This window comes from Apodemus sylvaticus, chromosome 17 (genome assembly GCF_947179515.1).
Source record: "Apodemus sylvaticus chromosome 17, mApoSyl1.1, whole genome shotgun sequence".
NCBI classification, from domain to species: Eukaryota; Metazoa; Chordata; class Mammalia; order Rodentia; family Muridae; genus Apodemus; species Apodemus sylvaticus.
This window is the reverse complement of record NC_067488.1, coordinates 80,041,399-80,113,487: the sequence shown is the minus strand read 5'-3', so window position 1 is coordinate 80,113,487 and position 72,089 is coordinate 80,041,399.

The window sequence follows — 72,089 nt, the reverse complement described above, 5'->3', positions numbered from 1 at the left end:
AGAATACCACGTTATAAGGAAATATAGTGTTGCAGAGTAAAGACAAATACGTACGTATTAGAAATAATTAAACTTTACAAGAAGAAATAACGCACCATGCAAAATTATCTTGTTTTTCCTAAACAACACATTGTAACTCGAAAAGATTTGGTGTTGCGTGTATGTCTAAGCTGTAGCCTCAAAAGAGAACACACAGGAGAGTTTTCTCTCACAAGAATATGTAAGAATACCACGTTACAAGGAAATAAAGTTTGCAGAGTAAAGACAAATACGTACATATTAGAAACACTTAAACTTTACAAGAAAAATAACGCATGGTACAAAATTATCTTGTATTTCCTAAACAGCATGTTGTAACTTGAAAAGAATTGAAGTGGCATGTATGTCTAAGCGTGTAGCCTCAAAAGAGAACGCACAGGAGAGTTTTCACTCGAAAAAATATGTCAGAATACCACGTTTAAAGATATCCCGCTTCGTGCGAAATTATCTTGTTTTTCTTAAACAACACGTTGTAACTCGAAAAGATTTGGTGTTGCGTGTATGTCTAAGCTTGTAGCGTCAAAAGAGAACACATAGGAGAGTTTTCTCTCGAAAGAATACGTAAGAATAACACGTTATAAGGAAATACAGTGTTGCAGAGTAAAGACAAATACGTACGTATTATAAATACTTAAAATTTACGAGAAGAAATAATGCATCATGCAAAATTATTTTGTTTTTCTTAAACAACACGTTGTAACTCGAAAAGATTTGGTGTTGCATGTATGTGTATGTGTGTAGCCTCAAAAGAGAACGAACAGGAGAGTTTTCTCTCGATAGACTATGTAAGAATACCACGTTATAAGGAAATTCAGTGTTGTAGAGTAAATACAACTATGTACGTATTAGAAATACTTAAACATTACGAGAAGAAATAACGCATCGTACAAAATTATCTTGTATTTCCTAAAGAACACATTGTACCTCGAAATGATTTGGTGTTGCGTGTATGTCTAAGCGTGTAGCCTCAAAGAAGAACGCACAGGAGAGTTTTCTCTCGAAAAAATATGTCATAATACCACGTTTTAAGGAAATCACGCATCGTGGGAAAATATCTTGTTTTTCCTAACAACAGGTTGTAACTCGAAAAGCTTTGGTGTCACGTGTATGTCTAAGCATGTAGCCTCAAAAGATAATGCACAGGGGACTTTTCTCTCGAAAAAATATGTCAGAATACCATGTTTTAAGGAAATCCCTCATGGTGAGAAATTATCTTGTTTTTCATAAACAACACGTTGTAACTCGAAAAGATTTGGTGTTCAGTGTATGACTAAGCGTGTAGCCTCAAAAGAGAACGCACAGGAGAGTTTTCTTTCGAAAAAATATGTCAGGATACCACGTTTTAAAGAAATCCAGCATTGTGCGAAATTATTTTGTTTTTTCTAAACAACACTTTGTAGCTCAAAAAGCTTTGGTGTTGCGTGTAAGTCTAAGCATGTAGCCTCGAAGAGAACGCACAGGAGAGTTTTCTCTCGAAAGAATATGTAAGAATACCACATTATAAGGAAATACAGTGTTGCAGGGTAAAGACAAATATGTACGTATTAGAATTACTTAAAGTTTACGAGAAGAAATAACGCATCATGCAAAATTATCTTGTTTTTCCTAAACAACACGTTGTAACTCGAAAAGAATTGGTGTTGCATGTATGTCTAAACGTGTAGCCACAAAACAGAACCCACAGGAGAATTTTCTCTTGAAAATATACGTCATAATACCACGTTTTAAGGAAATCCTGCATCGTGCTAAATTATCTTGTTTTCCCTAAACAACACGTTGGAACTCGAAAAACTTTGGTGTTGTGTGTATGTCCAAGCTTGTAGCCGCAAAAGAGAACACACAATAGAGTTTTCTCTTGAAAAAATATGTAAGAATACCACGTTATAAGGAAATACAGTATAAGGAAATGCAGAGTAAAGACAAATACGTACATATTAGAAATACTTAAAATTTATGAGAAGAAATAACGCATCGTGCAAAATTATATTGTATTTCCTAAACAACACGTTGTAACTCGAAAAGTTTTGGTGTTGGGTGTATGAGTAAGCATGCAGCCTCAAAAGAGAACGCACAGGAAAGTTTTCTCTCGAAAGAGTATATAAGAATACCACGCTATAAGGAAATACAGTGTTGCAGTGTAAAGACAAATACGTACATATTAGAAATACTCAAACTTTACAAGAAGAAATAATGCATCGTACAAAATTACCTTGTATTTCCTTAACAACACGTTGTAACTCGAAAAGATTTGGTGTTGCGTGTATGAGTAAGCGTGCAGCCTCAAAAGCGAAAGCACAGGAGAGTTATCTCTCGAAAAAATATGTCAGAACACCACGTTTTAGGGAAATACAGCATCATGCGATATTATCTTGTTTTTCCTAAACAACACGTTGTAACTCAATAAGCTTTGGTGTTGTGTTTATGTCTAAGCATGAAGCCTCAAAAGAAAACGCACAGGAGAGTTTTCTCTCGAAAGAATGTGTAAGAAATCCACGTTATAACATAATACAGTGTTGCAGAGTAAAGACAAATATGTAAGTATTAGAAATACTTAAACTTTATGAGAAGAAATAACGCATCATGCAAAATTATCTTGTTTTTCCCAAACAACACGTTGTAACTCGTAAAGATTTGGTGTTGAGTGTATGACTAAGCATGTAGCCTCAAAAGAGAACGCACAGGAGAGTTTTCTCTCAAAAATATATGTCAGAATACCACATTTTAAGGAAATCCAGGATTCTGCGAAATTATCTTGTTTTTTCTAAACAACACGTTGTAGCTCGAAAAGAATTAGTGTTGCGTGTATGTCTAAGCATGTAGCCTCAAAAAAGAATGCAAGGAGAGTTTTCTCTCGAAAGAATATGTAAGAATACCACGTTATAAGGAAATACAGAGTTGCAGGTTAAAGACAAATACGTACGTATGAGAAATACTTAAACTTTATGAGAAGAAAAAACTCATCATGCAAAATTATCTTGTTTTTCCTAAACAACACATGGTAACTCGAAAAGATTTTGTGTTGAGTGTATGACTAAGCGTGTAGCCTCAAAAGAGAATGCACAGGAGAATTTTCTCTCGAAAAATATGTCAGAATACCATGTTTTAAGGAAATCCAGCATCGTGCGAAATTATCTTGTTTTTCCTACACAACACGTTGTAACTCGAAAAGCTTTGTTGTTGCGTGTATGTCTAAGCATGTAGCCTCAAAAGAGAATGCACAGGAGAGTTTTTACTCGAAAGAATATGCAAGAATACCACATTACAAGGAAATACAGTGTTGCGGAGTAAAGACAAATAAATACATATTAGAAATTCTTAAACTTTATGAGAATAAATAACGCATCCTAAAAAATTATCTTGTACATCCTAAACAACACGTTGTCACTCGAAAAGAATTGTTGTTGCGTGTATGTCTAAACGTGTTTCCGCAAAGAGAACCCACAGGAGAGTATTCTCTCGAAAAAATATGTCATAATACCACGTTTTAAGGAAATCCCGCATCATGTGAAATTATCTTGTTTTTCCTAAACAACTTGTTGTAACTCGAAAAGCTTTGGTGTTGCATTTTTCTCTAACCATGCAGCCTCAAAAGAGAACACACAGGAGAATTTTTTTCTCGAAAGAATATGTAAGAATACCACGTTATAAAGGAATACAGTGTTGCAGAGTAAAGACAAATACGCACGTATTTGAAATACTTAAAATTTACAAGAAGAAATAATGCATCGTGCAAAATTGTCTTTTATTTCCTAAACAACACGTTGTAACTCAAAAGAATTGGTGATGCGTGTATGTCTAAAAGTGTAGTCTCAAAAGAGAACCCACAGGAGAATTTTCTCTCGAAATAATATGTCATAATACCACGTTTTAAGGAAATCCTGCATCGTGCAAAATTATCTAGCTTTTCCTAAACAACACGTTGGAACTCAAAAAACTTTGGTGTTGTGTGTATGTCTAAGCGTGCAGCCTCAAAAGAGAACGCACAGGAGAGTTTTCTCTCGAAAAAATATGTCACAATACCACGTTTAAGGAAATCCCGCATCTTGTGAAATTATCTTGTTTTTCGTAAACAGCATGTTTTAACTCGTAAAGCTTTGGTGTTCCGTGTATGTCTAAGTGTGTAGCCTCAAAAGAGAACGCACAGGAGAGTTTTCTCTCGAAAGAATATGTAAGAATACCACGTTATAAGGAAATACAGTGTTGCAGAGTAAGGACAAATACGTACTTACTAGAAATACTTAAAATTTACGAGATGAAATAACGCATCGTGCAAAATTATCTTGTATTTCCTAAACAACACGTAGGAATTTGAACAGAATTGGTGTTGTATGTATGTCTAAACGTGTAGCCTCAAAAGAGAACCCACAGGAGAATATTCTCTCGAAAAAATACATCATAATACCACGTTTTAAGGAAATCCTGCATCGTGCTAAATTATCTTGTTTTTCCTAAACAACACGTTGGAACTCGAAAAACTTTGGTGTTGCGCATATGTCTAAGCTTGTAGCTGCAAAAGAGAACGCACAATACAGTTTTCTCTTGAAAAAATATGTAAGAATACCACGTTATAAGGAAATACAATGTTGCAGAGTAAAGAAAAATACGTACATATTAGAAATACTTAAAATTATGAGAAGAAATTACGCATCGTGCAAAATTATCTTTTATTTCCTAAACAACACGTTGTAACTCGAAAAGATTTGGTGTTGGGTGTATGAGTAAGCGTGCAGCCTCAAAAGAGAACGCACAGGAAACTTTTCTCTCGAAAGAGTATATAAGAATACCACGTTATAAGGAAATACAGTGTTGCAGAGTAAAGACAAATACGTACGTATTAGAAATACTTAAAATTACGAGAAGAAATAACGCATCGTGCAAAATTATCTTGTATTTCCTAAACAACACTTTGTAACTCGAAAAGATTTGGTGTTGTGTATATGAGTAAGCATGCATCCTCAAAAGAGAACGCACATAAAAGTTTTCTCTCGAAAAAATATGTCAGAATACCACGTTTTAGGGAAATACTGCATCTTGCGAACTTATCTTGTTTTTCCTAAACAACACGTTGTAACTCGAAAAGCTTTGGTGTTGCGTGTATATCTAAGCATGTAGTCTCAAAAGAGAATGCACAGGAGAGTTTGCTGTCGAAAGAATATGTAAGAATTCCACGTTATAACATAATACATTGTTGCAGAATGAAGACAAATATGTACGTATTAGAAATACTTAAACTTCACAAGAAGAAATAACGTATCATATAAAATTATCTTGTTTTTCCTAAACAACACGTTGTAACTCGAAAAGATTTAGTGTTGAGTGTATGACTAAGCATGTAGCCTCAAATGAGAACGCACAGGACAGTTTTATCTCGAATAAATATGTCAGAATACCACGTTTTAAGGAAATCCAGCATTGTGCGATATTATCTTGTTTTTCCTAAACAACACGTTTTAACTCGAAAAGCTTTGATGTTGTGTGTATTCCTAAGTGTGTAGCCTCAGAAGAGAATGCACGGGAGAGTTTTCTCTCGAAAGAATATGTCAGAAAACCACGTTACAAGGAAATACAGTGTTGAAGAGTAAAGACAAATACGTACATATTAGAAATACTTAAAATTTATGAGAAGAAATAACGAATCATGCAAAATTATCTTGTATTTCCTAAACAACACGTTGTAACTCGAAAAGCCTTGGTGTTGCGTGTATGTCTAAGCGTGTAACTGCAAAAGAGAATGCACAGGAGAGTTTTCTCTCGAAAAAATATTTCAGAATACCTTGTTTTAAGGAAATCCCGCATCCTGCGAAATTATCTTGTTTTTCCTAAACATCACGTTGTAACTCGAAACGTTTTGTGTTGCGTGTATGTGTAAGGGTTCAGCCTCAAAAGAGAAGGCACAGGAGAGTTTTCTCTCTAAAGAATATGTAAGAATTCCTCGTTATAACGGAATACAATGTTGCAGAGTAAAGACAAATACGTACGTATTAGAAATACTTAAACTTTACGTGAAGAAATAAGGCATTGAGCAAAATTATGTTGTTTTTACTAAACAACACGTGGTAACTCGAAAAGATTTGGTGTTGCGTGTATGACTAAGCGTTTAGCCTCAAAAGAGAACGCCCAGGAGAGTTTTCTCACGAATGAATATGTCAGAACACCACGTTTCAAGGAAATCCCGCATCATGCGTAATTATCTTGTTTTTACCTAAACAACCAGTTTTAACTCGAAAAGCTTTGGTGTTGCGTGTATGTCTAAGTGTGTAACCCCAGAAGAGAATGCACAGAAGAGTTTTCTCTCGAAAGAATATGTCAGAATACCACGTTACAAGGAAATACAGTGTTGCAGAGTAAAGACAAATACATACGTATTAGAAATACTTAAACATTACGAGAAGAAATAACGCTCCTTAAAAAATTATCTTGTATTTCCTAAACAACACGTTGTAATTTGAAACGCTTTGGTGTAGCTTGTTTGTCTCAGCGTGTAGCCTCAAAAGAGAATGCACAGGAGAGTTTTCTCTCCAAAGAATATGTAAGAATACCACGTTATAAGGAAATACAGTGTTGCAGAGTAAAGACAAATACTTACTTATTAGAAATACTGAAAATTCATGAGAAGAAATAACGTATCGTACAAAATTAACTTGTATTTCCTAAACAACACGTTGTAACTCGAAAAGATTTGGTGTTGCGTGTATGTCTAAACGTTTAGCCTCAAAAGAGTACCCACAGGATTATTTAGTCTCGAAAAAATATGTCAGAATTCCACGTTTTAAGGAAGTCCTGCATCGTGCAAAATTATCTTGTTTTTCCTAAACAACATGTTGTCACTCAAAAAGCTTTGGTGTTGCTTGTATGTCTCAGCGTGTAGCCTCAAAAGAGAACGCACAGGAGAGTTTTCTATTGAAAAAATATGTCAGAATACCACGTTTTATGGAAATCCTGCATCGTGCAAAATTATATTGTTTTTCCTAAACAACACATTACAACTCGAAAAGCTTTGGTGTTGCGTGTATGTTTAAGCGTGTACCCTCAAAAGAGAATGCACAGGAGAGTTTTCTCTCGAAAAAATATGTCAGAATATCATGTTTTAAGAAAATCCCGTATCGGGCGAAATTATCTTGTTTTTCCTAAACAACTTGTTGTAACTCGAAAAGCTTTGGTGTTGCGTTTTGTCTAAGCGTGCAGCCCCAAAACAGAACGCACAGGAGAGTTTTCTCTCGAAAGAATATGTAAGAATACCATGTTATAAGAAAATATAGTGTTGCTGAGTAAAGACAAATAGGTATGTATTGGAAATACTTAAACTTTACGAGAAGAAATACTGCATCGTGCAAAATTATCTTGTTTTTCCTAAACAACACGTTGTAACTCGAAAAGATTTGGTGTTGCGTGTATGTCTAAATGTGTAGCCTCAAAACAGAACCCACAGGAGAATTTTCTTTCGACAAAATATGTCAGAATACCACTTTTTAAGGAAATCCTGCATCGTGCTAAATTATCTTTTTTTTTTTTTTCCTAAACAACAGGTTGTAACTCGAAAAGCTTTGTTGATGCGTGCATGTTTAAGCGTGTAGCCTCAAAAGAAAATGCACAGGAGAGTTTTCTCTCGAAAGAATATGTAAGCATACCATGTTATAAGGAAAGACAGTGTTTCAGAGTAAAGACAATTACGTATGTATTGGAAATACTTAAACTTTACGAGAAGAAATAACGCATCGTGCAAAATTATCTCGTTTTTCCTAAACAACATGTTGTAACACGAAAAGTTTTTTGTTTTGCGTGTATGTCTAAGCATGTAGCCTCAAAAGAGAATGCCCAGGAGAGTTTTCTCTCCAAAAAATATGTCAGATTACAACGTTTTAACGAAATCCCGCATCGTGGAAAATTATCTTTTATTTCCTAAACAACAGGTTGTAACTCGAAATGCTTTGGTGATGCATGTATGTCTAAGCTTGTAGCCTCAAAAGAGAATGGCCAGGTGAGTTTTCTCTCCAAAAAATATGTCAGAATACCACGTTTTAAGGAAATCCCGCATCGTGCGAAATTATCTTGTTTTTCGTAAACAACATGTTTTAACTTGAAAAGCTTTGGTGTTGCGTGTATGTCTATGTGTGTAGCCTCAAAAGAGAAGACACAGGAGTGTTTTCACTTGCAAGAATATGTAAGAATACCACGTTACAAGAAAAAACAGTTTTTCAGATTAAAGACAAATACGTACATATTAGAAATACTTAAACTTACGAGAAGAAATAATTCATCATACAAAATTATTTAGTATTTCCTAAACAACACGTTGTATCTCGAAAAGATTTGGTGTGGTGTGTATGTCTAAGCATGTTGCCTCAAAAGAGAACGCACAGGAGAGTTTTCTCTCGAAAGAATATGTAAGAATACCATGTTACAAGGAAATACAGTGTTGTAGACAAAGACAAATAAGTATGTAGTAGAAATACTTAAACTTTACAAGAAGAAATAACGCATCGTACAAAATTAACTTGTATTTCCTAAATAACAGGTTGTAACTCGAAAAGATTTGGTGTTGCGTGTATGTCTAAACGTGTAACCTCAAAAGAGAACCCACAGGAGAATTTTCCCTCGAAAAAATATGTCAGAATACCACGTTTTAAGGAAATCCAGCATCGTGCGAAATTATATTTTTTTTCCTAAAGAACATGTTTTAACTCGAAAAGCTTTGGTGTTGCGTGTACGTCTAAGTGTGTAGCCTCAAAAGAGAATGAACAGGAGAGTTTTCTCTCGAAAAAATATGTCAGAATACCACGTTTTAAGGAAATCCCGCATAGTGCGAAATTATCTTGTTTTTATTAATCAACACGTTGTAACTCGAAAAGATTTGGTTTTGCGTGTATGTCTAAACGTGTAGCCTCAAAAGAGAACCCACAGGAGAATTTTCTCTCGACAAAATATGTCAGAATACCACCTTTTAAGGAAATCCCGCATCATGTGAAATTATCTGTTTTTCCCTAAACAACATGTTGTAACTCGAAAATCTATGGTGATGCGTGTATGTCTAAGTGTGTAGCCTCAAAAGAAAATGCACAGGAGAGTTTTCTCTCAAAAGAATATGTAACAATACCACGTTACAAGGAAATACAGTGTAGCAGAGTAAAGAAAAATATGTACGTATTAGAAATACTTAAACTTTATGAGAAGAAATAATGCATCGTACAAAATTAACTTGTATTTCCTAAACAACACGTTGTAACTCGAAAAGATTTGGTGTTGCGTGTATGTCTATACGTTTAGCCTCAAAAGAGAACCCACAGGACTATTTTCTCTCGAAAAAATATGTCAGAATACCACGTTTTAAGTAAATCCTGCATCGTGCAAAATAATCTTGTTTTTCCTAAACAACATGTTGTAAATCGAAAAGCTTTGGTGTTGCTGGTATGTCTCAGCATGTAGCTTCAAAAGAGAATGAACAGGAGAGTTTTCTATCAAAAAAATATGTCAGAATACCACATTTAAGGAATTCCTGCATCGTGCGAAATTATCTTGTTTTTCCTAAACAACACGTTGTAACTCGAAACGCTTTGGTGTAGGTTGTATGTCTCAGCGAATAGCCTCAAAAGGGTACACACAGGAGAGTTTTCTCTCATAAAAATATGTCAGAATACCACGTTTTAAGGAAATCCTGCATCGTGCGAAATTATCTTTTTTTTCCTAAACCACCTGTTTTAACTTGAAAAGCTTTGGTGTTGCGTTTTTCTCTAAGCGTGCAGCCTCAAAAGAGAACGCACAGGACAGTTTTCTCTCAAAAGAATATGTAAGAATACCATGTTATAAGGAAATACAATGTTGCAGATTAATGACAAATATGTACATATTGCAAATACTTAAACTTTACGAGAAGAAATAACACATGGTGCAAAATTATCTTGTTTTTCCTAAACAACACTTTGTAACTTGAAAAACTTTGTGTTACATGTATGTCTAAGCTTGTAGCCTCAAAAGATAATGTACAGGAGATTTTCTCTCCAAAGACTATGTAAGAATACCACGTTATAAGGAAATACAGTGTTGCAGAGTAAAGACAAATACTTACTTATTAGAAATACTTAAAATTTACGAGAAGAAATAACGCATCGAACAAAATTAACTTGTATTTCCTAAAAAACACATTGTAACTCGAAAAGATTTGGTGTTGCGTGTATGTCTAAACGTTTAGCCTCAAAAGAGAACCGACAGGATTATTTACTCTCGAAAAAATATGTCAGAATACCACGTTTTAAGGAAATTCTGCATCGTGCAAAATTATCGGGTTTTTCCTAAACAACATGTTATAACTCGAAAAGCTTTGGTGTTGCTTGTATGTCTCAGCGTGTAGCCTCAAAAGAGTACGCACAGGAGAGTTTTCTCTTGAAAAAATATGTCAGAATACCGCGTTTTAAGGAAATCCTACATTGTGCGAAATTATCTTGTTTTTCCTAAACAACATGTATTAACTCGAAAAGCTTGGGTGTTGCGTGTATATCTAAGTGTGTAGCCTCAAAAGAGAATGCACAGGAGAGTTTTCTCTCGCAAGAATATGTAAGAATACCACGTTACAAGGAAATAAAGTTTTGCAGAGTAAAGACAAATACGTATGTATTAGAAATACTTAAACTTTACTAGAAGAAATAACGCATCGTAAAAAATTATCTAGTATTTCCTAAACAACACATTGTAATTGGAAAAGATTTGGTGTGGCGTGTATATCTAAGTGTGTATCCTCAAAAGAGAACGCACAGGAGAATTTTCTCTCAAAAAAAAATATGTCAGAATACCACGTTTTAAGGAAATCCCGCATAGTGCAAAATTATCGTATTTTTCCTAAAAAACACTTTGTAACTCGAAAAGATGTGGTGTTGCGTGTATGTCTAAACGTGTAGCCTCAAAAGAGAACCAAAGGAGAATTTTCTCTCGACAAAATATATCAGAATACCACGGTTTAAGGAAATCCCGCATCATGTGAAATTATCTTTTTTTTCCTAAACAACACGTTGTAACTCGAAAAGCTTTGGTGATGCGTGTATGTCTAAGTATGTAGCCTCAAAAGAGAACGCACAGGAGAGTTTTCTCTCCAAAAAATATGTCAGAATACCACGTTTTAAGGAAATCCCGCATCGTGCGAAATTATCTTGTTTTTCCTAAACAACATCTTTTAACTCGAAAAGCTTTGGTGTTACGTGTATGTGTAAGCGTGTAGCCTCAAAAGAAACACACAGGAGAGTTTTCTCTCGAAAAAATATGTAATAATACCACGTTACAAGGAAATACAGTTTTGCAGAGTAAAGACAAATATGTACATATTAGAAATACTTAAACTTACGAGAAGAAATTAAGCATCGTACAAAATTATCTAGTATTTCCTAAACAACAAGTTGTAACTCGAAAAGATTTGGTGTGGCCTGTATGTCTAAGGGTGTAGCCTCAAAATAGAACTGACAGGAGAATTTTCTCTTGGAAAAATATGTCAGAATACCACGTTTTAAGGAAATCCTGCATCGTGCGAAATTATCTTGTTTTTCATAAACAACACGTTGTAATTCGAAAAGCTTTGGTGTTGCCTGTATATCTAAGCATGTAGCCTCAAAAGAGAAAGCACAGGAAAGTTTTCTATCGAAAGAATATGTAAGAATACCACGTTACAAGGTATATACACTGTTGTAGAGTAAAGACAAATAAGTACGTATTAGAAATACTTAAACATTAAGAGAAGAAATAAAGCATCGTAAAAAATTATCTTGTATTTCCTAAACAACACATTGTAACTCGAAAAGATTTGGTGCTGCGTGCATGTCTAAGCATGTAGCCTCAAAAGATAATGCACAGGAGAGTTTTCTCTCAAAAAAATATGTCACAATACGACGAGTTAAGGAAATCCCGCATCATGCGAAATTATCTTGTTTTTCTTAAACATCACGTTGTATCTCGAAAAGCTTTGGTGTTGCGTGTATGTCTAAGCGTGTAGCCTCAAAAGAAACACACAGCAGAGTTTTCTCTCGAAAAAATATGTCAGAATACCACGTTTTAAGGAAATCCTGCATCGTGCGAAATTATTTTTTTTTCCCTAAAAACATGTTTTAACTCAAAATCTTTGGTGTTGCGTGTATGTCTAAGTGTGTAGCCTCAAAAGACAATGCACAGGAGAGTTTTCTCTCGCAAGAATATGTAAGAATACCACGTTACAAGGAAATAAAGTTTTGCAGAGTAAAACAAATATGTACATATTCGAAATACTTAAACTTAACAAGAAGAAATAATGCATCATACAAAATTATCTAGTATTTCCTAAAGAACAAGTTGTAACTCGAAAAGATTTGGTGTGGCAGTATGTCTAAGCCTGTAGCCTCAAAATAGAACCGACAGGAGAATTTTCTCTCAGAAAAATATGTCAGAATACCACGTTTTAAGGAAATCCTGCATAGTGCGAAATTATTTTGTTTTTCCTAAACAACACATTGTAATTCGACAAGCTTTGGTGTTGCGTGTATTTCTAAGCGTGTAGCCTCAAAAGAGAACGCACAGGAGAGTTTTCTATCGAAAGAATATGTAAGAATACCACGTTACAAGGAAATACAGTTTTTCAGAGTAAAGACTAGTACGTACATATTAGAAATACTTAAACTTTACTAGAAGAAATAACGCATCGTAAAAAATTATCTAGTATTTCCTAAACAACACATTGTAATTGGAAAAGATTTGGTGTGGCGTGTATGTCTAAGTGTGTATCCTCAAAAGAGAACGCACAGGAGAATTTTCTCTCAAAAAAATATGTCAGAATACGACGTTTTAAGGAAATCCCGCATAGTGCAAAATTATCTTGTTTTTCCTAAAAAACACTTTGTAACTCAAAAAGATGTGGTGTTGCGTGTATGTCTAAACGTGTAGCCTCAAAAGAGAACCAAAGGAGAATTTTCTCTCGACAAAATATGTCAGAATACCACGGTTTAAGGAAATCCCGCATCATGTGAAATTATCTTTTTTTTTCCTAAACAACAGGTTGTAACTCGAAAGGATTTGGTGTTGCATGTATATCTAAGCATGTAGCCTCAAAATAGAATGCACAGGAGAGTTTTATCTCGAAAAAATATGTCAGAATACCACGTTTTAAGGAAATCCCGCATCTTGCGAAATTATCTTGTTTTTCCTAAACAACAGGATGTAACTCGATTTGGTGTTGCATGTATGTCTAAGCTTGTAGCCTCAAAAGAGAAAGCACAGGAGATTTTTCTCTTGGAAAAATATGTCAGAATACCACAGGTTATGGAAATGCCGCATCGTGGGTAATTATCTTGTTTTTCCTAAACAACATGTTGTAACTCGAAAAGCATTGGTGTTGCGTATTTGTCTAAGCATGTAGCCTCAAAAGAGTACACATAGGAGAGTTTTCTCTCGCAAGAATATGTAGGAATACCACGTTATAAGGAAATACAGTGTTGCAGAGTAAAGACAAATACTTACATATTAGAAATACTTAAACTTTACGAGAAGAAATAACTCATCGTAAAAAATTATCTTGTATTTCCTAAACAACACGTTGTAACTCAAAAAGATTTGGTGTTGCTTGTATGTCTAAGTGTGTATCCTCAAAAGAGAACGCACAGGAGACTTTTCACTCGAAAAAATATGTCAGAATACCATGTTTAAGGAAATCCCGCATCATGCGAAATTATCTTGTTTTTCTTAAACAACACGTTGTAACTCGAAAATCTTGGGTATTGCGTGTAGCCTCAAAAGATAATGCACAGGAGAGTTTTCTCTCGAAAGACTATGTAAGAAAACCACGTTATAAAGAAATACAGTGTTGCAGAGTAAAGACAAATACGTATGTATTACAATACTTAAAGTTTACAATAAGAAATAATGCATCGTAAAAAAAAAATCTTGTATTTCCTAAACAACACATTGTAACTCGAAAAAATTTGGTGTTGTGTGTATGTCTAAGCTTGTAGCCTCAAAAGGGAACGCACAGGAGAATGATTTCTCGAAAAATATGTCAGAATACCACGTTTTAATGAAATCCTGCGAAATTATCTGGTTTTTCCTAAACAACACGTTGTAATTAGAAAAGCTTTGGTGTTGCGTGTATGTCTAAGCGTGTAGCCTCAAAAAAAATATCTTGTATTTCTTCTCGTAAATTTTAAGTATTTCTAATAAGTACATATTTGTCTTTAATCTGCAACACTGTATTTCCTTATAACGTGGTATTCTTTCATATTTTTTGAGAGAAAACTGTCCTCTTCGTTCTCTTTTGAGGCTACCGCTTAGACATACACGCATCACCAAAGCTTTTCGAGTTACAACGTGTTGTTTAGGAAAAATAAGATAATTTCGCACGATGCGGAATTTCCTTAAAACGTGGTATTCTGACATATTTTTTGGAGAGAAAATTCTCCTTTGGGTTCTCTTTTGAGGCTACACATTTAGACTTACAAGCAACACCAAATCTTTTCAGGTTACAATGTGTTGTTTAGGATATACAAGATAATTTTGTACGATGCGTTATTTCTTCTCGTAAAGGTTAAGTATTTCTAATATGTACGTATTTGTCTTTACTCTGCAACACTGTATTTGCTTATAACGTGGTATTCTTACATATTCTTTCGAGAGAAAACGTTCCTGTGCGTTCTCTTTTGAGGCTACACTCTTAGACATACACGCAACACCAAAGCTTTTCAAGTTACAACGTGTTGTTTAGGAAAAACAAGATAATTTTGCACAATGAGCGATTTCCATAAAACGTGGTATTCTGACATGTTTTTTCGAGAGAAAACTCTCCTGTGTGTTCTCTTTTGAGGCTAGAAGCATAGACATACACGCAACACCAAATCTTTTCGAGTTACAACGTGTTATTTAGGAAAAACCAGATAATTATGTTGGATGCGTTATTTCTTCTCATAAAGTTTAAGTATTTCCAATATGTATGTATATGTCTTTAATATGCAACACTGCATTTCCTTGTAACGGGGTATTCGTACATATTCTTTCGAGAGAAAACTCTCCTGTGCATTCTCTTCTGAGGCTACACACTTAAGACATACACTGAACACCAAAGCTTTTCGAGTTACAACGTGTTGTTTAGGAAAAACAAGATAATTTCACACGATGAGCGATTTCCTTAAAACGGGATATTCTGACATGTTTTTTCGAGAGAAAACTCTCCTGTGCATTCTCTTTTGAGGCTGCACGATTAGACATACAAGCAACAGCAAATATTTTCGAGTTACAGCCTGTTGTTAAGGGAAAAAAAAAGATAATTTTGCAAGATGCAGGATTTCCTTAAAACGTGGTATTCTGACATATTTTTTCAAGAGAAAACTCTCCTGTGCATTCTCTTTTGAGGCTACAACCTTAGACATACACGCGGCACCAAATCTTTTCGAATTTCAACTTGTTGTTTAGGAAATACAAGATAATTTTGTAAGGAGTGTTATTTCTTCTCGTAAAGTTTAAGTATTTCTAATACGTATGTATTTGTCTTTACTCTGCAACACTGTATTTCCTTGTAACGTGGTATTCTGACATATTCTTTCAAGAGAAAACTCTCCTGTGCTTTCTCTTCTGAGGCTACACACTTAGACATACATGCAACACCAAAGCTTTTTGAGTTAAAACGTGTTGTTTAGGAAAAAAAGATAATTTCGCACAATGCTGGATTTCCTTAAAATGTGGCATTCTGACATATTTCTTTCGAAATTAAAGTCTCCTGTGCATTCTCTTTTGAGGCTACATGCTTAGTCATACACGCAACAGCAAATCTTTTCGGGTTACAACGTGTTGTTTAGGAAAAACAAGATAATTTTTCATGATGTGTTATTTCTTCTCGTAAAGTTTAAGTATTTCCAATATGTACGTATTTGTCTTTACTCTGCAACACTGTATTTCATTATAACGTGGTATTCTTACATATTCTTTAGAGAGAAAACTCTCCTGTGCATTCTCTTTTGAGGCTGCACGCTTAGACATACACACAACACCAAAGCTATTCGAGTTACAATGTGTTATTAAGGAAAACTAGATAATTTCGCAAGATGCGGGAATTCCTTAAAACATGGCATTCTGACATATTTTTTCGAGAGAAAACTCTCCTATGCGTTCTCTTTTGAGGCTGCATGATTAGTCATACATGCAACACCATATCTTTTCAAGTTACAACGTGTTGTTTAGTAAAAACAATATAATTTTGCACGACGCGTTATTTCTTCTAGTAAAGTTTAAGTATTTCTAATACGTATGTATTTGTCTTTCCTCTGCAACACTGTATGTCCTTATGACGTGGTATTCTTACATATTCTTTCAAGAGAAATCTATCCTGTGCATTCTCTTTTGAGGCTACATACTTAGACATACATGCAACACCAAAGCTTTTCGAGTTACAATGTGTTGTTTAGGAAAAACAAGATAATTTCGCATGATGCTGTATTTCCTTAAAACGTGGATTTCTGAAATATTTTTTCAAGAGAAAATTCTCCTGTGGGTTCTCTTTGGAGGATACACATTTAGACATACATGCCTCACCAAATCTTTTCTAGTTACAACGTGTTGTTTAGGAAATACAAGATAATTTTGCACGATACATTACTTCTTCTCGTAAATTTTAAGTATTTCTAATACATACGTATTTGTCTTTACTCTGCAACACTGTATTCCGTTATAACGTGGAATTCTTACATATTCTTTCGAGGAAAAACTCTCCTGTGCGTTCTCTTTTGTGGCTACATGCTTAGACATACACGCAACACCAAATCTTTACGAATTTCAACTTGTTGTTTAGGAAATACAAGATAATTTTTTATGGAGCGTTATTTCTTCTAGTAAAGTTTAAGTATTTCTAATACGTACGTATATTTCTTTACTCTGCAACACTGTATTTCCTTCTAATGTGGTATTCTGACATATTCTTTCGAGAGAAAACTCTCCTGTGCATTCACTTCTGAGGCTATACAATTAGGCATACACACAACACCAAACTTTTAAAGTTAAAACCTGTTGTTTAGGAAAGAAAAGATAATATCGCACAATGCTGGATTTCCTTAAAACTTGGTATTCTGATATATTTTTTTGAGAGAAAACTCTCCTGTGCGTTCTCTTTTGAGGCTACACGCTTAGTCATACACTCAACACCATATCTTTTGGAGTTACAACATGTTGTTTAGGAAAAACAAGATAATTTTGCATGAGGCGTTATTTCTTTTCTTAAAGTTTAAGTATTTCTAATACGTACATATTTGTCTTTACTCTGCAACACTGTATTCCGTTATAACGTGGAATTCTAACATATTCTTTCAAGAGAAAACTCTCCTGTGCGTTCCCTTTTGAGGCTACACTCTTAGACATACACGCAACACCAAAGCTTTTCGAGGTAGAACGTGTTGTTTAGGAAAAACAAGATAATTACGTATGATGCAGGATTTCCTTAAAATGTGGTATTATGACATAATTTTTCTAGAGAAAACTCTCCTGTGCTTTCTCTTTTGAGGCTACAAGCTTAGACAAACATGCAGCACCAAATCTTTTCGAGGTACAACGTGTTGTTTAGGAAATACAAGATAATTTTGTACGATGCGTTATTTCTTCTCTTAAAGATTAAGTATTTCTAATATGTACGTATTTTCCTTACTGTGCAACCCTGTATTTCCTTATAACGTGATATTCTTACATATTCTTTCGAGAGAAAACTCTACTGTGCGTTCTCTTCTGAGGCTACACACTTAGACATACACGCAACACCAAAGGTTTTCGAGTTAAAACATGTTCTTTAGGAAAAACAAGATAATTTCACACGATGCGGGATTTCCTTAAAACGTGGTATTCTGACATAATTTTTCGAGAGAATACTCTCCTGTGGGTTCTCTTTGAAGATACACGTTTAGACATACACGCAACAACAAATCTTTTCGAGTTACAACGTGTTGTTTAGGATATACAAGATAATTTTGTATGATGCGTTATTTCTTCTCATAAAGTTTAAGTATTTCTAATATGTACATATTTGTGTTTACTCGCAACACTGTATTTCCTTGTAATGTCATATTCTTTCATATTCTTTCCAGTGAAAACTCTCCTGTGCATTCTGTTTTGAGACTACACACTTAGACATACACGCAACACCAAAGCTTTTCGATTTACAACATGTTGTGTAGGAAAAACAAGATAATTTCGCACGATACTGGTTTTCCTTAAAACGTGGTATTCTGACATATTCTTTTGAGTGAAAACTCTCCTGTGCATTCTCTTTTGAGGCTACTCGCTTAGACATACATGCCACACCAAAGCTTTTCGAGTTACAATGCGTGTGTAGGAAAAACAAGATAATTTCGCACAATGCTGGATTTCCTTAAAACGCCGTATTCTGACATATTTTTTCGAGAGAAAATTCTCCTGTGCGTTCTCTTTTGAGGCTACATGCTTAGACATACACGCAACACAAAATCTATTCGAGTTACAACGTGTTGTTTTGGAAATACAAGATAATTTTGCACGATGCGTTATTTCTTCTCATAAATTTTAATTATTTCTAATATGTACGTATTTGTCTTTATTCTGCAACACTGTATTTCCTTATAACGTGGTATTCTTACATATTCTTTCGAGAGAAAATTCCCCTGTGTGTTCTCTTTTGAGGCTGAACCCTTACACATACACGCAACACCAAAGCTTTTCGAGTTACAACGTGTTGTTTAGGAAAAAAAAAAAAAAGATAATTTCGCAGGATGCGGGATTTCCTTAAAACGTGGTATTCTGACATATTTTTTCGAGAGAAAACTCTCCTGTGCGTTCTCTTTTGAGGCTGCACGCTTAGTCATATACCCAACACCAAAGATTTTCGAGTTACAATGTGTTGTGTAGGAAAAACAAGATAATTTCGCACGATGCTGGATTTCCTTAAAACGTGGTATTCTGACATATTTTTCCGAGAGAAAACTCTCCTGTGCATTCTCTTTTGAGGCTACATGCTTAGTCATACACTCAACACCAAATCTTTTCGAGTTACAACGTGTTGTTTAGGAAAAACAAGATAATTTTGCTTGATGCGTTATTTCTTCTCGTAAAGTTTAAGTATTTCTAATATGTACATATTTGTCTTTATTCTGCAACACTGTATTACGTTATAACGTGGATTTCTTACATATTCTTTCAAGAAAAAACTCTCCTGTGCGTTCTCTTTTGAGGCTGCACGCTTACTCATACACGCAACACCCAATATTTACGAATATCAACTTGTTGTTTAGGAAATACAAGATAATTTTGTACGGAGCGTTATTTCATCTCATAAAGTTTAAGTATTTGTAATACGTACGTATTTGTCTTTACTCTGCAACACTGTATTTCCTTGTAACGTGGTATTCTGACATAATCTTTCGAGAGAAAACTCTCCTGTGCATTCTCTTCTGAGGCTACACACTTAGGCATACACACAACACCAAAGCTTTTCGAGATACAACGTGTTGTTTAGGAAAAACAAGATAATTTCGCACGATGCTGGATTTCCTTAAAACGTGGTATTCTGACATTTTTTTTCAAGAGAAAACTCTCCTGTGCGTTCTCTTTTGAGGCTACAGGCTGAGTCATACACTCAACACCAAATCTTTTCGAGTTACAACGTGTTGTTTAGGAAAAACAAGATAATTTCGCACGATGCGGGATTTCCTTAAAACGTGGTATTCTGACATATTTTTTCGAGAGTAAATTCTTTTTTGGGTTCTCATTTGAGGCTACAAGCTTAGACATACATGCAGCACCAAATCTTTTCGAGTTACAAAGTTTTGTTTAGGAAATACAAGATAATATTGTACGATGCGCTATTTCTTCTCGTAAAGTTTAAGTATTTCTAATACATACATATTTGTCCTTACTCTGCAACACTGTATTTCCTTATAACGTGGTATTCTTGCATATTCTTTCGAGTGAAAACTCTCCTGTGTATTCTGTTTTGAGACTACACGCTTAGACATACACGCAACACCAAAGCTTTTCGAGTTACATCGTGTTGTGTAGGAAAAACAAGATAATTTCGCACGATGCTAGATTTCCTTAAAACGTGGTATTCTTACATATTCTTTCGAGAGAAAACTCTCCTGTGCATTGTCTTTTGAGGCTACACACTTAGACATACACGCAATACCAAAGCTTTTCGAGTTAAGACATATTGTTTAGGAAAAACAAGATAATTTCACACGATGCGGGATTTCCTTAAAACGTGGTATTCTGACATAATTTTTCGAGAGACTACTCTCCTGTGGGTTCTCTTTGAGGATACATGTTTAGACATACACGCAACAACAAATCTTTTCGAGTTACAACGTGTTGTTTAGGATATACAACATAATTTTGTACGATGCGTTATTTTTTTCATAAAGTTTAAATATTTCTAATATGTACATATTTGTCTTTACTCGCAACACTGTATTTCCTTGTAATGTGGTATTCTTACATATTCTTTCGAGTGAAAAATTCCTGTGCATTCTGTTTTGAGACTACACGCTTAGACATACACGCAACACCAAAGCTTTTCGAGTTACAACATATTATGTAGGAAAAACAAGATAATTCCGCACGATACTGGATTTCCTTAAAACGTGGTATTCTGACATATTTTTTCGAGAGAAAATTCTCCTGTGCATTCGCTTTTGAGGCTACACGCTTAGACATACACGCAACACAAAATCTATTCGAGTTACAACGTGTTGTTTAGGAAATACAAGATAATTTTGCACGATGCATTATTTCTTCTCATAAATTTTATGTATTTCTAATATTTACATATTTGTCTTTAATCTGCAACACCGTATTTCCTTATAACGTGATATTCTTACATATTCTTTCGATAGAAAACTCTCCTGTGCATTCTCTTTTGAAGCTGAACCCTTACACATACATGCAACACCAAAGCTTTTCGAGTTACAACGTATTGTTTAGGAAAAACAAGATAATTTCGCAGGATGCGGGATTTCCTTAAAACGTGGTATTCTGACATATTTTTCGAGAGAAAACTCTCCTGTGCGTTCTCTTTTGAGGCTGCACGCTTAGTCATATACCCAACACCAAAGCTTTTCGAGTTACAACGTGTTGTGTAGTAAAAACAAGATAATTTCGCACGATGCTGGATTTCCTTAAAACGTGGTATTCTGACATATTTTTTCGAGAGAAAACTCTCCTGTGCGTTCTCTTTTGAGGCTACGCGCTTAGTCATACACTCAATACCAAATCTTTTCGAGTTAGACGTGTTGTTTAGGAAATACAAGATAATTTTGCATGATGCATTATTTCTTCTCGTAAAGTTTAAGTATTTCTAATATGTATGTATTTGTCCTTACTCTGCAACACTGTATTCCGTTATAATGTGGTATTTTTATATTCTTTCGAGAGAAAACTCTCCTGTGTGTTCTCTTTTGAGGCTACAAGCTTAGACATACATGGAACACCAAAGCTTTTGAGTTACAACGTTTTGTTTAGGAAAAACAAGATAATTTCGCACGATGCGTTATTTCTTCAAGTAAAGTTTAAGTATTTCTAATACATACGCATTTGTCCTTACTCTGCAACACTGTATTTCCATATTACGTGGTATTCTTACATATTTCTTCGAGAGGAAACTCTCCTGTCTGTTCTCTTTTGAGGCTACACACTTAGACATACACGCAACACCAAAACTTTCCGAGTTAAAACATTTTGTTTATGAAAAACAAGATAATTTCATAAGATGCGGGATTTCCTTAAAATGTGGTATTGTGACATATTTTTCAAGAGAAAACTCTCCTGTCTGTTCTCTTTTGAGGCTGCATGCTTAGATATACACGCAACACCAACGTATTTCGAGTTACAACGTGTTGTTTAGGAAAAACAAGATAATTTCGCACGATGCATGATTTCCTTAAAACGTGGTATTATGACATATTATTCCAAGGAAAATTCTCCTGTGGGTTCTCTTTTGAGGCTACACGTTGAGACATACACGCAACACCAATTCTTTTTGAGTTACAACTTGTTGTTTAGGACATACAAGATAATTTTGCACGATGCGTTATTTCTTCTCATAAATTTTAAGTATTTCTAATACGTACGTATTTGTCTTTACTCTGCAACACTGTATTTCCTTATAACTTGGTATTCTTACATATTCTTTCGAGAGAAAACTATTCTGTGCGTTCTCTTTTGAGGCTGCACGGTTAGAGAAAAACGCAACACCAAAGCTTTTCGAGTTACAACAAGTTTTTTAGGAAAAATAAGATAATTTCACATGATGCGGGATTTCCATAAAACGTGGTATTCTGACATATTTTTTGAGAGAATACTCTCCTGTGGGTTCTCTTTGAGGATACACATTTAGACATACACGCAACAACAAATCTTTTTCAGTTACAACATGTAGTTTAGGAAATACAAGATAATTTTGTACGATGAGTTATTTCTTCTCATAAAGTTTAAGTATTTCTAATATGTATTTATTTTTCTTTATTCTGCAACACTGTATTTCCCTGTAATGTGGTATTCTTACATATTCTTTCGAGTGAAATCTCTCCTGTGCATTCTTTTTTGAGGCTACACGCTTAGACATACACGCAACACCAAAGCTTTTCGAGTTACAACGTGTTGTGTAGGAAAAACAAGATAACTCTGCACGATGCTGGATTTCCTTAAAACGTGGTATTCTGGCATATTTTTTTGAGAGAAAACTCTCCTGTGTGTTCTCTTTTGAGGCTACACACTTAGTCATACACTCAACACCAAATCTTTTCGAGTTACAACGTGTTGTTTAGGAAAAACAAGATAATTTTGCATGATGCGTTATTTCTTCTCATAATGTTTAAGTATTTCTATTACGTACGTATTTGTCTTTACCCTGCAACACTGTATTTCCTCATACCGTGGTATTCTTACATATTCATTCGAGAGAAAACTCTCCTGTGCATTCTCTTTTGAGGCTACACGCTTAGACATACACGCAACACCAAAGCTTTTCGAGTTACAACATGTTGTTTAGGAAAAACAAGATAATTTCGCACGATGAGGGATTTCCTTACAACGTGGTATTGTGACATATTTTTTCGAGAGAAAACTCTCCTGTGCGTTCTCCTTTGAGGCTACACGCTTAGACATACACGCAACACCAAAGCTTTTCAAATTACAATGTGTTGTTTAGGAAAAATTAGATAATTTCACACGATATGCGAATTCCTCATAACGGGGTATTCTGACATGTTTTTTGAGAGAAAAGTCTCCTGTGCATTCTCTTTTGAGGATAGAAGCTTAGACATACATGCAACGCCAAATCCTTTTGAGTTATAACGTGTTATTTAGGAAAAAAAGATAATTTTGCACGATGCGTTATTTCTTCTCATAAAGTTTAAGTATTTCCAATATGTACGTATTTGTCTTTAATATGCAACTCTGTATTTCCTTATAACGTTTTATTCTTACATATTCTTTCGAAAGAAAACTCTCCTGTGCATTCTCTTTTCAGACTACATGCTAAGACATTCATACAACATCAAATCTTTTCCAGTTACAACGTGTTGTTAGGAAAATCAAGATAATTTCTCACAATGCGGGATTTCCTTAAATTATGGTATTCTGACATATTTTTTTCTAGAGAAAACTGCCCTGTGAGTTCTGTTATGAGGCGACACGCTTAGACATACACTTAACACCAAAGCTTTTCGAGTTACAATGTGTTGATAGGAAAAACAAGATAATTTCCCACGATGCGTGATTTCCTTAATACGTGGTATTCTGCCATATTTTTTCGAGAGAAGAAGCACCTGTGCGTTCACCTTTGAGTCTACACGCTTAGACATACACGCTACAACAAATCCTTTCGAGTTACAATGTGTTGTTTAGGAAATACAAGATAATTTTGTTTGATGCCTTTTTTCTTCTTGTAAAGTTAAAGTATTTCTAATAAGTACATAGTTGTCTTTACTCTGCAACACTGTATTTCCTTATAACGTGGTATTCTAACATATTCTTTCGAGAGAAAACTCTCCTGTGCGTTCTCTTTTGAGGCTACACACTTAGACATACACGTAACGCCTAAGCTTTTCGAGTTAAAACATGTTGTTTAGGAAAAACAAGATAATTTCGCACGATGTGGGATTTCCTTAAAACGTGGTATTCTGACATATTTTTCCGAGAGTAAACTCTGCTGTGCATTCTCTTTTGAGGCTACGCGTTTAGACAAACACGCAACACCAAATCTTTTCGAATTACAACGTGTTGTTTAGGAAATACAGGATAATTTTTTACGATGCGTTATTTCTTCTCGTAAAGTTTAAGTATTTCTAATACGTACGTATTTGTCCTTACTCTGCAACACTGTATTTCCTTATAACGTGGTATTCTTACATATTCTTTCGACAGAAAACTCTCCGGTGCGTTCTCTTTTGAGGCTACACACTTAGACATACACGCAACACCAAAGCTTTTCGAGTTAAAACATGTTGTTTAGGAAAAACAAGATAATTTCACATGATGCGGGATTTCCTTAAAACGTGGTATTCTGACATATTCCTTCGAGAGTAAACTCTCCTGTTCGTTCTCTTTTTAGGTTGCATGCTATGTCATACATGCAATACCATATCTTTTCGAGTTACAACGTGTTGTTTAGGAAAAAAGAAGATAATTTTGCACGATGAGTTATTTCTTCTCATAAAGTTCAATTATTTCCAATACATACTTATTTGTCTTTACTCTGCAACTCTGTATTTTCTTATAACGTGGTATTCTTAGATATTCTTTCGAGAGAAATCTCTCTTGTGCGTTCACTTTTGAGACTACAAGTTTAGACATACACGCAACACCAAAGCCTTTCGAGTTACAACGTGTTGTTTAGGAAAAATAACATAATTTCGCACGATGAGGGATTTCCTTAAAACGAGGTATTCTGACATATTTTTTCTAGAGAGAATTCTCCTGTGGGTTCTCTTTTGAGGATCCACGTTTAGTCATACACGCAACAACAAATCTTTACGAGTTACAACGTGTTGTTTACGAAATAAAAGATAATTTTGCATGATGCATTATTTCTTCTCGTAAAGTTTAAGTATTTCTAATACGTACATATTTGTCTTTACTCTGCAACACTGTATTACATTATAACATGGAATTCTTACATATTCTTTCGAGAGAAAACTCTCCTGTGCGTTCTCTTTTGAGGCTACAAGCTTTAACATAAACACAACACCAAAGCTTTTCGAGTTACAACGTGTTGTTTAGGAAAAACAAGATAATATCACATGATGCGGTATTTCCATAAAACGTGGTATTCTGACATATTTTTTCGAGAGAAAACTCTCCAGTGCTTTCTCTTTTGAGGCTGCACGCTTTCTCATACACGCAACACCAAATCTTTTCGAGTTACAACGTGTTGTTTAGGAAATACAAGATAATTTTGTAAGATGCGTTATTTCTTCTCATAAAGTTTAAGTATTTCTAATAAGTACGTATTTGTCTTTACACTGCAACACTGTAGTTCCTTATAACGTATTCTTACATATTCATTCAAGAAAAAACTCTCCTGTGCGTTCTCTTTTGAGACTACACGCTTAGATACACGCAACACCAAAGCTTTTCGAGTTACAACGTGTTGCTTAGGAAAAACAAGATAATTTCGCACGATGCGGGATTTCCTTAAAACGTGGTATTCTGACATATTTTTTCGAGAGAAAACTCTCCTGTGCGTTCTCCTTTGAGGCTACATGCTTAGACATACAAGCAACACCAAAGCTTTTCAAGTTACAATCTGTTGTTTAGGAAAAACAAGATAATTTCTCACGATGTGCGATTTCCTTATAACGGGGTATTCTGACATGTTTTTTCGAGAGAAAACTCTCCTGTGCATTCTCTTTGAGGCTAGAAGCTTAGACATACACGCAACTCCAAATCCTTTCGAGTTACAATGTGTTATTTAGGAAAAAAAAAGATAATTTTGCACGGTGCGTTAATTCTTCCCATAAAGTTTAATTATTTCCAATATGTACGTATTTGTCTTTAATATGCAACTCTGTATTTCCTTATAACGTTTCATTCTAACATATTCTGTAGAGAGAAAACTCTCTTGTGCGTTCTTTTTTGAGACTACATGCTTAGACATTCACGCAACACCAAATCTTTTCGAGATACAACGTGTTGTTTGGGAAAAATAAGATAATTTCTCACGATGCGGGATTTCCTTAATATATGGTATACTGACATATTTTTCGAGAGAAAACTCCCCTGTGCGTTCTCTTCTGAGGCTACACGCTTAGCCTTATGAGAATAAATAACGCATCGTACAAAATTATCTTGTATTTCCTAAACAACAATTGTAACTAGAAAAGATTTGGTGTTGTGTGTATGTTTAAACGTGTAGCCCCAAAGAGCACCCACAGGAGAATTTTCTCTCTAAAAAAATATGTTAGAATACCAACTTTTAAGGAAATCCTGCAACGTGCGAAATTATCTTGTTTTTCCTAAACAACACGTTGTAACTCGAAACATTTGGTGTTGCTTGTATGTCTCCGCGTATAGCCTCAAAAGAGAACGCACGAGAGAGTTTTCTATCAAAAAGCTATGTCACAATAACATGTTTTAAGGAAATACTGCATCATGAGGAATTATCTTGTTTTTCCTGAACAACATGTTGTAAAACGAAAAGCTTTGGTGTTGCGTGTAGGTCTAAGTGTGTAGCCTCAAAAGAGAATGCACAGGAGAGTTTTCTCTCGCAATAATATATAAGAATACCACGTTAAAAGGAAATTCAGTTCTGCAGAGTAAAGACAAATACGTAAATATTAGAAATACTTAAACTTACGAGAAGAAATAACGCATTGTACAAAATTATCTTTTATTTCCTAAACAACACGTTGTAACTCGAAAAGATTTGGTGTGGCGTATATGTCTATGCGTGTAGCCTCAAAAGAGAACAAACAGTAGAGTTTTCTCTCGAAAAAATATGTCAGAATACCACGTTTTAAGGAAATCCCGCATCTTGCGAAATTATGTTGTGTTTCCTAAACAACAGGTTGTAACTCGAAAAGATTTGTTGTTGCGTGTATGTCTAAGCATGTAGCCTCAAAAGAGAATGCACAGGAGAATTTTCTCTCATAAAAATATGTCAAAATACCAAGTTTTAAGGAAATCATGTATCATTGGAAATTATCTTGTTTTTCCTTAACAACATATTTTAACTCGAAAAGTTTTGGTTTTGCGTTTATGTCTAAGCGTGTAGCCTCAATAGAGAATGCACAGGAGAGTTTTCACTTGAAAGAATATGTAAGAATACCACGTTATAAGGAAATACAGAGTTGCATATTAAAGAGAAATGTGTACATATTGGAAATACTTAAACTGTTTGAGAAGAAATAACACATCCTGTAAAATTATCTTGTTTTTCCTAAAAAACACGTTGTAACTCGAAAAGATTTGGTGTTGCGTGTATGTCTAAGATTCTAGCCTCAAAAGAGAATGCACAGGAGAATTTTCTCTCGAAAAAACATGTCAGAATACCCCGTTATAAGGAAATCGCACATCGTGCGAAATTATCTTGTTTTTCCTAAAAACACTTTGTAACTTGAAAAGCTTTGGTGTTGCGTGTATGTCTAAGCGTGTAGCATCAAAAGAGAATGCACAGGAGCATCTTCTCTCGAAAGAATATGTAAGAATACCACGTTATAAGGAAATACAGTATTGCAGATTAAAGACAAATACGTACGTATTAGAAATACTTAAGATTTGTGAGAAGAAATAATGCATCATGCAAAATTAACTTGTTTTTCCTAAAGAACACGTTGTACTTCGAACAGAATTGGTGTTGCCTGTATGTCTAAAAGTGTAGCCTCAAAAGAGAGCCCAAAGGAGAATTTACTCTCGAAAAAATATGTCATAATAACACGTTTTAAGTTAATCCCGCATCGTGCGAAATTATCTAGTTTTTCCTAAACAACACGTTTTAACTCGAAAAGCTTTGGTGTTGCATGTATGTCTAAGCGTGTAGCCGCAAAAGAGAACGCACAGGAGAGTTTGCTCTCAAAAAAAATATGTAAGAATACTACGATATAAGGAAATACATTGTTGCAGAGTAAAGACAAATATGTACGTATTAGAAATACTTAAAATTTACTAGAAGAAATAACGCATTGTGCAAAATTATCTTGTATTTCCTAAACAACACGTTATAACTCGAAAAGATTTTGTGTTGTGTGTATGCTGTAGCATGTAGTCTCAAAAGAAAAGGCACAGAAAAATTTTCTCTCGAAAAAATATTTCAGAATACCACGTTTTAAGGAAATCCAGCATCGTGCGAAATTATCTTCTTTTTCCTAAACAACACGTTGTGACTCGAAAAGCTTTGGTGTTGCGTGTATGTGTAAGCATTCAGCCTCAAAAGAGAACGCACAGGAGAGTTTTCTCTAGAAAAAACATGTCAGAATATCCCGTTTTAAGGAAATCGCTCATCGTGAGAAATTATCTTGTTTTTCCTAAACAACACGTTGTAACTCGAAAAGCTTTGGTGTTGAGTGTATGTCTTAAGTGTGTAGCCTCAGAAGAGAATGCACAGGAGAGTTTTCTCTCGAAAGAATATGTAAGAACACCCCGTTACAAGGAAATACAGTGTTGCATATTAAAGACATATATGTACATATTGGTAATACTTAAACTTTATGAGAAGAAATAACGCATCGAGCATAATTATCTTGTTTTTCCTAAATAAAACGTTGTAACTCGAAAAGATTTGGTATTGCGTGTATGTCTAAGCTTCTAGCCTCTAAAGAGAACGCACAGGAGAGTTTTCTCTCAAAAAAACATGTCAGAATACCCCGTTTTATGGAAATCGCTCATTGTGCAAAATTATCTTGTTTTTCCTAAACAACACGTTGTAACTTGAAAAGCTTTGGTGTTGCATGTATGTCTAAGCGTGTAGCCTCAGAAGAGAACGCACAGGCGAGATTACTCTCGAAAGAATATTTAAGAATACCACGTGATAAGCAAATACTGTGTTTCAGAGTAAAGACAAATACGTACGTATTAGAAATACTTAAAATGTACGAGAAGAAATAACGCATCATACAAAATGATCTTGTATATCCTAAACAACACGTTGTAACCTGAAAAGATTTGGTGTTGCTTGTAAGTCTAAAAGTGTATCCTCAAAAGAGAACCCAAAAGAGAATTTTCTCTCCAAAAAATATGTCAGAATACCACGTTTTAAGGAAATCCCGCATCGTGCGGAATTATCTTGTTTTCCTAAACAACACGTTGTAACTCGAAAAGCTTTGGTATTGCGTGTATGACTAAACGGTAGCCTCAAAAGGGAATGAAGAGGACAGTTTTCTCTCGAAAGAATATGAAAGAATACCACGTTATAAGGAAATACAGTGTTGCAGAGTTAAGACAAACACGTACGTATTAGAAATACTTAAAATTGACGAGAAGAAATAATGCATCCTGCAAAATTATCTTGTTTCTCCTAAACAACACGTTGTAACTAGAAAATATTTGGTGTTGCATGTATGTCTAAATGTGTAGCCTCCACAGAGAACCCACAGGAGAATTTTCTCTCAAAAAAATATGCCAGAATTCCACGTTTTATGGAAATACCGCATCATGTGAAAGTATCTTGTTTTTCCTAAATAACACGTTGTAACTCGAAAAGCTTTGGTGTTGCGTGTATGTGTAAGTATGTAGCCTCAAAAGAGAACGCACAGGAGAGTTTTATCTCAAAAGAATATGTAAGAATTCCACGTTATAATGGAATACAGTGTTGCAGAGTAAATACAAATACGTACATATTAGAAATACTTAAAATAAACGAGAAGAAGTAATGTATCGTGCAAAATTATCTTGTTTTTCCTAAACAACACGTTGTAACTAGAAAGGATTTGGTGGTGCGTGTATGTCTAAATGTGTATCCTCCAAAGAGAACCCACAGGAGAATTTTCTCTTGGAAAAATATGTCAGAAATCCACGTTTTAAGGAAATACCGCATCATGCGAAATTATCTTGTTATTCCTAAACAACACGTTGTAACTCGAAAAGGTTTGGTATTGCATGTATTTCTAAGCATATAGCCTCAAAAGAGAATGCACAGGAGCGATTTCTCTCGAAAGAATATGTCAGAATACCACGTTATGAGGAAATACGGTGTTGCAGCGTAAAGACAAAAACATACGTATTAGAAATACTTAAACTTTACGAGAAGAAATAACGCATAGTATAAAATTATCTTGTATTTCCTAAACAACACGTTGTAACTCGAAAAGATTTGGTGTTGTATGTATGTCTAAACATGTAGCCCCAAAGAGGACCCAAAGGAGAATTTTCTTTCGAAAAAATTTCAGAATACCAACTGTTAAGGAAATCCTGCAACGTGCGAAATTATCTTCTTTTTCCTAAACAACACGTTGTAACTCGAAAACCTTTGGTGTTGCTTGTATGTCTCCACATATAGCCTCAAAAGAGAACGCACGGGAGACTTTTCTCTCGAAAAAATATGTCACAATACCATGTTTTAAGGAAATCCTGCATCATGAGAAATTATCTTGTTTTTCCTAAACAACATGTTTTAAAACGAAAAGCTTTGGTTTTGTGTGTAGGTCTAAGTGTGCAGCCTCAAAAGAGAATGCACAGGAGAGTTTTCTCTCGCAAGAATATGTAAGAATACCACGTTACAAGGAAATACAGTTTTGCAGAGTAAAGGCAAATACGTACATATTAGAAATACTTAAACTTACGAGAAGAAATAACACATCGTATAAAATTATCTTGTATTTCCTAAACAACACGTTGTAACTCAAAAAGAATTGGTGTGGCGTATATGTCTATGCGTGTAGCCTCAAAAGAGAACACACAGGAGAATTTTCTCTGGAAAAAAAATGTCAGAATTCCACGTTTTAAGGAAATCCCGCACCGTGCGAAATTATCGTGTGTTTGATAAACCACAGGTTGTAACTCGAAAAGATTTGGTGTTGCGTGTATGTCTAAGCATGTAGCCTCAAAAGAGAATGCACAGGAGAATTTTTCTCTCGTAAAAATATGTCAGAATACTACGTTTTAATGAAATCCCGCATCATGCGAAATTATCTTGTTTTTCCTAAACAACACGTTGTAACTCGAAAAGATTTGGTGTTGCGTGTATGTATAAGCGTGTAGCTTCAAAAGAGAACGAAGAGGAGAGTTTTCTCTCGAAAGAATGTGTAAGAATTCCAAGTTATAAGGAAATACAGTGTTGCAGAGTAAAGACAAATACGTACGCATTAGAAATACTTAAAATTTACGAGAAGAAATAATGCATAGGGCAAAATTATCTTGTTTTTCCTAAACAACACGTTGCAACTAGAAAATATTTGGTGTTGCGTGTATGTCTAAATTTGTAGCCTCTAAAGAGAAGCGGCAGGAGAATTTTCTCTTGAAAAAATATGTCAGAGTACCACGTTTTAAGGAAATACCACATCATGAGAAAATATCTTGTTTTTCCTAAACAACACGTTGTAACTCGAAAATCTATGGTGTTGCGTTTATGTCTAAGCATGTAGCATCAAAAGAGAACGCACAGGAGAGTTTTCTCTCAAAAAATATGTCAGAATACCACGTTTTAAGGAAATCCTGCATCGTGCGAAATTATCTTGTTTTTCCTAAAAGCATGTAATAACTCGAAATGCTTTGGTATTGCGTGTATGTCTATGCATGTAGCCTCAAAAGAGAATGCACAGGAGAGTTTTCTTTCGAGAGAATATGTAAGAATACAACGTTAGAAGGAAATACAGTGTTGCAGAATAAAGGCAATTATGTATGTATTAGAAATACTTAAACTTTACTCGAACAAATAAGGCATCGTACAAAATTATCTTGTGTTTCCTAAACAACACGTTGTAACTCGAAAAGATTTGGTGTTTCGTGTATGTCTAAGTGTGTAGCCTCAAAAGATAATGCACAGGAGAATTTTCTCTCATAAAAATATGTCAGAATACCACGTTTTAAGAATACCTCATTACAAGGAAATACAGTGTTGCAGAGTAAAGACAAATACGTAAATATTAGAAATACTTAAACTTTATGAGAAGAAATAACGCAGCATACAAAATTATCTTATATTTCCTAAACAACACATTGTAACTCGAAAAGATTTGCTGTTGCGTGTATGACTAAGCGTGTAGCTTCAAAAGAGAATGCACAGGAGCATTTTCTTTCGAGAGAATATGTAAGAATACAACGTTAGAAGGAAATACAGTGTTGCAGAATAAAGACAATTATGTATGTATTAGAAATACTTAAACTTTACGAGAAGAAATAACGCAGCGTACAAAATTATCTTATATTTCCTAAACAACACGTTTTAACTCAAAAAGCTTTGGTGTTGCGTGTATGTGTAAGTGTGTAGCCTCAGAAGAGAATGCACAGGAGAGTTTTCTCTCGAAAGAATATGTCAGAATACCATGTTACAAGGAAATACAGTGTTGCAGAGTAAAGACAAATACATATGTATTAGAAATACTCAAACTTTACGAGAAGAAATAACGCTCCTTACAAAATTATCTTGTATTTCCTAAACAACAAATTGAAATTCGAAAAGATTTGGTGTTGCGTGTATGTCTAAACTTGTAGCCTCAAAAGAGAATGCACAGGAGAGTTATCTCTTGAAAAATTATGTCAGAATACCACGTTTAAAGGAAATCCCGCATCTTGCGAAATTATCTTGTTTTTCCTTAATAACACGCTGTAACTCGAGAATATTTGCTGTTGCATGTATGTCTAATCATGCAGCCTCAAAAGAGAACGCACAGTAGAGTTTTCTCTCGAAAAAACATGTCAGCATACCCCATTTTAAAGAAATATCTCATCGTGTGAAATTATCTTGTTTTTCCTAAACAACACGTTGTAACTCGAAAAGCTTTGGTGCTGAGTGTATGTCTAAGTGTGTACCCTCAGAAGAGAATGCACAGGAGAGTTTTCTCTCGAAAGAATATGTAAGAATACCCCATTACAAGGAAATACAGTTTTGCATATTAAAGACATATACGTACATATTTGAAATATTTAAACTTTATGAGAAGAAATAACGCATCGAGCATAATTATCTGGTTTTTCCCAAATAACACGTTGTAACTCGAAAAGATTTGGTGTTGCGCGTATGTCGAAGCTTCTAGCCTCAAAAGAGAACGTACAGGAGCGTTTTCTCTCGATAAAGCATGTCAGAATACCCCGTTTTATAGAAATCGTTCATCGTGCGAAATTATCTTGTTTTACCTAAACAACATGTTGTAACTTGTAAAGCTTTGGTGTTGCGTATATGTCTAAGCGTATAGCTTCAAAAGAGAACGAAGAGAGGAGTTTTATCTCGAAATAATATGAAAGAATACCACGTTATAAGGAAATACAGTGTTGCAGAGCAAAGACAAATACGTACGTATTAGAAATACTTAAACTTTATGAGAAGAAATAACGCATCGTGCAATTTATCTTGTTTTTCCTAAACAACACATTGTAACTCGAAAAGATTTGTTGTTGCGTGTATGTCTAAGCTTGTAGCCTCAAAATAAAATGAACAGGAGAGTTTTCTCTTGAATGAATATGTAAGAATACCACACTATAAAGAAATGCAGTGTTGCAGAGTAAAGACAAATACATAAGTATTAGAAATACTTAAAATTAACGAGAAGAAATAATGCATCGTGCAAAATTATCTTGTTTTTCCTAAAGAACATGTTGTAACTCGAAAAGATTTGGTGTTGCATGTATGTATAAGGTTGCAGCCTCAAAAGAAAATGCTCAGGAGAGGTTTCTCTCAAAAGAATATGTAAGAATACCACGTTTTAAGGAAATCCCGCATCTTGCGAAATTATCTTGTTTTTCCTTAACAACATGTTGTAACTCGAAAAGTTTGGTGTTGTGTGTATGTCTAAGCGTGCAGCCTCAAAAGAGAACGCATAAGAGAATTTTCTCTTGAAAGAATATGTAAGAATACCATGTTATAAGGAAATACAGTGTTGCAGAGTAATGACAAATACGTACGTTTTGGAAATACTTAAAATGTACGAGAAGAAATAACGCATCATAAAAAATTATCTTGTATATCCTAAACAACACGTTTTAACTCGAAAAGATTTGGTGTTGCTTGTAAGTCTAAATGTGTAGCCTCAAAAGAGAACCCACAGGAGAATTTTCCCTCGAAAAAATATGTCAGAATACCTCGTTTTAAGGAAATCCCGCATCGTGGGAAATTATCTTGTTTTTCCTAAACAGCATGTTGTAACTCGAAATGCTTTGGTGCTGTGTGTATGTCTAAGCGTGTAGCCTCAAAAGAGAATGAAGAGGAGAGTTTTCTCTCGAAAGAATATGTAAGATTACCACGTTATGTTGAAATACATTGTTACAGAGTAAAGACAAATACGTAAGTATTAGAAATACTTAAAATTTACGAGGGGAAATAATGCATCATGCAAAATTATCTTTTTTTTTTCCTAAACAACATGTTGTAACTCGAAAAGATTTGGTGTTGCGCGTATGTCTAAATGTTTAGCCTCAAAAGTGAACCCACAGGAGAATTTCCTCTCGAAAAAAATGTCAGAATACCAAGTTTGAAGGAAATACCGCCAAATCGTTTCGAGTTACAATGTGTTGTTTTGGAAAAACAAGACAATTTTGCGTGATGCGTTATTTCTTCTTGTAAAGTTTAAGTATTTCTAATACGTACGTATTTGTCTTTACTCTGCAACACTACATTTCGTTATAACGTGGTATTCTTACATATTCTTTCGAGTGAAAACTCTCCTGTGCTTTCTCTTTTGAGGCTGCACCTTAGATAAAAACGCAACACCAAAGCTTTTCGAGTTACAACAAGTTGTTTAGGAAAAACAAGATACTTTCACGCAATACAGGATTTTCTTAAAACGTGGTATTCAGACATATTTTTTTCGAGAGAAATATCTCCTGTGCATTCTCTTTTCAGGCTACACATTTACACATACACACAACAACAAATCTTTTCGAGTTACAACGTGTTGATTAGGAAATATAAGATAATTTTTAACGATGTGTTATTTCTTCTCGTAAAGTTTAAGTATTTCTAATAAGTACGTATTTGTCTTTAATCTGCAACACCGTATTTCCTTATAACGTGGTATTCTTACATATTCTTTCAAGAGAAAACTCTCCTGTGAGTTCTCTTTTGAGGCTCCACCTTAGATAAAAACACAACACCAAAGCTTTTCGAGTTACAACAAGTTGTTTAGGAAAAACAAGATAATTTTGCACGATACGGGATTTTCTTAAAACGTGGTATTCTGACATATTTTTTCGAGAGAAAACTCTCCTGTGTGTTCTCTTTTGAGGCTACACATTTACACATACACACAACACCAAATCTTTACGAGTTACAACGTGTTGTTTAGGAAATATTAGATAATTTTTTACGATGCATTATTTCTTCTCGTAAAGTTTAAGTATTTCTAATAAGTAAGTATTTGTCTTTACTCTGCAACACTGTATTTCCTTATAACGTGGTATACTTACATATTCTTTCGAGAGAAAACTCTCCTGTGAGTTCTCTTTTGAGGCTACACGCTTAGACATACACGCAACACCAAAGCTTTTCGAGTTAAAACGTGATGTTTAAGAAAAACAAGATAATTTCGCACGATGCGGGATGTCCTTAAAACGTGGTATTCTCATATATTTTTTTTCGAGTGAAAACTCTCCTGTGCGTTCACTTTTGAGGCTACACACTTAGACATACATGCAACATCAAATCTTTTCAAGTTACAACATGTTCTTTAGGAAATACAAGATAATTTTGTAAGATGCATTATTTCTTCTCGTAAAGTTTAAGTATTTCTAATACGTACGTATTTGTCTTTATTCTGCAACACTGTATTTCCTTATAACGTGGTATTCTTACATATTCTTTCGAGGAAAAACTCTCCTGTGCATTCTCTTTTGAGGCTACATGCTTAGACATACATGCAACACCAAATCTTTTCGAGTTACACCGTGTTGTATACGAAAAAAAAGATAATTTCGCACGATGCGAGATTTCCTTGAAATGTGGTATTCTGACATATTTTTTGGAGAGAATACTCTCCTGTGCATTCTCTTTTGAGGCTACAAGCTTTGACATACACTCCACATCAAATGTTTTCAAGTTACAACCTGTTCTTTAGGAAATACAAGATAATTTTGTAAGATGCGTTATTTCTTCTCCTAAAGTTTAAGTATTTCCAATATGTACGTATTTGTCTTTACTCTGAAACACTTTATTTTTTTATAACGTGGTATTCTTACATATTCTTTCGAGAGAAAACTCTCCTGTGCGTTCTCTTTTGAGGCTACATGATTAAACATACATGAAACACCAAAGCTTTTCAAGTTACAACGTGTAGTTTAGGAAAAACAAGATAATTTCGCATGATGCCGGATTTCCTTAAAACGTGGTATTCTGACATATTTTTTTCGAGAGAAAACTCTCCTGTGCATTTTGTTTTGAGGCTACACGCTTAGACATACACGCAACACCAAAGCTATTCGAGTTACAATGTGTTGTTTAGGAATAACAAGGTAATTTTGCACGATGCGTTATTTCTTCTCGTAAAGTTTAAGTATTTCCAATACATATGTATTTGTCTTTACTCTGCAACACTGTATTTCCTTATAACGTGGTATTCTTACGTATTCTTTCGAGAGAAAACTCTCCTCTGCATTCTCTTTTGAGGACACATGCTTAGATATACACGCAACACCAAAGCTTTTAGAGTTACAACGTGTTGTTTAAGAAAAACAAGATAATTTCGCACGAAGCAGGATTTCCTTAAAACGTGGTATTCCGACATATTTTTTGAGTGAAAACACTCCTGTGTGTTCTCTTTTGAGGCTACACGCTTAGACATACACGCAACACCAAAGCTATTCGAGTTACAACGTGTTGTTTAGGAATAACAAGATAATTTTGCACGATGCAGGATTTCTTTCAAACGTGGTATTCTGACATATTTTTCGAGAGAAAATTCTCCTGTGGGTTCTCTTTTGAGGCTACCCATTTACACATACACACAATTCCAAATCTTTTCGAGTTACAACGTGTTGTTTAGGAAATACAAGATAATTTTTTACGATGCGTTATTTCTTCTTGTAAAGTTTAAGTATTTCTAAAACATATGTATTTGTCTTTACTCTACAACACTGTATTTCCCTATAACATGCTATTCTTACATATTCTTTCGAGTGAAAACCCTCCTGTGCATTCTCTTTTGAGGCTACACGCTTAGACATAAACGCCACTTCAAATCTTTTCAAGTTAGAACGTGTTGTTTAGGAAATACAAGATAATTTTTTACGATGCGTTATTTCTTCTCGTAATGTTTAAGTATTTCTAATATGTACGTATTTGTCTTTACTCTGCAAATCTGTATTTCCTTGTAACGTGGTATTCTTACATATTCTTGCAAGAGAAAACTCTCCTGTGCATTCTCCTTAGAGGGTACACACGTAGACATACACGCAACACCAAAGATTTTCGAGTTAAAACATGTTGTTTAGGAAAAAGAAGATAATTTCGCACAATGCAGGATTTACTTAAAACGTGGTATTCTGGCATATTTTTTTTGAAGAGAAAAATCTCCTGTGCATTCTCATTTGGGGCTACACACTTAGACATACGCGCAACACCAAATCTTTTCGAGTTACAATTGTTGTTTAGGAAAAACAAGATAATTTTGACTATGCGTTATTTCATCTTGTAAAGTTTAAGTTTTTCTAATAAGTACGTATTTCTTTACTCTGCAACACTGTATTTCCTTATAATGTGGTATTCTTACATATTCTTTCGAGAGAAAACTCTCCTGTGCGTTCTCTTTTGAGACTACACGCTTAGGCATACACACAACACCAAAGCTTTTCGAGTTACAACGTGTTCTTTAAGCAAAACAAGACAATTTTGCACGATGAGGGATTTCCTTAAAACATGGTATTCTGACATAGTTTTTCGAGAGAAAACTCTCCTTTGCCTTCTCTTTTGAGGCTACAAGCTTAGATATACACGTAACACAAAATCTTTTCGAGTTACAACGTGTTGTTTAGGAAAAACAAGATAATTTCACACGATGGAGGATTTCCTTAAAACGTGGTATTCTGACATATTTTTTCGAGAGAAATTTCTCCTGTGGGTTCTCTTTTGATGCTACACGTTTAGACATACACACAACACCAAATCATTTCGAGTTACAACGTGTTGTTTAGGAAATACTAGGTAATTATGTACGATGCATTATTTCTTCTCGAAAAGTTTAAGTATTTCTAATTTATACGTATTTGTCTTTACTCTGTAAAACTGTATTTCCTAGTAACGTGATATTCTTATATATTCTTGCGAGTGAAAACTTTCTTGTGCATTCGCTTTTGAGGCTACACACTTAGACATACACGCAACACCAAACCTTTTCGAGTTAAAACATGTTGTTTAGGAAAAACAAGATAATTACGCACGATGCAGGATTTCCTTAAAACGTGGTATTCTGACATATTTTTTTGAGAGAAAATAATCCTGTGGGTTCTCTTTTGAGGCTACACGTTTAGACATACATGCAACACCAAATCTTTTCGAGTTACAACGTGTTGGTTAGGAAATACAAGATAATTTTGTATGATGCATTATTTCTTCTTGTAAAGTTTAAGTATTTCTAATACGCACGTATTTGTCTTTACTCTGAAACACTCTATTTTCTTATAACGTGGCATTCTTACATATTCTTTCGAGAGAAAACTCTCCTGTGCATTCTCTTTTAGGCTACACGCTTAGACATACACACAACACCAGAGATTTTCGAGTTACAATGTGTTGTTTAAGAAAAAGAAGATAATTTCGCACAATGCGGGATTTCCTTAAAACGTGGTATTCTGGCATATTTTTTTTGAGATCAAACCCTCCTGCACGTTCTCTTTTGAGGCTAAAAGCTTAGACATACACGCAACAACAAATCTTTTTGAGTTACAACATGATGTATCGGAAAAACTAGATAATATTGCACGATGCGTTCTTTCTTCTTGTAAATTTTAAGTATTTCCAATACGTACGTATTTGTCTTTACACTGCAACACTGTATTTCCTTATAGTGTGGTACTCTTACATATTCTTTTGAGAGAAAACTCTCCTGTGCGTTCTCTTTTGAGGCTGCATGCTTAGACAAAAACACAACACCAAAGCTTTTCGAGATACAACAAGTTGTTTAGGAAAAAACAAGATAATTTCGCACGATACGGGATTTTCTTAAAAGGTGGTATTCTGACATATTTTTTCGATAGAAAGCTCTCCTGTGTGTTCTCTTTGAGGCTACACGCTTAGACGTACACGCGACACCAAAGCTTTTCGAGTTACAACGTGTTGTTTTGGAAAAACAATATAATTTCGCATGATGCAGGATTTTTTAAAAACGTGGTATTCTGACATATTTTTTCGAGAGAAAATTCTCCTGTGGGTTCTCTTTTGAGGCTACACATTTACACATACACACAATACCAAATCTTTTCTAGTTACAACGTGTTGTTTAGGAAATACAAGTTAATTTTTACGATGCATTATTTCTTCTCTTAAAGTTAAGTATTTCTAATACGGACATATTAGTCTTTACTCTGCAACACTTTATTTCCTTCTAACGTGGTATTCCTACATATTCTTTCAAGAGAAAACTCTCCTGTACGTTCTCCTTTGAGGCTACATGCTTAGACATAGACGGAACACCAAAATTTTTCGAGTTACCACGTGTTGTTTAAGAAAAACAAGATAATTTCACACGATGCGGGATTTCCTTAAAACGTGGTATTCTGACATATTTTTTCCGAGTGAAAACTCTCCTGTGCGTTCTCCTTTGAGGATACACGCTTAGACATTTGCGCAACACCAAATCTTTTCGAGTTACAACATGTTGTTTAGGAAGTACAAGATAATTTTGTACGATGCGTTATTTCTTCTCGTAAAGTTAAAGAATTTCCATTACGTACATATGTCGTTACTCTGCAACATTTTATTTCTTTATAAAGTGGTATTATTACATATTCTCTCTAGAGAAAACTCTCCTGTGCATTCCCGTTTGAGGCTGAATGCTTAGACAAAAACGCAAGAGCAAAGCTTTTCGAGTTACAATGTGTTGTTTAGGAAAAACAAGACAATATTGCAGGATAAGGGATTTTCTTAAAGCGTGGTATTCTGACATATTTTTTCGAGAGTAAACTCTCCCTTGCATTCTCTATTGAGGCTACACATTTAGACATACACGCAGCACCAAAGCTTTTTGAGTTATAACGTGTTGTTTAGGAAAAACAAGATTATTTCTCATGATCCAGGATTTCTTTAAAATGTGGTATTCTGACATATTTTTTGGGAAAAAATTCTCCTGTGCTTTCCCTTTTGAGGCTACAAGCTTAGACATACACACAACCCCAAATCTTTTCACGTTACAATGTGTTGTTTAGGATATACAAGATATTTTTTTACAATGCATTATTTCTTCTCGTAAACTTTAAGTATTTGTAATACGTACATATTTGTCTTTACTCTGCAACATTGTATTTTTTTCTAACGTGGTATTCTTACATATTCTTTCGAGAGAAAACTCTCCTGTGCATTCGCTTTTGAGGCTACATGCTTAGACGTACACGCAACACAAAAGCTTTTCGAGTTACAACGTGTTGTTTAAGAAAAACAAGATAATTTCGCACTATGCGGGATTTCCTTAAAACGTGGTATTCTGACATATTTTTTCGAGTGAAAACTCTCCTGTGCATTCTCTTTTGATGATACACGCTTAGACATACACGCAACACGAAATCATTTCGAATTTCAGCGTGTTGTTTAGGAAATACAAGATATTTTTTTTTATGATGAGTTATTTCTTCTCGTAAAGTTTAAGTATTTCTAATATGTAAGTGTTTGTCTTTACTCTGCAACACTGTATTTACTTATAACATGGTATTCTTACATATTCTTGCGAGAGAAAACTCTCCTGTGCATAGTCGTTTGAGGCTACAAGCTTAGACATACACGCAACATCAATGCTTTTTGAGGTACAACGTGTTGTTTAGGAAAAACAAGATAATATTGCACGAGGCGTTATTTCTTCTCGTAAAGTTAAAGTATTTCTAATATGTACGTATTTGTCTTTACTCTGCAACACTGTATTTACTTATAACGTGATATTCTTACATATTCTTTCAAGAGAAAACTCTCCTGTGCATTCTCTTTTGAGGCTACACGCTTAGACATACACGCAAAACTAAAGCTTTATGCGTTACAACGTGTTGTTTAGGAAAAACAAGATAATATTGCACGAGGCGTTATTTCTTCTTGTAAAGTTAAAGTATTTCTAATACGTACGTATTTGTCTTTACTCTGCAACACTGTATTTGCTTATAACGTGGTATTCTTACATATTCTTTCGAGAGAAAATGCTCCTGTGCATTCTCTTTTGAGGCTACACGCTTAGACATGCATGCAACACCAAAGATTTTCGAGTTAAAAATTGTCGTTTAGGAAAAACAAGATAATTTGGCTAGATGAGCGATTTCCTTAAAACGGGGTTTTCTGACATGTTTTTTTGAGAGAAAACTCTTCTGTGCGTTCTCTTTTGAGGCTAGAAGCTTAGACATACACGCAACACAAAATCCTTTCGAGTTACAACGTGTTATTTAGGAAAATCTAGATAATTTTGCACGATGCGTTATTTCTTCTCATAAAGTTTAAGTATTTCCAATATGTACGTATATGTCTTTAATATGCAACACTGTTTTTCCTTGTAACGGGGTATTCTTATATATTCTTTCGAGAGAAAACTCTCCTGTGCGTTCTCGTTTGAGGCTACACACTTAGACATACACGCAACACCAAAGCTTTTCAAGTTACACCGTGTTGTTTAGGAAAAACAAGATAATTTAGCACGATGAGAGATTTCCTTAAAACGGGGTATTCTGACATGTTTTTTCGAGAGAAAACTCTCCTGTGCGTTCTCTTTTGAGGCTAGAAGCTTAGACATACATGCACCACCAAATCTTTTCGAGTTACAACGTTTAGGAAAAACAAGATAATTCCTCACGATGCGGGATTTCCGAAAAACATGGTATTCTGACATATTTTTTCGAGAGAAAACTCTCATGTGCGTTCTCTTTTGAGGCTACATGCTTAAACATACTCGCAACACCAAATCCTTTCGAGTTACAATTTGTTGTTTAGGAAAAACAAGATAATTTTGCACGATGCATTATTTCTTCTCGTAAATTTTAAGTATTTCTAATACGTACATATTTGTCTTTACTCTGCAACACTGTATTTCCTTATAACGTGGTATTCTTACATATTCTTTCGAGAGAAAACTCTCTTGTGCATTCTCTTCTGAGGCTACACACTTACACATACACGCAACACAAAGCTTTTCGAGTTAAAACGTGTTGTTTAGGAAAAACAAGATAATTTAGCACAATGCGAGATTTCCTTAAAACGTGGTATTCTGACATATTTTTTCGAGAGAAAACTCTCCTGGGCAATCTCTTTTGAGGCTACACACTTAGTCATACACGCAACACCAAATCTTTTCGAGCTACAACGTGTTGTTTAGGAAAAACAAGATAATTTTGCATGATTCGTTATATCTTCTCATAAAGTTTAAGTATTTCCAATATGTACTTAATTGTTTTTACTATGCCACACTGTATTCCATTTTAACGTGGAATTCTTACATATTCTTTCGAGAGAAAACTCTCCTGTGCATTCTCTTCTGAGGCTACATGCTTAGACATAAACGCAACACCAAAGATTTTCGAGTTAAAAGGTGTTGTTTAGGAAAAATAAGATAATTTAGCATTATGCGGTGTTTCCTTAAAACGTGGTATTCTGACATATTTTTTCGAGAGAAAATTCTCCTGTGGGTTCCCTTTTGAGGCTACACATTTAGAAATACACGCAACACCAAATCTTTTCTAGTTACAACGTGTTGTTTAGGAAAAACAAGATAATTTTGCAGGATGCATTATTTCTTCTAGTAAATTTTAAGTATTTCTAATACGTACGTATTTGTCTTTACTCTACAACACTGTATTTCCTTATAACGTGGTATTCTTACATATTCTTTCGAGAGAAAACTCTCCTCTTCGTTCTCTTTTGAAGCTACACGCTTAGACATACACACAACACCATAGCTTTTCGAGTTACAACGTTTTGTTTAGGAAAAACAAGATAATTTTGCACGATGCGGGATCTCCTTAAAACGTGGTATTCTGACATATTTTTTGAGAGAAACTTCTCCTGTGTGTTCTCTTTTGAGGCTACACATTTAGACTTACAAGCAACACCAAATCTTTTCAGGTTACAATGTGTTGTTTAGGATATAGAAGATAATTTTGTAAGATGCGTTATTTCTTCTCGTAAAGTTTAAGTATTTCTAATACGTACATATTTGTCTGTACTCTGCAACAATATATTTGCTTATAACGTTGTATTCTTACATATTCTTTCGAGAGAAAACGCTCTTGTGCATTCTCTTTTGAGGCTACACGCTTAGACATACACGCAACACCAAAGCTTTTCGAGTTAAAACTTGTTGTTTAGGAAAAACAAGATAATTTCGCACGATGAGTGATTTCTTTAAAATGGGGTATTCTGACAAGTTTTTTCGAGAGAGAACACTCCTGTGCGTTCTCTTTTGAGGCTAAAGGCTTAGACATACACGCAACACAAAATCTTTCCGAGTTACAACGTGTTATTTAGGAAAAACTAGATAATTTTGCATGATGTTTGATTTCTTCTCATAAAGTTTAAGTTTTTCCAATATGTACATATGTCTTTAATATGCAACACTGTTTTTCCTTGTAACGGGGTATTCTTGCATATTCTTTCGAGAGAAAACTCTCCTGTGCGTTCTCGTCTGAGGCTACACACTTAGACATACACGCAACACCAAAGCTTTTCAAGTTACACCGTGTTGTTTAGGAAGAACAAGATAATTTCGCACGATGAGTGATTTCCTTAAAACGGGAAATTCTGACATGTTTTTTGAGAGAAAACTCTCCTGTGCTTTCTCTTTTGAGGCTAGAAGCCTACACATACACGCAACACCAAATCTTTTTGAGTTACACCATTTACAAAAAACAAGATAATTCCTCACGATGCGGGATTTCCTAAAAACGTGGTATTCTGACATATTTTTTCGAGAGAAAACTCTCCTGTGCATGCTCTTTTGAGGCTACAGGCTTTGACATATACGCAACACCGAAGCTTTTTGAGTTATATCGTGTTGTTTAGGAAAAACAAGATAAATTCGCACGATGCGGTATTTCCTTAAAACGTGGTATTCTGACATTTTTTTGAGAGAAAACTCTCCTGTGCATTCTCTTTTGAGGGTACTAGCTTAGACATACACTGTGTTACACTATATGCGGGATTTCCTTAAAACGTGGTATTCTGACATATTTTTTCGAGAAAAAATTCTCATGTGCGTTCTCTTTTAAGGCTACATGCTTAGACATACTCGCAACACAAAATCTTTTCGAGCTACAACGTGTTGTTTAGGAAAAACAAGATAATTTTTCACGATGCATTATTTCTTCTCTTAGCTTTTAAGTATTTCTAATACATACGTATTTGACTTTACTCTGCAACACTGTATTTCCTTATAACGTGGTATTCTTACATATTCTTTCGAGAGAAAACTCTCCTGTGCGTTCTCTTCTAAGGCAACACACTTAGACATACACGCAACACAAAGCTTTTCCAGTTAAAATGTGTTGTTTAGGAAAAACAAGATAATTTCGCACAATAGTGGATTTCCTTGAAACATGGTATTCTGACATATTTTTTCGAGAGAAAACTCTCCTGGGCGTTCTCTTTTGAGGCTACACGCTTAGTCATACACGCAACACCAAATCTTTTCAAGTTACAACGTGTTGTTTAGGAAAAACTAGATAATTTTGCATGATGGGCTATTTCTTCTCGTAAAGATTAAGTATTTCTAATACTTACTTATTTGTTTTTACTCTGCAACACTGTATTCCGTTATAACGTGGAATTCTCACATATTCTTTCGAGAGAAAACTCTCCTGTGCATTCTCTTTTGAGGCTACATGCTTAGACATGAACGCAACACCAAAGATTTTCGAGTTACAACGTGTTGTTTAAGAAAAACAAGATAATTTCGCATGATGTGGTATTTTCTTAAAACGTGGTATTCTGACATATTTTTTCGAGAGAAAATTCTCCTGTGGGTTCTCTTTTGAAGCTACACATTTAGACATAAACGCAACACCAAATCTTTTCTAGTTACAACGTGTTGTTTAGGAAAAACAAGATAATTTTGCACGATGCATTATTTCTTCTCGTAATTTTAAGTATTTCTAATACGTACGTATTTGTCTTTACTCTGCAACACTGTATTTCCTTATAACGTGGTATTCTTACATATTCTTTGGAGAGAAAACGCTCCTGTGCATTCTCTTTTGAGGCTACACGCTTAGACATGCACGCAACATCAAAGCTTTACAAGTTACAACGTGTTGCTTAGGAAAAACAAGATAATTTTGCACAATGCGGATTTCCTTAAAACGTGGTATTCTGACATATTTTTTCGAGAGACAATTCTCCTGTGTGTTCTCTTTTGAGGCTACACATTTAGCCTTACAAGCAACACCAAATCTTTTCAGGTTACAATGTGTTGTTTAGGATATACAAGATAATTTTTTACGATGCGTTATTTCCTCTCGTAAAGTTTAAGTATTTCTAATAGGTACGTATTTGTCTTTACTCTGCAACACTGTATTTGCTTATAACGTGGTATTCTGACATATTCTTTCGAGAGAAAACGCTCCTGTGCATTCTCTTTTGAGGCTACATGCTTAGACATACACGTAACACCAAAGCTTTTCGAGTTAAAACTTGCTGTTTAGGAAAAACAAGATAATTTGGCTAGATGAGCGATTTCCTTAAAACGGGGTATTCTGACATGTTTTTTCAAGAGAAAACTCTTCTGTGCATTCTCTTTTGAGGCTAGAAGCTTAGACATACACGCAACACAAAATCCTTTTTAGTTAAAACGTGTTATTTAGGAAAAACTAGAAAATTTTGCACGATGCGTTATTTCTTCTCATAAAGTTTAAGTATTTCGAATATGTACATATATGTCTTTAATATGCAACACTGTATTTCCTTGTAACGGGGTATTCTTACATATTCTTTCTAGAGAAAACTCTCTTGTGTGTTCTCATCTGAGGCTACACACTTAGACATACACGCAACTCCAAAGCTTTTCAAGTTACACTGTGTTGTTTAGGAAAAACAAGGTAATTTCGCACGATGAGAGATTTCCTTAAAACGGGGTATACTGACATGTTTTTTCGAGAGAAAACTCTCCTGTGCGTTCTCTTTTGAGGCTAGAAGCTTAGACATACATGCAGCACCAAATCTTTTCGAGTTACAATGTTTAGGAAAAACAAGATAATTCCGCACGATGCGGGATTTCCTAAAAACGTGGTTTTCTGACATATTTTTTCGAGAGAAAACTCTCATGTGCGTTCTCTTTTGAGGCTACATGTTTAGACATACTCGAAACATCAAATCCTTTCGAGTTATAATGTGTTGTTCAGGAAAAACAAGATAATTTTGCACGATGCATTATTTCTTCTCATAAATTTTAAGTATTTCTAATATGTATGTATTTGTCTTTACTCTGCAACACTCTATTTCCTTATAATGTGGTATTCTAACATATTCTTTCGAGAAAAAAATCTCCTGTGCGTTCTCTTCTGAGGCTACACACTTACACATACACGCAACACAAAGCTTTTGGGGTTAAAAGTGTTGTTTAGGAAAAACAAGATAATTTAGCACAATGCGGGATTTCCTTAAAACGTGGTAGTCTGACATATTTTTTTGAGAGAAAACTCTCCTGTGCATTCTCTTTTGAGGGTACTAGCTCAGACATACACTGTGTTACACTATATGTGGGATTTCCTTAAAACGTGGTATTCTTACATATTTTTTCGAGAGAAAACTCTCATGTGCGCTCTCTTTTAAGGCTACACGCTTAGACATACTCGCAACACCAAATCTTTTCGAGTTACAACGTGTTGTTTAGGAAAAACAAGATAATTTTTCACGATGCATTATTTCTTCTCGTAAATTTTAAGTATTTCTAATACATACGTATTTGTCTTTACTCTGTAAAACTGTATTTCCTTATAACGTGGTATTCTTACATATTCTTTCGAGAGAAAACTCTCCTGTGCGTTCTCTTTTGAGGCTAGAAGCTTAGACATACACGCAACACCAAATCTTTCGAGTTACAACGTTTAGGAAAAACAAGATAATTCCGCACAATGCTGGATTTCCTAAAAACATGGTATTCTGACATATTTTTCAAGAGAAAACTCTCCTGTGCGTACTCTTTTGAGGCTACAGGCTTAGACATACACACAACACCAAATCTTTTCGAGTATCAACGTGTTGTTTAGGAAACACAAGATAATATTGTATGATGTGTTATTTCTTCTGGTAAAGTTTAAGTATTTGTAATACGTACATAATTGTCTTTAACTGCAAAACTGTATTTCCTTGTAACATGGTATTCTTACATATTCTTTGGAGAAAAAACTCTCCTGTGCATTCTCTTTTGAGGCTACACACTTAGACATACACGCAACACCAAAGCTTTTCGAGTTACAACGTGTTGTTAAGGAAAAACAAGATAATTTCGCAAGATGCCGGATTTCCTTAAAACGTGGTATTCTGACATATTTTTTTGGGAGAAAAATCTCCTGTGCATTCTCTTTTGCGGCTACAAGCTTAGACATACACACAACTCCAAAGCTTTTCGAGTTAAAACATGTTGTTTAGGAAAAACAAGATAATTTCTCACGATCCGGGATTTCCTTGAAACCTGGTATTGTGACATATTTTTTTGGAGAGAAAACTGTCCGGTGCTTTTCTTTTGAGGCTGCATGCTTAGTCATACATGCAATACAATATCTTTTCGATTTACAACGTGTTTTTAGGAAAAACAAGATAATTTTGCAGGACGCATTATTTCTTCTAGTAAAGTTTAAGTATTTCTAATACGTACATATTTGTCTTTACTCTGCAAGACTGTATTTCCTCATAACGTGGTATTCTTACATATTCTATCGAGAGAAATCTTTTGTGCGTTCTCTTTTGAGGCTACAAGCTTAGACATACACGCAACACCAAAGCTTTTCGAGTTACAATGTGTTGTTTAGGGAAAACAAGATAATTTCACATGATGCCGTATTTCCTTAACAAGTGGAATTCTGACATATTTTTTCGAGAGAAAATTCTCCTGTGGGTTCTCTTTAGAGGCTACACATTTAGACATACATGCAACAGCAAATCTTTTCTATTTACAACGTGTTGTTTAGGAAAAACAAGATAATTTTCAAGATGCATTATTTCTTCTCGTAAATTTTAAGTATTTCTAATACGTACATATTTTTCTTTACTCTGCAACACTGTATTTCCTTATAATGTGGTATTCTTTCATATTCTTTCGAGAGAAAACTCTCCTCTTCATTCTCTTTTCAGGCTACACGGTTAGACATGCATGCAACACCAAAGCTCTTCGAGTTACCACGTGTTCTTTAGGAAAAACAAGATAATTTCGCACGATGCGGGATTTCCTTAAAACATGGTATTCTGACATATTTTTGGAGAGAAAATTCTCCTGTGTGTTCACTTTTGAAGTTACACACTTAGACATACACGCAACACCAAAGCTTTTCGAGTTACAACGTTTTGTTTAGGAAAAACAAGATAATTTCGCATGATGCGTTATTTCTTCTCATAAATTTTAAGTATTTGTAATACGTACATATTTGTCCTTACTCTGCAACACTGTATTACCTTATAACGTGCTATTCTTACATATTCTTTCGAGAGAAAACTTTCCTGTGCGTTCTCTTTTGAGGCTACACTTTTAGACATACACGCAACACCAAAGCTATTCGAGTTAAAACATGTTGTTTAGGAAAAACAAGATAATTTCGCATGATGCGGGATTTCCTTAAAACGTGGTATTATGACATATTTTTTCGAGAGAAAACTCTCCTGTGCATTCTCTTTTGAGGCTTCATGCTTAGACATACATGCAACACCAAAGTTTTTCGAGTTACAACGTGTTGTTTAGGAAAAACAAGATAATTTCGCATGATGCGGTATTTCCTTTAAAAGTGGAATTCTGACATATTTTTTCGAGAGAAAATACTCCTGTGGGTTCTCTTTGGAGGCTACACATTTAGACATACATGCAACACCAAATATTTTCTAGTTACAACGTGTTGTTTAGGAAAAACAAGATAATTTTGCAGGATGCATTATTTCTTATCGTAAATTTTAAGTATTTGTAATACGTATGTATTTGTCTTTACTCTGCAACACTGTATTTCCTTATAACGTGGTAATCTTTCATATTCTTTCGAGAGAAAACTGTCCTCTTCGTTCTCTTTTAAGGCTACTGCTTAGACATACACGCAACACCAAAGCATTTCGAGTTTCAACGCGTTGTTTAGGAAAAAAAGTTAATTTCGCACGATGCGGGATTTCAATAAAACGTGGTATTCTGACATATTTTTTGGAGAGAAAATTCTCCTTTGGGTTCTCATTTGAGGCTACACACTTAGACATACACGCAACACCACTTCTTTTCGAGCTACAACGTGTTGTTTAGGAAATACAAGATAATTTCGCATGATGCATTATTTCTTCATGTAAAGGTTAAGTATTTCTAATACGTACGTATTTTTCTTTACTCTGCAACATTGTATTTCCATATAACATGGTATTCTTACATATTCTTTCGAGAGAAAACTCTCCTGTGCATTCTCTTTGAGGCTACACACTTAGACATACAGGCAACACCAAAGCTTTTCGACTTAAAACGTGTTGTTTAGGAAATAACAAGATAATTTCACACGATGCCGGATTTCCTTAAAATGTGGTATTCTGACATATTTTTTCAAGAGAAAACTCTCCTGTGCATTCTCGTTTGAGTCTACATGCTTAGACATACACGCAACACCAAATCTTTCGAGTTACAATATGTTGTTTAGGAATTACTAGATAATTTTGTATGATGCGCTATTTCTTCTTGTAAAGTTTAAGGATTTCTAATACGTACATATTTGCCTTTATTCTGCAACAATATATTTCTTTATCACGTGGTACTCTTACATATTCTTACGAGAGAAAACTCTCCTGTGCATTCTCTTTTGAGGCTGCACGCTTAGACATAAACGCAACACCAAAGCTTTTCGAGTTACAATGTGTTGTTAAGGAAAAACAAGGTAATTTCGCAAGATGCAGGATTTCCTTAAGACGTGGTATTCTGACATATTTTTTCGAGAGGAAACTCTCCTGTGCATTCTCTTTTGAGTCTACATGCTTAGACATACACGCAACACCAAATCTTTTCGAGTTACAACATGTTGTTTAGGAAATGCTAGATAATTTTGTATGATGCCTTATTTCTTCTCGTAAAGTTTAAGTATTTCTAATACATACGTATTTGCCTTTACTCTTCAACACTGTATTACCTTGTAATGAGGTATTCTTACATATTCTTTTGAGAGAAAACTCTCCTGTGCGTTCTCTTCTGAGGCTACACACTTAGACATACACGCAACACCAAAGCTTTTCGAGTTAAAACTGGTTCTTTAGGTAAAAACAAGATAATTTCGCACGATGCGGGATTTCCTTAAAATGTGGTATTCTGACATATTCAGTCAAGAGAAAACTCTCCTGAGCGTTCTCTTTTGAGGCTACATGCTTAGTCATACACGCAACACCAAATCTTTTGGAGGTAAAACATGTTGTTTAGGAAAAAAAAAAATAATTTCGCATGATGCAGGATTTCTTTAAAACGTGGCATTGTGACATATTTTATCGAGAGAAAACTCTCTTGTGCGTTGTCTTTTGAGGCTACACGCTGAGACTTACAAGCAACACCAAAGGTTTTCGAGTTACAACGTGTTGTTTAGGAAAAACAAGATAATTTCGCACGTGGCAGGATTTCCTTAAAACCTAGTATTCTGACATATTTTTTCAGAAAAATTCTCCTTTGGGTGCTCTTTTGGGGCTACACATTTAGATATACACGCAACACCAAATCTTTTCGAGTTACAACGTGTTGTTTAGGAAATACAAGATAATTTTTTACGAGGCGTTATTTCTTCGAGTAAAGTTTAAGTATTTCTAATAATTACTTATTTGTCTTTATTCTGCAACATTGTATTTCCTTATAACGTGGTATTCCTACATATTCTTTTGAGAGAAAACACTCCTGTGCGTTCTCTTTTGAGTCTACACGCTTAGATATACATGCAACACCAAAACTTTTCCAGTTACAACGTGTTGTTTAGGAAAAACAAGATAATTTCGCACGTTGCAGGATTTCCTTTAAACTTGGTATTCTGACATATTTTTTTCGAGGGAAAATTCTCCTGTGGGTTCTCTTTTGAGGCTACACGTTTAGCCATACACGCAACACCAAATCTTTTCGAGGTACAACGTGTTGTTTAGGATATACAAGATAATTTTGCACGATGCGTTATTTCTTCTCGTAAAGTTTAAGTATTTCTAATACGTACATATTTGTCTTTACTCTGCAACACTGTATTTCCTTATAACGTGGTATTCTTATATATTGCTTCGAGAGAAAACTATCCTGTGCGTTCTCTTTTGAGGCTACAAGCTTAGACATACACGCAACACCAAATCCTTTCGAGTTACAACGTGTTGTTTAGGAAAAACAAGGTAATATTGCAAGATACGTTATTTCTTCTCGTAAAGTTTAAGTATTTCCAATACTTACGTATTTACTCTGCAACACTGTATTTCCTTATAACATGGTATTCTTACATATTCTTTCGAGAGAAAACTCTCCTGTGTGTTCTCTTTTCAGGCTACACGCTTAGACATATACGCAACACCATAGCTTTCGAGTTACAACGTGTTGTTTAGGAAACACAATATAATTTCGCACGATGCGGGATTTCCTTAAAACGTGGTATTCTGATATATTTTTTGAGAGAAAACTCTACTGTGCATTCCCTTTTGAGACTACACGCTTAGACATATACACCACACCAAATCTTTTCGAGTTACAACATGTTGTTTAGGAAATACAAGATAATTTTGAACGATGCGTTATTTCTTCTCGTAAAGTTTAAGTATTTCTAATATGTACGTATTTGTCTTTACTCTGCAAAACTGTATTTCCTGGTAAAGTGGTATTTTTACATATCTTCTGAGGGAAAACTCTCCTGTGCATTATCTTTTGAGGCTACACGATTAGACATACATACAACACCAAAGCTTTTCGAGTTAAACATGTTGTTTAGGAAAAATAAGATAATATCGCACGATGCAGGATTTCTTTAAAACGTTGTATTGTGACATATATTATGGAGAGAAAACTCTCCTGTACATTCTCTTTTGAGGCTACATGCTGAGACATACAAGAAACACCAAAGGTTTTCGAGTTACAACGTGTTGTTTAGGAAAAACAAGATAATTTCGCACGTTGCAGGATTTCCTTTAAACTTGGTATTCTGACATATATTTTCGAGGGAAAATTCTCCTGTGGGTTCTCTTTTGAGGCTACACGTTTAGCCATACACGCAACACCAAATCTTTTCGAGGTACAACGTGTTGTTTAGGATATACAAGATAATTTTGCACGATGCGTTATTTCTTCTCGTAAGGTTTAAGTATTTCTAATACGTACATATTTGTCTTTACTCTGCAACACTGTATTTCCTTATAACGTGGTATTCTTATATATTGTTTCGAGAGAAAACTATCCTGTGCGTTCTCTTTTGAGGCTACTAGCTTAGACATACACGCAACACCAAATCCTTTCAAGTTACAACGTGTTGTTTAGGAAAAACAAGGTAATATTGCAAGATGCGTTATTTCTTCTCGTAAAGTTTAAGTATTTCCAATACGTACGTATTTGTCTTTACTCTGCAACACTGTATTTCCTTATAACATGGTATTCTTACTTATTCTTTCGAGAGAAACCTCTCCTGTGTGTTCTCTTTTCAGGCTACATGCTTAGACATACACGCAACACCATAGCTTTCAAGTTACAACGTGTTGTTTAGGAAACACAATATAATTTCGCACGATGCGGGATTTCCTTAAAACGTGGTATTCTGACATATTTTTTGAGAGAAAAATCTACTGTGTGTTCCCTTTTGAGACTACACGCTTAGACATATACACCACACCAAATCTTTTCGAGTTACAACATGTTGTTTAGGAAATACAAGATAATTTTGAACGATGCGTTATTTCTTCTCGTAAAGTTTAAGTATTTCTAATATGTACGTATTTGTCTTTACTCTGCAAAACTGTATTTCCTGGTAAAGTGGTATTTTTACATATCTTCTGAGGGAAACCTGTCCTGTGCATTATCTTTTGAGGCTACACGATTAGACATACACACAACACCAAAGCTTTTCGAGTTAAAACATGTTGTTTAGGAAAAATAAGATAATATCGCACGATGCAGGATTTCTTTAAAACGTTGTATTGTGACATATATTATGGAGAGAAAACTCTCCTGTGCATTCTCTTTTGAGGCTACATGCTGAGACATACAAGAAACACCAAAGGTTTCGAGTTACAACGTGTTGTTTAGGAAAAACAAGATAATTTCGTACGTTGCAGGATTTCCTTTAAACTTGGTATTCTGACATATTTTTTCGAATTAAAATTCTCCTGTGGGTTCTCTTTTGAGACTACACGTTTAGCCATACATGCAACACCAAATCTTTTCGAGTTACAACGTGTTGCTTAGGATATACAAGATAATTTTGCACGATGCGTTATTTCTTCTCGTAAAGTTTAAGTATTTCTAATACGTACATATTTGTCTTTACTCTGCAACACTGTATTTCCTTATAACGTGGTATTCTTATATATTGTTTCGAGAGAAAACTATCCTGTGCGTTCTCTTTTGAGGCTACAAGCTTAGACATACACGCAACACCAAATCCTTTCGAGTTACAACGTGTTGTTTAGGAAAAACAAGGTAATATTGCAAGATGCGTTATTTCTTCTCGTAAAGTTTAAGTATTTCCAATACGTACATATTTGTCTTTACTCTGCAACACTATATTTCCTTATAACATGGTATTCTTACTTATTCTTTCGAGAGAAAACTCTCCTGTGTGTTCTCTTTTCAGGCTACACGCTTAGACATACACGCAACACCATAGCTTTCGAGTTACAACGTGTTGTTTAGGAAACACAATATAATTTCGCACGATGCGGGATTTCCTTAAAACGTGGTATTCTGACATATTTTTTGAGAGAAAACTCTACTGTGCGTTCCCTTTTGAGACTACACGCTTAGACATATACACCACACCAAATCTTTTCGAGTTACAACATGTTGTTTAGGAAATACAAGATAATTTTGAACGATGCGTTATTTCTTCTCGTAAAGTTTAAGTATTTCTAATATGTACGTATTTGTCTTTACTCTGCAAAACTGTATTTCCTCTTAACGTGGTATTTTTACATATCTTCTGAGGGAAACCTGTCCTGTGCATTATCTTTTGAGGCTACACGATTAGACATACACACAACACCAAAGCTTTTCGAGTTAAAACATGTTGTTTAGGAAAAATAAGATAATATCGCACGATGCAGGATTTCTTTAAAACGTTGTATTGTGACATATATTATAGAGAGAAAACTCTCCTGTGCATTCTCTTTTGAGGCTACATGCTGAGACATACAAGAAACACCAAAGGTTTTTGAGTTACAACGTGTTGTTTAGGAAAAACAAGATAATTTCGCACGTTGAAGGATTTCCTTTAAACTTGGTATTCTGACATATTTTTTCGGAGAAAATTCTCCTGTGTGTGCTCTTTTGAGTCTACACATTTAGAAATACACGCAACACCAAATCTTTTCGAGTTACAACGTGTTGTTTAGGAAACACCAGTTAATTTTGTACGATGCATTATTTATTCTCTTAAAATTTAAGTATTTCTAATATGTACGTATTTGTTTTTACTCTGCAAAACTGTATTTCCTTGTAACGTGGTATTCTTACATATTCTTTCGAGAGAAAACTGTCCTGTGCCTTCTCTTTTGAGGCTACACACTTAGAAATACATGCAACACCAAATCTTTTCGAGTTACAACGTGTTGTTGAGGAAATACAAGATAATTTTGTCCGATGCGTTATTTCTACTGTTACGTTTAAATATTTCTAACACGTACATATTTGTCTTTATTCTGCAACACTGTATTTCCAAATAACGTCGTATCCTCACATATTCTTTCGAGAGAAAACTCTCCTCTGCGTTCTCTTTTGCGGCTACAAACTTAGACATACACGCAACACCTAAACCTTTCCAATTTCTACTTGTTGTTTAGGAAATACAAGATAATTTTGTACGGAGCATTATTTCTTCTCATAAAGTTTAAGTATTTCTAATACGTACCTATTTGTCTTTACTCTGCAACACTGTATTTCCTTGTAACGTGGTATTCTGACATATTCTTTCGAGAGAAAACTCTACTGTGCGTTCTCTTCTGAGGCTACACATTTAGACATACACACAACACCAAAGCTTTTCGAGTTAAAACTTGTTGTTTAGGAAAAACAAGATAATAGAGCATAATGCTGGATTTCCTTAAAACGTGGTATTCTGACATATTTTTTCTAGAGAAAACTCTCCTGTGCGTTCTCTTTTGAGGCTACACACTTAGTCATATACGCAACACCAAATCTTTTCCAGTTACAACGTGTTGGTTAGGAAAAACAAGATAATTTTGCATGATGCATTATTTCTTCTCGTAAAGTTTAAGTATTTCTAATACGTTCGTATTTGTCTTTACTCTGCAACACTGTTTTCCGTTATAATGTGGAATTCTTACATATTCTTTCGAGAGAAAACTCTCCTGTGCGTTCTCTTTTGAGGCTACACGCTTAGACATACACGCAACACCAAAGCTTTTCGAGTAAAAAATTGTTGTTTAGGAAAAACACGATAAATTTGCATGATGCGCTATTTCCTTAAAACGTGGTATTCTGACATATTTTGTCGAGAGAAAATTCCTCTGTGGGTTCACTTTTGAGGCTACACGTTTAGACAACCATGCAACACCAAATCTTTGTGAGTTATAACGTGTTGTTTAGGAAAAAAAGATAATTTAGCACGATGCGGGATTTCCTTAAAACGTGGTATTCTAACATATTTTTTCTAGAGAAAACTCTCCTGTGGGTTCTCTTTTGAGGCTACACATTTAGACATAGACGCAACATAAAATCTTTCGAGTTACAATGTGTTGTTTAGGAAAAACAAGATAATTTTGTACGATGCGTTATTTCTTCTCGTAAATTTTAAGTATTTCTAATGGGTATGTATTTGTGTTTACTCTGCAACACTGTATTTGGTTATAACGTGGTATTCTTACATATTCTTTCGAGAGTAAACCCGCCTGTGCCATCTCTTTTGAGGCTACACGCTTAGACATACACGCAACAGCAAAGCTTTTCAAGTTACAACGCGTTGTTTAGGAAAAACAAGATAATTTCGCATGATGTGTTATTTTTTTAAAACATGGTATTCTGACATATTTTGTCGATAGAAAATTCCTCTGTGGGTTCTCTTTTGAGGCTACACGTATAGACAACCATGCAACACCAAATCTTTGTGAGTTATAACGTGTTGTTTAGGAAAAAAAGATAATTGCGCACGATGCGGGATTTCCTTAAAACTTGGTATTCTGACATTTTTTTCCAGAGGAAATCCTCCTGTTGGTTCTCTTTTGAGGCTAAACATTTAGACATAAACGCAACACCAAATCTTTTCGAGTCACAACGTGTTGTTTAGGAAAAATAAGATAATTTCGCAAGATGCTGGATTTCCTTAAAACGTAGTATTCTGACATATTTTTTCGAGTGAAAACTCTCCTGTGCGTTCTCTTTTGAGGCTACACACTTGGACATACACGCAACACCAAATCTTTTCGAGTTACAACCTGTTGTTTAGTAAAAAAAAATAATTTTGCACGATGCTTTATTTCTTCTCTTAAGTTTAAGTATTTCCAATACGTACATGTTTGTCTTTACTCTGCAACACCGTATTTCCTTATACCGTGGTATTCTTACATATTCCATTGAGAAAAAAACTCTCCTGTGCATTCTCTTTTGAGGCTCACACTTAGACAAACACGCCACACCCAAGCTTTTCGAGTTACAACGTGTTGTTTAGGAATAACAAGATAATTTCGCACGATGCAGGATTTCCTTAAAACGGGGTATTCAGACATATTTTTTGAGAGAAAATTCTCCTGTGGGTTCTCTTTTGAGGCTACATGTTTAGACATACACGCAACACAAAATCTTTTTGAGTTACAATGTGTTGTTTAGGAAATACCAGATAATATTGTATGATGCGTTATTTCTTCTCATAAAGTTTAAGTATTTTTAATAAGTACATATTTGTCTTTATTTTGCAACATTGTATTTCCTTATAACGTGGTATTTTTACATTTTCTTTCGAGAGAATACTCTCCGGTGCGTTCTTTTTAGGGGCTACATGCTTAGACATACACGCAGCACCAAAGTTTTTCAAGTTACAACGTGATGTTTAGGAAAACAATAGAATTTCGCACGATGCTGGATTTCCTTAAAACGTGGTATTCTGAAATATTTTTTCGACAGAAAACTCTCCTGTGCATTCTCTTTTGAGGCTGCACGCTTAGACAAAAACACAACACCAAAGCTTTTCGAGTTACAACAAGTTGTTTATGAAGATAATTTTGTACGATGCGTTATTTCTTCTCATAAAGTTTAAGAATTTCCAATACGTACGAATTTGTCTTTGCTCTGCAACACTTTATTTCTTTATAACGTGGTATTCTTACATATTCTTTCGAGAGAAAACTCTCCTGTGCATTCTCTTTTGAGGCTGCATGCTTAGACAAAACTCAACACCTAAGCTTTTCGAGTTACAACGTGTTGTTTAGGAAAAAGAAGATAATTTCGCACGATGCAAGATTTCCTTAAAACGTGGTATTCTGACATATTTTTTTCGAGAGAAAATTCTCCTGTGGGTTCTCTTTTGAGGCTACCCATTTACTCATACACACAACATCAAATCTTTTTGCGTTACAACGTGTTGTTTAGGAAATACTAGAAAATTTTATACGATGCATAATTTCTTCTTGTAAAGTTTAAGAATTTCTAATACGTACATATTTGTCTTTATTCTGCAACACTGTATTTCCTTATAACGTGGTATTCTTACATAATCTTTCGAGAGAAAACTCTCCTGTGTGTTCTCTTTTGAGGCTACACGCTTAGACATACATGCAACACCAAATCTTTTCGAGTTGCAACGTGTTGTATAGGAAAAAACAAGATAATTTCTCACGATGCGGGATTTCCTTATAACGTGGTATTCTGACATATTTTTTTGAGAGAAAACTCTCTTGTGCATTCTCTTTTGAGGCTACACACTTAGACATACACGCCACATCAAATCTTTTCAAGTTACAACCTGATGTTTAGGAAATAAAATATAATTTTGTACGATGTGTTATTTCTTCTCGTAAAGTTTAAGTATTTCCAATACATACCTATTTGTCATACTCTGCAACAGTTTTTTCGTTATAACGTGGTATTCTTACATATTCTTTCGAGAGAAAACTCTCCTGTACATTCTCTTTTGAGGCTGCATGCTTAGACAAAAACGCAACACCAAAGTTTTTCGAGTTACAACGTGTTGTTGAGGAAAAACAAGATAATTTTTGCACCATGCGTTTTTTTCTTCTCATAAAGTTTAAGTATTTCTAAAAGGTACGTATTTTTCTTTACTCTGCAACACTCTATTTCCTTATAACGTGGTATTCTTTCATATTCTTTCGAGAGAAAACTCTCCCGTGTGTTCTCTTTTGAGGCTACACGGTTAGACATACACGCAACACCAAAGCTTTTCGTGTTACAATGTGTTGTTTAGGAAACACATGATAATTTCGCATGATGCGGGATTTCCTTAAAACATGGTATTCTGACATATTTTTTCGAGAGAAAACTCTCCTGTGCATTATCTTTTGAGGCTACACGCTTAGACATATACGCCACACCAAATCTTTTCGAGTTACAACGTGTTGTTTAGGAAATACAAGATAATTTTGTACGATTTGTTATTTCTTCTCGTAAAGTTTAAGTATTTCTAATATGTGCATATTTGTCTTTACTCTGCAAAACTGTATTTCCTTGTAAAGTGGTATTCTTACATATCTTGTGAGAGAAAACTCTCCTGTGCATTATCTTTTGAGGCTACACAATTAGACATAAACGCAACACCAAAGCTTTTCGAGTTAAAACATGTTGTTTAGGATAAACAAGATAATTTCGCACGATGCAGGATTTCTTTAAAACGTGGTATTGTGACATATTTTATCGAGAGAAAACTCTCGTGTGTGTTCTCTTTTGAGGCTACACGCTGAGACATACAAGCAACACCAAAGGTTTTTGAGTTACAACATGTTGTTTAGGAAAAACAAGATAATTTCGCACGTTGCAGGATTTCCTTAAAACTTGGTATTCTGACATATTTTTTTGGAGAAATTTCTCCTGTGGGTGCTCTTTTGAGTCTACATGTTTAGACATGCACGCAACACCAAATCTTTTCGAGTTAAAACGTGTTGTTTAGGAAAAAAAAAAGATAATTTCGCATGATGCTAGAATTTCTTAAAATGTAATATTCTTACATATTTTTTCGAGAGAAAACTCTCCTGTGCATACTCTTTTGAGTCTACATAATTAGACATTCACGCAACACCAAATCTTTTCGAGTTACAACATGTTATTTAGGAAATACTAGATAATTTTTTATGATGCGATATTTCTTCTCGTAATGTTTAACTATTTCTAATACGTACGTATTTGTCTTTAGTCTGCAACACTGTATTTCCTTATAATGTGGTATTCTTACATATTCTTTCGTGAGAAAACTCTCCTGTGCATTCTCTTTTGAGGCTACACTCTTAGACATACACGCAATACCAAAGCTTTTCGAGTTACAATGTGTTGTTAAGGAAAAACAAGATAATTTCGCAAGATGCGGGATTTCCTTATAACGTGGTATTCTGACATATTTTTTTGAGAGAAAACTCTCCTGTGCGTTCTCTTTTGAGTCTACATGCTTAGACATACATGCAAAACCAAATCTTTTCGAGTTACAACATGTTGTTTAGCAAATACTAGATAATTTTTTATGAGGCGTTATTTCTTCTCTTAAAGTTTAAGTATTTCTAATACGTACGTATTTGTATTTACTCTTCAACAATGTATTCCCTTGTAACGAGTTATTATTACATATTCTTTTGAGAGAAAACTCTCCTGTGCGTTCTATTCTGAGGCTACACACTTAGACATACACGCAACACCAAAGCTTTTCGAGTTAAAACGTGTTGTTTAGGAAAAACAAGATAATTTTGCAAGATGCGGGATTTCCTTAAAACATGGTATTCTTACATATTTTTTCGCGAGTAAATTCTCCTGTGGGTTCTCTTTTGAGGCTACATGTTTAGCCATACACGCAACACCAAATCTTTTTGAGTTACAACATGTTGTTTAGGGTATACAAGATAATTTTGCACGATGAGTTATTTCTTCTCGTAAAGTTTAAGTATTTCTAATATGTACATATTTGTCTTTACTCTGCAACACTGTAATTCCTTATAACGTGGTATTCTTATATATTCTTTCGAGAGAAAACTCTCCTGTGCATTCTCGTTTGAGGGTACACGTTTAGACATACAAGCAACACCAAAGCTTTTCGAGTTACAAAATGTTGTTTGGAAAAACAAGATAATTTCGCACGATGCGGGATTTCCTTAAAACGTGGTATTCTGATATATTTTTTGAGAGAACATTATGCTGTGGGTTCTCTTTTGAGGCTACATGTTTAGACATACACGCAACACCAAATATTTTCGAGTTACAAAGTGTTGTGTAGGAAAAACAAGATAATTTCACACGATGCGGGATTTCCATAAAACGTGGTATTCTGATATATTTTTTCCGAGGGAAAACTCTCCTGTGTGTTCTCTTCTGAGCCTACACACTTAGAAATATATGCAACACCAAAGCTTTTCGAGTTAAAACGTGTTGTTTAGGAAAAACAAGATAATTTCTCATAATGCTGGATTTCCTTAAAACGTGGTATTCTGACATATTTTTTCAAGAAAAAACTCTCCTGTGCGTTCTCTTTTGAGGATACACGCTTTGTCATACATGCAACAGCAAATCTTTTCGAGTTACAACGTGGTGTTTAGGAAAAACAAGATAATTTTGCAAGATGCGTTATTTCATCTCGTAAAGTTTAAGTATTTCTAATACGTACGTATATGTCTTTACTCTGCAACATTGTATTCCGTTATAACGTGGAATTCTTACATATTCTTTTGAGAGAAAGCTCTCTTGTGCATTCTCTTTTTGGGCTACACTCTTAGACATACACGCAACACCAAAGTTCTCGAGTTACAACGTTTTGTTTAGGAAAAACAAGATAATTTCACATGATTCAGTATTTCCTTAAAACGTGGTATTCTGACATATTTTTTCAAAAGAAAATTCTCCTGTGGGTTCTCTTTTGAGGCTACACATTTAGACATACACGCAACACAAAATCCTTTCGAGTTACAATGTGTTGTTTAGGAAATACAAGATAATTTTGTGCGATGCATTATTTCTTCTCGTAAAGTGTAAGTATTTTTAATACGTACGTATTTGTCTTTACTCTGCAACACTGCATTTCCTTGTAATGGGGTATACTGACATATTCTTTCAAGAGAAAACTCTCCTGTGCGTTCTCTTCTGAGGCTACACACTTAGACATACACGCAACACCAAAGCTTTTCGAGTTAAAACGTGTTGTTTAGGAAAAAAAAAAAAGATAATTTCGCACGATGCTGAATTTCCTTAAATCGTGGTATTCTGACATATTTATTCAAGAGAAAACTCTCCTGGGCATTCTCTTTTGAGGCTACACGCTTAGTCATACACGCAACACCAAAGCTTTTCGAATTAAAACATGTTGTTTAGGAAAAACAAGATAATTTCGCACGATGCAGGATTTCTTTAAAACGTGGTATTGTGATATATTTTATCGAGAGAAAACTCTCCAGTGCGTTCTCTTTTGAGGCTACACGCTGAGACATACAAGCAACACCAAAGGTTTTCGAGTTACAACGTGTTGTTTAGGAAAAACAAGATAATTTCGCACGTTGCAGGATTTCCTTAAAACTTAGTATTCTGACATATTTTTTCAGAGAAAATTCTCCTTTGGGTGCTCTTTTGAGGCTACACATTTAGACATACACCCAACACCAAATCTTTTCGAGTTACAAAGTGTTGTTTAGGAAATACAAGATAATTTTGTACGATGCGTTATTTCTTCGAGTACAGTTTAAGTATTTCTAATACTTACTTATTTTTCTTTATTCTGCAACACTGTATTTCCTTATAACGTGGTATTCCTACATATTCCTTTGAGAGAAAACACTCCTGTGCGTTCTCTTTTGAGTCTACATGCTTAGACATACATGCAACACCAAAACTTTTCGAGTTACAACGTGTTGTTTAGGAAAAACAAGATAATTTCGCAAGATGCGGGATTTCCTTAAAACATGGTATTCTGGCATATTTTTTCGAGGGAAAATTCTCCTGTGGGTTCTCTTTTGAGGCTACACGTTTAGCCATACACGCAACACCAAATCTTTTCGAGTTACAACGTGTTGTTTAGGATATACAAGATAATTTTGCACGATGCGTTATTTCTTCTCTTAAAGTTTAAGTAATTCTAATTCGTACATATCTGTCTTTACTCTGTTTATTTCCTTATAACGTGGTATTCTTATATATTCTTTCGAGAGAAAACTATCCTGTGCATTCTCTTTTGAGGCTACACGCTTAGACATACAAGCAACACCAAAGCTTTTTGAGTTACAAGGTGTTGTTTAGGAAAAACAAGATAATTTCTCATGATGCGGGATTTCCTTAAAACGTGGTATTCTGATACATTTTTTCAAGAGAACATTCTCCTGTGGGTTCTCTTTTGAGGCTACATGTTTAGACATACACGCAACACCAAATGTTTTCGAGTTACAAGTGTTGTTTAGGAAATACAAGAAAATTTTGTAGGATGCATTATTTCTTCTCGTAAAGCTTAAGTATTTCTAATACTTACATATTTGTCTTTACTCTGCAACACTGTATTTCCTTATATCATGGTTTTCTTACATATTCTTTCGAGAGAAAACTCTGCTGTGCGTTCTCTTTTGAGGCTGAACTCTTAGACATACACACAACACCAAAGATTTTCATGTTACAACGTGTTGTTTAGGAAAAACAAGATAATTTCACATGATGAGGGATTTCCTTGAAACGTGGTATTCTGACATATTTTTTTTCGAGGGAAAACTCTCCTGTGCATTCTCTTTTAAGGCTACAAGCTTAGACATTCACGCGACACCAAATCTTTTCCAATTTCAACTTGTTGTTTAGGAAATACAAGATAATTTTTTACGGAGCGTTATTTCTTCTCATAAAGTTTAAGTATTTCTAATACGTACGTATTTGTCTTTACTCTGCAACACTCTATTTCCTTGTAACATGGTATTCTTACATATTCTTTCGAGAGAAAACTGTCCTGTCCCTTCTCTTTTGAGGCTACACACTTAGACATACACGCAACAACAAATTATTTCGAGTTACAACGTGTTGTTTATGAAATGCAAGATAATTTTGTATGATGCGTTATTTCTTCTCGAAAAGTTTAAGTGTTTCTAATACGTACGTATTTGTCTTTACTCTACAACACTCTATTTCCTTGTAACGTGGTACTCTTACATATTCTTTCGAGGGAAAACTGTCCTGTGCCTTCTCTTTTGAGGCTACACACTTAGACATACACGCAACACCAAATCATTTCGAGTTACAACGTGTTGTTTAGGAAATACAAGATAATTTTGTACGATGCATTATTTTTTCGAGTAAAGTTTAAGTATTTCTAATACGTACGTATTTGTCTTTAATCTGCAACACTATATTTCCTTATAACGTGGTATTCTTACATATTCTTTCGAAAGAACACTCTCCTGTGCTTTCTCTTTTGAGGCTACACACTTAGACATACACGCAATACAAAAGCATTTCGAGTTACAACGTGTTGTTTAGGAATAGCAAGATAATTTCGCACGATGCTGGATTTCTTTAAAAAGTGTTATTCTGACATATATTTTCGAGAGAAAATTCTCCTGTGCATTCTCTTTTGAGGCTACAAGCTTAGACATACACGCAACACCAAATCCTTTCGAGTTACAACGTGTTGTTTAGGAAAAACAAGATAATATTGCACGATGAATTATTTCTCCTCGTAAAGTTTAAGTATTTCCACTACGTACGTATTTGTCTTTACTCTGCAACACTGTATTTCCTTATAACGTGATATTCTTACATATTCTTTCGAGAGAAAACTCTCCTGTGTGTTCTCTTTTCAGGCTACATGCTTAGACATACACGCAACACCATAGCTTTCTAGTTACAACGTGTTGTTTAGGAAACACAATATAATTTCGGACGATGCGGGATTTCCTTAAAATGTGGTATTCTGACATATTTTTTCAAGAGGAAAATCTACTGTGCGTTCCCTTTTGAGGTTACACGCTTAGACATATACGCCACACCAAATGTTTTCGAGTTACAACGTGTTATTTAGGAAATACAAGATAATTTTGAACGATGCGTTATTTCTTCTCGTAAATTTTAAGTATTTCTAATATGTACGTATTTGTCTTTACTCTGCATAACTGTATTTCCTTGTAAAGTGGTATTCTTACATATCTTGTGAGAGAAAACTCTCCTGTGCATTATCTTTTGAGGCTACACAATTAGAAATACACGCAACACAAAAGCTTTTCGAGTTAAAACATGTTGTTTAGGAAAAAGAAGATAATTTTGCATGATGAAGGATTTCTTTAAAACGTTGCATTTTGACATATTTTATCAAGAGAAAACTCTCCTGTGCATTCTCTTTTGAGGCTACACACTGAGACATACAAGCAACACCAAAGGTTTTCGAGTTACAATTTGATGCTTAGAAAAAACAAGATAATTTCGCACGTTGCAGGATTTCCTTAAAACTTGGTATTCTGATATATTTTTTCAGAGAAAATTCTCCTGTCAGTGCTCTTTTGAGGCTACACGTTTAGACATACACGCAATACCAAATATTTTCGAGTTACAACGTGTTGTTTAGGAAATACAAGATAATTTTGTACGATGCATTATTTATTCTCGTAAAGTTTAAGCATTTCTAATATGTACGTATTTGTCTTTACTCTGCAAAACTCTATTTCCTTGTAACGTGGTATTCTTACATATTCTTTCGAGAGAAAACTGTCCTGTGCCTTCTCATTTGAGGCTACACACTTAGAAATACACGCAACACCAAATCTTTTCGAGTTATAACGTGTTGTTGAGGAAATACAAGATAATTCTGTACGATGCATTATTTCTACTGTTAAGTTTAAGTATTTCTAATACGTACATATTTGTCTTTGTTCTGCAACACTGTAATTCCTTATAACGTGGTATCCTTACATATTCTTTCGAGAGAAAACTCTCCTCTGCGTTCACTTTTGTTGCTACAAGCTTAGACATACACGCAACACCAAAACCTTTCCAATTTCAACTTGTTTAGTTAATACAAGATAATTTTGTACGGAGCATTATTTCTTCTCATAAAGTTTAAGTATTTCTAATACGTACGTATTTGTCTTTACTCTGCAACACTGTATTTCCTTGTAACGTGGTGTTCTGACATATTCTGTCGAGAGAAAACTCTACTGTGCGTTATCTTCTGAGGCTACACATTTAGACATACACGCAACACCAAAGTTTTTCGAGTTAAAACGTATTGTTTAGGAAAAACAAGATAATATAGCACAATGCTGGATTTCCTTAAAACGTGGTATTCTGACATATTTTTTCCTAGAGAAAACTCTCCTGTCGTTCTCTTTTGAGGCTACATGTTTAGTCATACACGCAACTCCAAATCTTTTCAAGTTACAACGTATTGTTTAGGAAAAACAAGATAATTTTGAATGATGCGTTATTTCTTCTCGTAAAGTTTAAGTATTTCTAATACGTTCATATTTGTCTTTACTCTGCAACACTGTATTCCGTTATAATGTGGAATTCTTACATAGTCTTTCGAGAGAAAACTCTCCTGTGCATTCTCTTTTGAGGCTACATGCTTAGACATACACGCAACACCAAAGCTTTTCGAGTTATAACTTGTTGTTTAGGAAAAACAAGTTAATTTCGCATGATGCGCTATTTCCTTAAAACGTGGTATTCTGGCATATTTTGTCGAGAGAAAATTCCTCTGTGGGTTCTCTTTTGAGGCTACACGTTTAGACAACCATGCAACACCAAATCTTTGTGAGTTATAATGTGTTGTTTAGGAAAAAAAGGATAATTTCACACGATGCGGGATTTCCTTAAAACGTGGTATTCTGACATATTTTTTCTAGAGAAAACTCTCCTGTGGGTTCTATTTTGAGGCTACACATTTAGACTTAGACACAACATAAAATCTTTTCGAGTTACATTGTGTTGTTTAGGAAAAACTAGATAATTTTGGACGATGCGTTAGTTCTTCTCGTAAATTTTAAGTATTTCTAAGAGGTATTTATTTGTCCTTAATCTGCAACGCTGTATTTGCTTATAACGTGGTATTCTTACATATTCTTTCGAGAGTAAACTCGCCTGTGCATTCTCTTTTGAGGCTATATGCTTAGACATATACGCAACAGCAAAGCTTTTCAAGTTACAACACGTTGTTTAGGAAAAACAAGATAATTTCGCATGATGCGCTATTTCCTTAAAACGTATTCTGACATATTTTGTCGAGAGAAAATTGCGCACGATGCGGGATTTCCTTAAAACTTGGTATTCTGACATATTTTTCGAGAGGAAATTCTACTGTGGGTTTTCTTTTGAGGCTAAACATTTAGACATACATGTAACACCAAATCTTTTCGAGTTACAACGTGTTGTTTAGGAAAAAAAGGTAATTTTGCACGATGCATTATTTCCTCTCGTATATTTTAAGTATTACTAATACTTACGTATTTGTCTTTACTCTACAACAATTTATTTCAAAATAACGTGGTATTTTTACATATTCTTTCGAGAGAAAACTCTCCTCTTCGTTCTCTTTTGAGGCTACACGCTTAGACATAAACACAACACCAAAGCATTTCGAGTTACAACGTGTTGTTTTGGAAAAACAAGATAATTTCGCACGATGCGGGATTTCCTTAAAACGAGGTATTCTGACATATATTTTGGAGGGAAAATTCTCCTGTGGGTTCTCTTTTGAGGCTACACATTTAGACTTACAAGCAACACCAAATCTTTTCTAGTTACAACGTGTTGTTTAGGATATACAAGATAATATTGAACGATGCGTTATTTCTTCTCGTACATTTTAAGTATTTCTAATACGTACATATTTGTCTTTACTCTGCAACACTGTATTTGCTTATCACGTGGTATTCTTACATATTCTTTCGATAGTAAACTCGCCTGTGCGTTCTTTTTTGAGGCTACATGCTTAGACATACACGCAACAGCAAAGCTCTTCAAGTTACAACGTGTTGTTTAGGAAAAACAAGATAATTTCGCAAGATGCGGGATTTCCTTAAAACATGGTATATTGACATATTTTTATCGTGAGAAAACACTCCTGTGCGTTCTCTTTTGAGGCTACAAGCTTAGACAAACATGTAACACCAGATCTTTTCGAGTTACAACTTGTTGTTCAGGAAAAACAAGATAATTTTGCACGATGCCTTATTTCTTCTCTTAAAGTTTAAGTATTTCCAAAACGTACATATTTGTCTTTACTCTGCAACACTGTATTTCCTTATAACGTGGAATTCTTACATATCCTTTTGAGAGAAAATTCTCCTATGCATTCTCTTTTGAGGCTGCACGCTTAGACATACATGCAACACCAAAGCTTTTCGAGTTACAACGTTTTGTTAAAGAAAAACAAGTTAATTTAGCAAGATGCGGGATTTCCTTAAAACGTGGTATTCTTACATATTCTTTCGAGAGAAACCTCTCATGTGCATTCTTTTTTGAGGCTGCACCCTTACACATACACGCAACACCAAATCTTTTCTAAGTACAACATATTCTTTAGGAAAAAAAAGATAATTTCGCATGATGCGGGATTTCCTTAAAACGTGGTATTCTGACATATTTTTCGATAGAAAACTATCCTTTTCCTTCTCTTTTGCGGCTACAAGCTTAGACATACACGCAAATCCAAATATTTTCGAATTTCAACTTGTTGATTAGGAAATAAAAGATAATTTTGTACAGAGCGTTATTTCTTCTCGTAAAGTTTAAGTATTTCTAATACGTACGTATTTGTTTTTACTCTGCAACACTGTATTTCCATATAACGTGGTATTCTGTTATAACAGGGAATTCTGACATATTCTTTCGAGAGAAATCTCTCCTGTGCATTCTCCTTTGAGGCTACACTCTTAGACATACACGCAACACCAAATCTTTTCGAGTTACAACGTGTTGTTTAGGAAAAACAAGATAGTTTCGCATCATGCGGTATTTCCTTAAAACGTTGTATTCTGACATAATTTTTTTTGAGAGAAAATTCTCCTGTGTGTTCTCTTTTAAGGCTACACCTTTAGACATCCACACAACACCAAATCTTTTCAAGTTACAACGTGTTGTTTTGGAAAAAAGAGATAATTTGTAAGATGCATTATTTCTTCTCGTAATTTTAAGTATTTCTAATACATACGTATTTGTCTTTACTCTGCAACACTGTATTTCCTTATAACGTGGTATTCTTACATATTTTTTCGAGAGAAAACTCTCCGGCGCATACTCTTTTGAGGCTAGAAGCTTAGACATACATGCAACACCAAATCTTTTCGAGTTACATCGTGTTATTTAGGAAAAACAAGATAATTTTGCACGAAGCGTTATTTCTTCTCATAAAGTTTAAGTATTTCCAATATGTACTTATTTGTCTTTAATATGCAACACCGTATTTCCTTTTAACGGGGTATTCTTACATATTCTTTCAAGAGAAAACTCTCCTGTGCGTTCTTTTCTGAGGCTACACACTTACACATACACGCAACACAAAGTTTTTCGAGTTAAAAGGTATTGTTTAGGAAAAACAAGATAATTTCGCACAGTGCTGGATTTCCTTATACCGTGGTATTCTGACATATTTTTTGAGAGAAAACACTCCTGCACATTCTCTTTTGAGGCTACCAGCTTAGACATACACGTAACACTAAATCCTTTCGAGTTACAACGTGTTGATTAGGAAAAAGAAGATAATTTTGCACGATGCGTTATTTCTTCTTGTAAAGTTTAAGTATTTCCAATACGTACATATTTGTCTTTACTCTGAAACACTGTATTTCCTTATGACATGGTATTCTGACATATTTTTTTTGAGAGAAAACTCTTCTATGCGTTCTCTTTTGCGGCTACAAGCTTAGACATACACGCAACTCCAAATCTTTTTGATTTTTAACTTGTTGTTTAGGAAATACAAGATAATTTTGTACGTAGCGTTATTTCTTCTCCTAATGTTTAACTATTTCTAATACGTACGTACATGTCTTTACTCTGCAATACTGTATTTCCTTGTAAAATGGTATTCTGACATATTGTTTCGAGAGAAAACTCTCCTGTGCGTTCTCTTTTGAGGCTACACACTTAGACATACACGCAACACCAATGCTTTTCGAGTTAAAACATGTTGTTTAGGAAAAACAAGGTAATTTGGCACGATGCGGGATTTCCTTAAAACGTGGTATTCTGACATATTTTTTGGAGGGAAAATTCTCCTGTGGGTTCTATTTTGGGGCTAAACATTTAGACTTACAAGCAACACCAAATCTTTTCGAGTTACAACGTGTTGTTTAGGATATACAAGATAATTTTGTACGATGCTTATTTCTTCTCGTACATTTTAAGTATTTCTAATACGTACGTATTTGTCTTTACTCTGTAACACTGTATTTGCTTATCATGTGGTATTCTTACATATTCTTTCGAGAGTAAACTCGCCTGTGCGTTCTCTTTTGAGGCTACACGCTTAGACATACACACAACAGCAAAGCTTTTCAAGTTACAACGTGTTGTTTAGGAAAAACAAGATAATTTCGCACGATGCGGGATTTCCTTAAAATGTGGTTTATTGACATATTTTTTCGAGAGAAAACACTCCTGTGCATTCTCTTTTGAGGCTACCAGCTTAGACAAATACGTAACGCCAAATCTTTTCGAGTTACAATGTGTTGTTTAGGAAAAACAAGATAATTTTGCACGATGCCTTATTTCTGCAATTAAAGTTTAAGTATTTCCAAAACGTAAGTATTTGTCTTTACTCTGCAACACTGTATTGCCTTATAACGTGGTATTCTTACATATTCTTTCGAGAGAAAATTCTCCTATGCGTTCTCTTTTGAGCCTGCACACTAAGACATACACGCAATACCAAAGCATTTCGAGTTACAACGTGTTGTTAAAGAGAAACAAGTTAATTTCGCAAGATGCGGGATTTCCTTAAAACGTTGTATTCTTACATATTCTTTCGAGAGAAACCTCTCCTGTGCGCTCTTTTTTGAGGCTGCACCCTTATACATAAACGCAACACCAAATCTTTTCTAGTTACAACGTGTTCTTTAGGAAAAAAAGATAATTTCGCACGATGCGGGATTTCCTTAAAACGTGGTATTCTGACATATATTTTCGAGAGAAAACTATCCTATACCTTCTCTTTTGTGGCTACAAGCTTAGACATACACGCAACACCAAATATTTTCAAATTTCAACTTGTTGTTTAGGAAATACAAGATAATATTTTACGGAGCGTTATTTCTTCTCGTAAAGTTTAAGTGTTTCTAATACATACGTATTTGTTTTTACTCTGCAACACTGTATTCCATTATAACATGGAATTCTTACATATTCTTTCAAGAGAAAACTCTCCTGTGCATTCTCTTTTGAGGCTACATGCTTAGACATACACGCAACACGAAAGCTTTTCGAGTTACAACGTGTTGTTTAGGAAAAACAAGATAATTTCACATTATGCGGTATTTCCTTAAAACGTGGTATTCTGACATATTTTTTGAGAGAAAATTCTCCTGTGGGTTCTCATTTGAGGTTACACATTTAGACATACACGCAACACCAAATCTTTTAGAGTTACAACGTGTTGTTTAGGAAAAACAAGATAATTTACACGATGCATTATTTCTTCTCGTAAATTTTAAGTATTACTAATACGTACATATTTGTCTTTACTCTGCAACACTGTATTTCCTTATAACGTGGTATTCTTACATATTCTTTCTAGAGAAAACTCTCCTCTTCGTTCTGTTTTGAGGCTAAACGCTTACACATATACGCAACACCAAAGATTTTTGAGTTACAACGTGTTGTTTAGGAAAAACCAGATAATTTCGCACGATGCAGGATTTCCTTTAAACGTGGTATTCTGACATATTTTTTTGGAGAGAAAATTCTCCTGTGGGTTCTCTTTTGTGGCTACACGTATAGACATACACACAACACCAAATCTTTTCGAGTTACAACGTGTTGTTTAGGAAATACAAGATAATTTTTTATGATGCATTATTTCTTCTCGTAAAGTTTAAGTATTTCTAATACGTACGTATTTGTCTTTACTCTGTAACACTGTATTTCCTTATAACGTGGCATTCTTACATATTCTTTCCAGAGCAAACTCTCCTGTGCATTCTCTTTTGAGGCTACATGCTTAGACATACACGGAAGACCAAAGCATTTCGAGGTACAACGTGTTGTTTAAGAAAAACAAGATAATTTCGCACGATGCAGGATTTCCTTAAAACGTGGTATTCTGACAAATTTTTTCAAAAGAAAACACTCCTGTGGGTTCTCTTTTGCGGC